The sequence below is a fragment of the Onychomys torridus genome, chromosome 7 (assembly GCF_903995425.1).
Source record: "Onychomys torridus chromosome 7, mOncTor1.1, whole genome shotgun sequence".
Classification (NCBI taxonomy): Eukaryota; Metazoa; Chordata; class Mammalia; order Rodentia; family Cricetidae; genus Onychomys; species Onychomys torridus.
Window position 1 is genome coordinate 28,466,926 of NC_050449.1, and position 72,089 is coordinate 28,539,014.

Sequence of the window (72,089 nt, forward strand, 5' to 3'; positions counted from 1 at the left end):
ACAGACACTATACAAAACAGGTATTTTAATCATTTTATATGAGAGAAGCAGATTTCCCAGAATGTTGGATGATTTCCAGAACACTGAAGTGATGTCAATCACAACCAGGCTGCATCTTCTATTCCATTAAAAGGAAGAACAATGGGTGAACTTCATTGAAACACAAAGGTATACATTGTCATCATCAGCTCCTACCCCAAAGTATTGGTTGTGAAGGAAATGTTGCCCATTAAGAGTTGGTGAACATCCTTATGCCTGAGTGGGTAATAGGCTTATCTTTGTAAAGCAAACCATGTCATGGAAATTGTTACCCAAAGACCTGTGTGTTAAAGTCTTGGCTCTTGCCTCCTGACTATTGAGAAATAGCAGAAACTTTAAGAGGCAGGGCTTAGTGGAAGGAAAATTGGTCTTTGTGGGAGAAGCAGAATTCACTCAAAGGGAACTGTGAGTCTGGTTTATTTATACATCTTCACCTTATCTTCCTACCTTCCACAGGAAGCATCTTGTTCTAGAATGTGCTCCTCCCAACCCCATAATGTGTTGCCTCACCAGAGGCCCAAAAGCAATAAGACCAAGCCACAAGTGATCCAAACATCAACACTACAAGCCAAGATGTGCCTTTCCTCTTTGTTAGGGAAAGGAGACTCTCTCATCTTTATGTGCAAAATCAAGGCAAGTCACTTAACCTCAGAATTATCTGCAGAAATCACACTGCCCATATAATTAAGTAATGGTGGGACTCTTATGTAGAAGGATTCATCCAATCATACAGAATATGGAATACAAACAACCTACTACAGTACTTCTCAAATAGTCATTAACATCTGACTGCTGTCCTGTTTATTACTGTTGATAATATGTGAAGGGTGGATCGTGTACCAGCAAGGGGAATTGTGTGAGGTAGTGCATGATGAAAGAAAAAATATGTCTTTTTAACTTATAGATTAAGTGAAGTTGTCATGGGAGAAAGGTGGACACTAATTCTTCCTAAGTTCCATGAGGCCACAAAGACAAAACACTGTGATTTGTGTGATAAGAATAGACTCCACTCCAGATAGAAAAGTAGTACAGCTTAAAAAAATAGAGACGGCCTTAAGAGAGGGAGAGAGAGAGAGAAAGAGAGTGAGGCAGTGCAACAGATCTAAGAGACGAGAGAAATTGACACATTTGTGGATGCTCTGTGGCACAGCCTGTATTTAGCCCCTCTGCTGCCTTGTGCCAGTTGATTAAGGCTGGGAACATTTTCTCAAGTTGTGTGAGAGAAGTACAGCTGTCGCGTTCAGGAACTTGAGCGAGGAACGTATGCTTCCTGCCAAGCTTTCACTGGGTACAAGCTCAAGGCTTCACAAAAACAGAATGGTTTAAAAAAATGATTGGAAAGACTCATTCTCACTGACAGATGGAAAGTATCAGAGATTAGGAAAGTGTGTCTGTGTATGCATGCACATATGTGTAAATGTGTGTGAGTTCACCCACACTCCCACACATGCATTTGCAAAGGGAGCTGTCAATAAAACTAAATTTTTTAAAGCATGTTGAGGTCCTCTGTTACTAATGCTGTGTTTTCTCCCAAACCAATTTTCTCTAACGAATAATAGTTACGACTATTTCCTTACCACCTTAAATGTTTGAGGACAAGGATTTCCCTTTGTTTTGGCAAACATGTAATGTAAAAGTTTGTAAAACCTGTGTCAAATGTTTTTCAGATTTATTTTTGTATGTGTGTGTATGTATCCCTGTGTGTGTATGCACGCACATGTACACACACACACACACACACACACACACACACACACACACACCCCATGTGTATGGATGTCCATGGAGACCAAAAGAGTGATGAATACTCTGAAACAAAAGCTATGAGCTGCCCTACATTGGTACTAGAAACTAAACTCATGCCTTCTGTAAGAGCAACAATTACTGATAACTTCTGAGCCAGGTCTTGTTTTTAATATTTCACACAGATGTGCAAACACACGTACATACACTCATATACACATACACACACAGGCATGTATGCACACACATGCATGTGCATGCATGCTCACACATACATACATGCACACACCAGTTTGCCATCCTCCCCTTATAAACTCATAAAATGCTACACATTAAAATAAGGAAGGTAGAACTTGTCAGTTCAAAAAGACACTTATGCATTTCCCATTTAAAATGAATAAATAGCTGGGCATTGGTGCATGCCTTTAATCCCAGCACTCAGAAGGCAGAGCCAGGCAGATCTCTGTGAGTTCAAGGCAAGCCTGGTCTATAGAGTGAGATCCAGGACAGGCACCAAAACTACATGAAGAAACCCTGCCTTGAAAAAAAAAAAAAAAAGAACTAAATAGGGGAGGTTTTTTTTTTTTTTTTTTTCCCCTCCTTGGTTTGCTATTCTTTGGATGTTTTAACCTCACTTCTCATGGGAGATGATTGGAATAGTCAAGGTAGCTATAGCCACAATCAGAGCTGTATGTTGCCTGAATGCTGACTAGTAGCTGGATATACCACTGCCCCTTTCCTGTTTGAACTGGAAGAAGTAGTAGATGAAGAATTCACAGGTTTGACATGACTACTATGATTAAGAACCATTCAGAGGGAGAGTTTTCACTTTATTGAAAATTTAGAACTAAGTCAGAGAGCAGAATATCAGTGCTCCTGAAGTCAGAAACTACAAATACACATGTGATCTCATCATCTGTGATCTTTTGAATAATTTTTCTGGCAACCCGTTAGAGGCCAGATCATTGGAGACCACATGGCAAAGAAAAGATGGCTGCTCCTATTATCAGTCTCACAGAACTGCTACAGGCTGCAGTTGGGTGTGTTTAGAAGCACCATCTTTTTGCATAGGAAGTAATACATACTACCTCATAAGTGGGGTTAGAACTGTCCCTGGCTTTTCAAAAGCTAATGAGAGGAAGAGGAAATTTATATGGCCTGTGAAGAAGACATATTTCAGATTCTAAAACTTGGACCTAATCCCACAACCCTAGGGCAAAGATATGGATGGGGAAATCATAGTGATTTATTGCTGTCAATGGTAGGTACATTCCTCTATCTCTCTCACCTCTGCAACCGAAAGCTCCAGAGAGATTAGAAACAACCAAATTCAAGTAGACTGAGAGTTGCCAAAACTCAAGGCAGTCTGTCAGTCTTCCATAGATTAAGATGCAGGAGGCTTCACTTGTGATACCTCAAAAATACAGATGTTTAAATAGGACCTGATAATTACACCACTGATAGGCATGTTAACATAAAGGGGGGAATCTCATGGATCTCCACCCCTAGACAAAGAGCTATAGTCACCCATGAAAAAAATTATTAACAGCAGTTAAAAAAAAAAAACCTAAGATGTTAAAAAAATACACAATAAATAAAGAAATGGCTGAGATAGGGATAAATGGTCTTACTCAGTAATGAATCCTACAACTGATTTTTCAATACCAAGTGGTCGGCTCTGAAATCATATACCTATATGTAACTCTAAACAGACTCAGCAGGAAATAGCACCCAAAATAAAAAAAAAAATCCAGTGTTGGGGACAGAGATAGGCAGATCCCAAGAGCTCACAGAGAAGCTGGCCTTGCTGAAACATCAGGCTTGAGAGATCCTGTCTTGAGTCAATAAGGTGGAACCAGATAAAGGACATTTTCATAAAGGACTTATATGGATGAAACACACACACACACACACACACACACACACGCACACGCACACGCACACGCACACACACACACACACTACCATACATACACACAACACACACAAAATATACATAATATAGAAGCCAAGATTAAAAGTGAAATTACCAGGCTAAGTGTGCAGCTCTGTGGTAGAGTACTTGCTTAGCATACACAAAGTTCTGCTTTCAGTCCTTAGCCTTGAACAACAAAACAATACACTGAGATATAAAGATAATGAAAATCAAAAGTTAACAAATGAGATTAAAAAAAAGAATTGTCGTATCAGTGACCCAGATGTTATCAGTTAGCAGAAAAGCCATTCTTGTTTCTTTAAATAGTTTAAGAATACAGACAAAGAGTGGAATGCATAGATGAATAAAAATAATGGAGCTCATTGAAACGTAACAGAAAATTAAAACCTTTGTAAAGACTAAAACTAACAGCAATGCTATAAGTCAAGAGAGTACTATGCTTATTTCGTTTTGTTTTTGGTTGATAGGGCAAGGAAGGGAGAAGGAAAGACGATGTGTCCCAGACATAAGATGGAGTTCAAACTGTGGAAATTCACTGAGTTTTACATATTTGATAAAATTACAATGAAGAATAACTAGGTATTATGAACTATAGTACAAGTATATAAATAAAATGATATGGAATAGGTGACATCTGCTAAATGGTTGACAGCCACCACCACTCAGGAAAATCACTGATACCAATATGATCATTGTTCTCAAGGGATTGTGTGTCTAGAGCATGACTGTGTATATAAAACGTGCTATTGCTGGATCACTACATAGAACTTGTCACTGTCACATCATCAGCTGACTCATCTCAACTAGAAAAGTAAAAATCAAAGTACCTTTTCAAGACATCATAGAAGATAGAAAACACAGAAGAAAATCAAGGATGTTAACATCCTTTCAACAACCCTTGCTCTTTCTCAAATTCATGACTTCCTTTTCTTTAATTGTAACACACAAAGATGCACATATACACACGGCACACACACACACACACACACACACACACACACACACACACACACATTTCTACATAGATGAATGTAACATTCAGTCCTTTTAATGTTTTATGATCTCAGGGCTGACCACTTAGTATTAGATAACCAATTGGGGGTCCTTCTGTGGACAAGACCTCCTCCCAATCTCAGCATTTCCCAGTTGCCCATAGTTCTTTGCCTAGGGTTGAGGTCCTCCAAGCTTTTCTCCTTCTGTGTTAGCATGTCCAACACTATCATCATTCAGGTATTTCTTAGGCCACTGTGTTCATGAGAATTCATGGAGGTAGCCTTTCTGATATTTCTGGGAGACAGTCTCATAGCAAACTTTCTGTTCCTCTGGTTCTTACAGTCTTTCTCTTTCTCTTCCGAAAATGATTTCTGAGCCCAGGTTCAGGTCTCATGTTATAGATATTTCAATTGAGAATTGAAATAGCACAACAAATGTTATCTGTGTCACTGCATTTTGATCAGTTGTGGTTTTCTGCAACAGTTGGCCTCTTTCTGCTGCAAAGAGAAGTTTCTTTGATGAGTGTAGGAACTACACTTCTCTGTGGGATAGGGATAGATATTTAGAATGCAGTTAGGAATCATAGTGGTTTAGTAAAGTAATGGTTATAGATTCCACCTCTATTGTGCATGTATCAAATAGTTAACAAACTGGATTCCACTGACTAAATATTTCTGCTTCGCAAAATATGTCAAGATGGAAGACACGTTTTAGACCAGGGAGAACATTTACCCACAACCTACCTCACGGAGGACAGCTCTCCAAAGTGTAAAGTGAACTTTTAACACTCAACAATAAGACCAAACAACTTAATTTACAAATGGACACAAGATCTGCACAGGAACAGACACAGCATCAAACAATACAATCATATGATAAATAAGCCATTAAAGTTGCTTAACAACATGTCGTAAAGAAATCGTTAAGTGTAAAAAACTGTTATATAGCCATTTCTTTAGAACTGAAACATTTCCACCATAGGGATAAGAGAGGCTCCTACAATGTACCAGGCTGAGAAAAGTCAGAATGTTGTGAGATTTACAAGACTCCTCTCCAATACTATATATGCAGCAACAGTTAAATGGGAGAAAAGATTCTCCAGCTAGCTGACCAGTCTGTAAGTTGCACATGGAGTCCCAGGATTGCTGCTTTCATGATCCCATAGGAAAGGGTGGGCTTCCAAGTGATGTGGCTGCCTGGTTCATCATGCTTCTGCAAGCACAATAAACACACTCGTTCACTAGGCTAGATTTGATAGAATTGTTTCCTTGGTCTATTATTGATATGCTCTTTATTTATGCATCACACAACAATGAGACAATACTATAAACCTTTTAAAATAGCCAAATCCCAGACACTAACCACAGCAAGAATGTGAAATAAATTCTATTGCACTACTGTCATGAACACCAAATGATACAGCCACTTTGCAATTTCTCATAGAAATAAACATGTTCTTACTGTATTCTCTAGAATCTACTCAGAAGAATTAAGACCATGTCTACACAAAAACCTGCACCTCAATGTTTACAGCTGTCTTGTTCATGATTGCTGAAACTACGATGCTACTAAAGTGATCTTCTATAAAAGAATAGATAAATATAAATAATGTAGTAATCTAGACTATGGGCTATCATCCAGTGCTATAAAGAAATGAACTGTCAATCATTGAAAAAAAAACAAAACAACAACAAAAAAAAAAAACGGAGGAAACTTTACCTGTCAACTAGCAAAACAAGCGGATCACATACTGTATGTTTTCAACTTTATGGCATAGTACAAAATAGTGGTAGAAAGATAATTGACTGCCAAATGTTAGTATGGATAGCTAATTAGGAGGGATGACTAAGGGAAGCACAGATGATTCTTGAGACAGTGAACTATTAGAGTTATAGTGGTAGGTTTGTGCCATTATTTCACAGGATATTCAGGACAAAGAGTGTTCCTTAACACATACTCTAGACTTTGATGATGTTAACACTTAGGTGTAGATTAGTTAATTATTACAAATAGACCACTACAACACATGAGGTTGATGATGGGAAAGCCTATATGTGGGAATAATGGAGGAATATGTGAAAATATCTGCTTTTTTGAAAATTTGTTTCTGAAAATTTGCATTAAAAACAATTAAAGGAGCCTTTCTCAAATGTGAAACAAATGCTCCTCAACAAACATATAATAGAAGTGACTGAGATAAAGGAGAGAAAGAAAAGCCCAGAAAAATATTTGAGGAAATATTGGTTAAAACTATGGACTTGATGAAAAACATTAACCTACATGTCCAAGAAGATAAACATTCCCCAACAGGATAATTACAAAGAGATTCACACCCACTCACACAAAAGGAAGAGAGCCAAGGGTAAAAAGAGCATTTTGAAGACTGTAAGAGAAAAATGACTCATTATACACAAGTGACTCCAACAAGATTAACAGCTAACTTCTCATTAAAAAAAGAAAGAAAGAAAGAAAGAAAGAAAGAAAGAAAGAAAGAAAGAAAGAAAGAAAGAAAAGAAGAAAGAAAAGATAAACAAGCCAGGAGGTACTGAGTTGACAAATACAACAATGAAAACTTTATATTTGGTAAAACTATATTCCTTGAAAAGAAAACAGTTAGTAGAGTCATTGTAAAAACATTACGGGAGCTCAAAAATTAAAAATGAAACTAACATATGATTAGCCCAAAATCTCCACTAGCTACACACCTAAAGGAAGTGCCATCTGTGTGAAGATACATTTGTGTGCCTATGTTTATGGTGGTGGTCTTCACAAGAGCTGAGAAATGGAAACAACCAATCTGTCCACAAGTACCTGTATACAAAGAACTACTCTATATCTCCTAAAACAATGAAATCCTGTCACTTGAAATACTGTAACTAGGTCAGAAAATCACTTTAATTAATGAACTAAGTCAAGCACAGCAAGGCAACACCATGCAGTCTCCTTATACATGGAACTGAAATAAATGGGTGGTAGAACCATGTGGTGTGAGATAAGGAACAGTCCAGAGGAGAGAGGCTGGCCAGTACATGATAAACTATAGGCTGAAGAGAAATTACTACTGTTCTTATGTGGAGTGACTACAGAAAAGGAAGGATTTGTGTGTGTGTGTGTGTGTGTGTGTGTGTGTGTGTGTGTGTGTATGTGTGTGTGTGTGTGTGTGTGTGTGTGTATGTGTGTGTGTATGTGTGTGTGTGTGTGTGTGTGTGTGTGTGTGTGACTGGAAATAGAAATTATATTGAAGTCTTGTGCATCCCAGACAAAGTCTCTATGACTGAGTTGTGGTGATATTTTGTTTGTGCTCTAACAAATAAAACTTGCCTGGAGATCAGAGTGTGGAGCTAGCCACTAGAGGCCAGGCAGTAGTGGCACACACCTTTAACCCCAGCACTTGAGAGTTCAAGCCTTTGAACCTAGTACTGGGGAGGAAGAAACAGGATATGGCTGGGTGGAAAGAGTAAATGGAACTCCCACCTGGACCAGAGGTGAGTGCCTGGGGTCACACTGAGGGAGGCCCACACATGGGTCACAGCCCAGGGCACCAGCCACTCTGGGGAAGACCTGCCCAACTGGGCCCCAGGTTCTGGCCATGGGGCAGAAGCCCCCATCCCCACCAGGAAGGTTCCCCCTCTCCAAGACCCTCTGGTGAACCCTACAACCTCCACGCCCTGCCCCAACACCCATATGCCTGAGACCCCAGCTACTTCCTGAGACTTAGAAACCAGCCCGCAGGTTCCATCCTGCCCTGGAACACCCATCTGGACCAGAGATGAGTACCTGGGGTTGTAGTCAAAGAGGCAACCAAATCTGGGTCCCACCCTTGGGCACCAGCTATCCAGGGAGGACCTGTCCAACTTGGCCCAAGTTTCCAGCCATTTGTCAGGCCCTGCAGGAAGGCTCCCCTTTTCCAAGACAGCAGGCAGACCCTGCAGTCTCCACACTCTGCCCCCACACCCATTTGGCTGAGACCCCAGCCACTTCCTGAGACTCAGAGACCAACCCCCAGCTACCATCCACCCAGGAACTCCCATCTGGACCAGAGCTTTCATCCTGTCCTGGAACTCCCATCTGGACAAGAGGAGCTCCCATCTGGACAAGATAAGGAGACTCCAGGGACTTCCTGAGACTCAGAGTCCAGCCCCCCAGCTCCTATCCAGCCAACACTCCCATTTGAACCAGAGCTCCCATCCAGCCCAGAGCTCACATCTGGACCAGAGAGAGGCTCCTCAAATCTGTCAGCTCTGTCTGGACCAAGTACACAGATAAGACCAAGAACGAACCCATGAGGAGATGGGCAGACGTCAAGACAGAAGTACATACAACAAAATAAAGAGCAATACAGCATCACCAGAACCTAGCCCTTCTTCATCAGCTAGACCTGAACATCATGGAATGAATGGAAGAAGAAGAAGAAAACAACCTTATAAGTAACATCATGAAGAGGCTAGAGCCTTATATAGAAGAAATAAAAAATAAAGTAGAGGAACAGACAAACAAAAAATGGGAAGAACACTATAAAAAACTAGAAGAAAGGACAATTAAAACAGAAGAAAACTATAAATCCTTGAATGAAAATCATGAAAAAGCAAGAGAGACAATACAAGACCTGAAGAGGGAAATAGAAAAAAATGAAGAAGACACTAGCAGAAGGAATGCTGGAAATAGAAAATCTGAGTAAACAAACAGGAACTTCAGAGGCAAGTACAACCAACAGAATGCAAGAGATGGAAGAGAGGATCTCGGGTGTTGAAGATACAGTAGAAGAAATAGATTCATCAGTCAAAGAAAACACTAAAACCAACAAAGTCATGACCCAAAATGTCCAAGAAATTTGGGACACCATGAAAAGACCAAACCTACGAATAATAGAGATAGAGGAAGAAGAAGAATAACAACTCAAAGGCACAGAAAATATATTTAACAAGATCATAGAAGAAAACTTTGCCAACTTCAAGAAGGAAATGCCTATGAAGATACAAGAAGCCTATAGAACACCAAACAGACTACACCCCCCAAAAAAGTCCCCTTGCCACATAATAATTAAACAACTAAACGTACAAAATAAAGAAAGAATATAAAGAGCAGCAAAGGAAAAAGGACAAGTGACTTATAAAGGTAAACTCATCAGAATAACACCTGATTTCTCAATGGAGACTTTGAAAGCCAGAAGGACCTGGACAGATATAATGCAGACACTAAGAGACCATGGATGCCAGCCTAGACTAATATACCCAGCAAAACTTTCAATCATCATAGATGGAGTGAACAAGACCTTCCAAGACAAAACCAGATTTAAACAATACTTATCCACAAACCCAGCCCTACAGAAAGCACTAGAAGAAAAATTCCAGCCTAAGGAAGGCAGATACACCCATGAAAACACAGGCAATAGCTAACACCACAGGAGTAAATCCCAAGGAAGAGAAGTACACACACCAAAAATAAAAATAATAACAGGAATGCACAATCACTGGTCATTAATATCCTTTAATATCAATGGACTTAATTCACCTATAAAAAGACACAGACTAAAAGAATGGATACGAAAACAGGACCCATCTTTCTGCTGCATACAAAAAACAGACCTCAAATTCAAAGACAGACACCTCCTAAGAATAAAAGGCTGGGAAAAGAATTTCCAATCAAATGGTCTTAAGAAGCAAGCTGGTGTAGCCATCCTAATATCCAGCAAAATAGACTTCAAACTAAAATCAATAAAAAGAGATGATGAAGCACGTTACATACTCATCGCAGGAAAGATCCACCAAGATGAAGTCTCAATTCTGAACATTTATGCCCCAAACACAAGGGCACCCACATATGTAAAAGAAACATTACTAAAGCTTAAATCACATATAAAACCCCATACATTAATAGTGGGAGACTTCAACACCCCACTTTCACCTCTGGACAGATCGGCCAAATTGAAATGTAACAGAGACATAATGGACTTAACTGATGTTATGGCTCACATGGACTTAATTGATATCTATAGAACATTCAACCCAAACAAAGAAGAATATACATTCTTCTCAGCACCCCATGGAACCTTCTCTAAAATTGACCACAAAGCAAATTTGGCCACAAAGCAAATTTCAACAGATACAAAACAATTTGAATAACCTCCTGTGTTCTATCAGATGACCATAGTTTAAAGTCAGATTTCAACAACAGAAAAACCTACAGAAATCCTACAATCTCATGGAAACTGAATAATGCTCAACTGAATGACCAATGGGTTAAGGAAGAAATAAAGAAAGAAATTAAAGATTTCCTAGAGATCAATGAAAATGAAAACACCACATACCCAAACTTATGGGATAATATGAAGGCAGTGCTAAGAGGGAAATTCATAGCACTGAATGCCCACATAAAGAAGCTGGAGAAATCTCATGCTAGTGACTTGACAGCACACCTGAAAGCCCTTGAACAGGAAGAAGGAAAGTCTCCAAGGAGGAACACACGCCAGGAAATTATCAAATTGAGAGCTGAAATCAATAAAATAGAAATAAAGAGAACAATACAAAGGATTAATGAAACACAGAGTTGGTTCTTTGAGAAGATCAACAAGATAGACAAGCCCTTATACAAACTAACCAAAAGACAGAGAAAGAACATCCAAATTAACAAAATAAGAAATTAAAAGGGGGACATAACAACAGACAGTGAGGAAATCCAGAGAATCATCAGGTCATACTTCAAAAACCTCTACTCCACAAAAATGGAAAATCTAAAAGAATGGATAATTTTCTGGATAGGTACCACATAGCAAAGTTAAATCAGACCAGATAAACCATTTAAATAGTCCAATAGCCCCTAAGGAAATAGAATCAGTCATTAAAAGTCTCCCAACCAAAAAAAGCCCTAGAGAAGATGGTTTCACTGCTGAATTCTACCACATCTTCAAAGAAGACTTAATACCAATACTCTTTAAATTGTTCCACACAATAGAAGCAGAAGGTATATTACCAAACTCCTTCTATGAGGCTACAATTACCCTGATTCCTAAACCAAAAAAAAGATGCAACAAAGAAAGAGAACTACAGACCGACCTCCCTCATGAACATTGATGCAAAAATACTCAATAAAATACTGGCAAACAGACTCCAAAAACACATCAAAACAATTATCCACCATGATCAAGTAGGCTTCATCCCAGGGATGCAAGCGTGGTTCAACATACAAAAGTCTGTCAATGTAATCCACTATATAAACAAAGTCAAAGAAAAAAACCACATGATCATCTCACTAGATGCAGGAAAGGCATTTGACAAAATCCAACACCCCTTAATGATGAAGGTCTTGGAGCGATCAGGAATACAGGGAACATACCTAAACATAATAAAGGCAATCTACAGCAAGCCAACAGCCAATATCAAATTAAATGGAGAAAAATTCAAAGCAATACCAGTAAAATCAGGAACAAGGCAAGGCTGTCCCCTGTCCCCATACTTATTCAATATAGTACTTGAAATTCTAGCCAGAGCTATAAGACAACATAATGAGACTAAGGGGATGCAAATTGGAAAGGAAGAAGTCAAGCTTTTCCTATTTGCAGATGACATCATAGTATACATGAGTGACCCCAAAAATTCAACCAAAGAACTGATACAGCTAATAAAAACCTTCAGCAACATAGCAGGATACAAGATCAACTCAAAAAAATCAGTAGCCTGCCCATATACAATAGTCAAACACTCTGAGAAGGAAATCAGAGATACATCACCATTTACAATAGCCACAAATGATATAAAATACCTTGGGGTTACTCTAACTAAGCATGTGAAGGACCTATATGACAAGAACTTTAAGTCCCTGAAAAAAAGAAATTGAAGAAGATGTCAGAAAATGGAAAGCTCTCCCATGCTCATGGATAGGCAGGATTAACATAGTAAAAATGGCGATCTTACCAAAAGCAATCTACAGATTCAACGCAACCCCCATTAAATTACCAACACAATTCTTCACAGATCTGGAAAGAATAATTCTCAACTTCATATGGAAAAACAAAAAACCCAGGATAGCCAAAAGAACCCTGTACAATAAAACAACCTTTGGAGGCATCACGATCCCTGACCTCAAGCTCTACTATAGTGCCTCGTAATAAAAACAGCTTGGTACTGGCATAAAAACCGACATGTGGACCAATGGAATCGAATTGAAGACCCTGACATTAACCCACACACCTATGAACATATAGTTTTTGACAAAGAAGCCAAAAATGTACAATGGAAAAAAGAAAGCATCTTCAACAAATGGTGCTGGCATAACTTGATGTCAATGTGTAGAAGGCTGCAAATAGATCCATATCTGTCACCATGCACAAAACTTAAGTCCAAGTGGATCAAAGACCTCAACATAAATCCAGTTACTCTGAACCTGATAGAAGAGAAAGTAGGAAGTACTCTTGAACGAATTGGCACCTGAGATCACTTTCTGAATATAGCAGCGGTAGCACATGAGAGAAACAATCAATTAATGGGACCTGTTGAAACTGAGAAGCTTTTGTAGAGCAAAGGACACAGTCAACAAGACAAAACGGCAGCCTACAGAATGGGAAAATGTCTTCACCAACCCCACATCTGACAGAGGGCTGATATCCAGAATATATAAAGAACTCAAGAAATTAGACAACAAAATGCCCAGCAGTGCAATTAAGAAATGGGCTATAGTACTAAACAGAGAATTCTCCACAGAGGAAGTTCAAATGGCTGAAAGACATTTAAGGAATTGTTCAACATCCCTAATTATCTGGGAAATGCAATCAAAACGACTTTGTGGTACCACCTTACACCTGTCAGAGTGGCTAAGATCAAAAACACAGAAGACAGCTTGTGCTGGAGGGGATATGGAGCAAGGGGAACTCTCCTCCACTGCTGGTGGTAATGCAAGCTTGTACAGCCACTTTGGAAATCAATATGGTGCTTCCTTAGAAAATTGGGAATTCATCTCCCCCAAGACCCAGCTGTAGCACTCTTGGGCATATACCCAAGGAATGTTCAGTCATACCACAAGGGCATTTGCTCAGCTATGTTCATATCAGCATTGTTTGTAATATCCAGAACCTGGAAACAACCTAGATGCCCTTCAACTGAAGAATGGATAAAGAAAATATGGTACATATACACAATGGAGTATTATTCAGCAGAGAAAAACAATGATATCATGAGGTTTGCAGGCAAATGGATGGATCGAAAAAAAAAATCATCCTGAGTGAGGTAACCCAGACTCAGAAGGACAAATATGGTATGTACTTACTCATAGAAGGATACTAGATGTAAAATAAAGATGACTAAACTGCTACACAACTCCAGGGAGGCTACCTAGAAAAAGAGACTCTAGGAACAACACAGGGATCACACAATGACAGAGAAATGGATGAGATCTACATGAACAACCTGGATGAAAGGGGGAGTAATGAAGGTCAAGGTTTGAGGGAAAGAAAGCTTAGGGGAGCAGGAGATCCCAGCTGGATCAAGAACAGAAAGGGATAATAAGGAATAATAGACCATGATAAATGAAGACCACATGAGAACAGGAATAGGCAGAGTGCTGGAGAGGTCTCCAGAAATCCACAATGATGCATCTTCTGTATACTGCTGGCAACGGTCAAGAGAAAGCCTAATCTGACCTAGGCTGGTGATCAGATGGCCAAAAACCCTAACAGTAGTGCTGGAACTCTCATTCAATAGCTGGTGGAAGTGGATGCAGAGATCCTCAGCCAGGCCCCAGGTGGAGCTCCAGGTGTCCAATTGTCGAGAAAGAGGAGGGACAGTAAGAGCATGAATTGTTGAGACCAAGGTTGGAAAAAGCACAGGGACAAATAGCCAAATGAGTGGAAGCACATGAATGATGAACCAAAGGCTGTGGAGCCCCCAACTGGATCAGGCCCTGTAGATAAGTGTGACAACTGAATAGCTTGAACTTTTTGGGAGACATCCAGGCTGTGGGATCTGGACCTTTCCTTAGTGCATGAGCTGGCTGTTTGGAACCTTGGGCTTACACAGGGACACTTTGCTCAGCCTGGAAGGAGGGGACTGGACCCACCTGTACTGAATCCATCAGGTTTAAAAGAATCCCCAGGGGAGTCTTGGCCCTAGATGAGATGGGAATGGAGGGAATGGGGGAAAGGGGAGTTGGGAGGGGGGAGGACAGGGGAACCCAAGGCTGATTTGTAAAATTAAAACACAAATATAATAATAAAAAAGACCTGAAAATAAATAAATAAAAATCTTTATAACATGAGAAATAAAAGAAAAAAAAAGATTAAGTGATAAGTTGTGGTGGAGACAGGTCTGATATTTCCTAGAGGTAAGAAGACTTTAGTAGCTGGCTCCTTTACTTCCCTGATCTTTCAGCATTTACCCCAATATCTAACTCTGTGTTTTTATTATTAAGACCAATTAGAATTCACATGACACTGAGCTATGCACCAGTCAAATGATGATACTTGCTGTTTCAGCCTTAAAGATGTGATGAATGTTTGAGACTGCAGCTCTGCTTACCCTCACATGAGCATCATGTATATGAATTGAGGCATCATTAAGTACACACATATGTATGATTTTCATGGACTAGTTGGAAGTTTAAAAATAAACACAGTCTCAGATAGACTAAAAGATAAGTCACTGATGAGGTACTATCTTACAATAAATATGAAAGGAAGCTCTTAAACATCAGAATGAAGTGATGCATGACTGTAATCAAATGCACAGGATAAATCAGCAGGGCCTGGTGAGTGTAACTGTGTAGAGAATTAATAACAACAATAGAACTTATATTTTTTGCTTTTAAACCTTGAATGATTTTAAAAATAGTATGTGGTATTGTTTTGTGTTGTTTGTCTTCCATAGACATGTGAGGTGCTCAGTAACATATTCTGAAGGAAGCAAGTTAGAGGAAGATTGTCCTGGTGTAAATATTTATGGGAGGAAATGAAGACAGTCAGAGAGGATGGAAGGCTCATATCATAAGCTTTATGATGCTGGAGTTGTTTTTTTTTTTTTTTTGGTTTTGTTTTTTTTTACAGTTGCTTCCTAAAGGACTTATGATATCATAAATTTTTGCCTATCATGCATAGACAACACATATATAACAAAAATAGTATAATAAGTGGGAGAGGGCAATATATAAAAGTATTATTTTTGTATATCACTGGGACCAAATATAAAACTGAAACCAACCATCACCATTTAAGATGCATTCTGAATACATGGAGGAATCAATAGGAAAAATAACTCTGAAATACCAATAAAATCATTAAAGGAGTTAATGTGCTGTATCAAAAAATACCAGGGAGTTGGGGATTTAGCTCAGTGGTAGAGTGCTTGCCTAGCAAGCACAAGGCCCTGGGTTTGGTCCTCAGCTCCAGAAAAAAGAAAAAAAAAAGATTACTATACTAGATGAAAGGAGTAAAAAAGATCGAAAACCATAGAAAACGGAATCCAACAACTGAGTCAAATGATGAAGACTGTCAAGGTGTAGCTTTAAAAACAAGCACCAACAGGATGCAGCAGTGTTGTTGGAACTCAAAGATACAGAGAGAAAATAAAAGGACAGGGAAAGCAAATACAAAAATAATCAGAGCTGAAGAGCTGATGGGACTAACAGATGGGGTGGCTAACATCATACAAATTAAATTATAAAATAAAAAGATTTCCACATAAAGTAGAAAATTTCAAGATAATAGAGTCGATTCATCAGTATTGTTAATATTTACAAAGTTTTAAAAAAATCATTTAAAATGAAGGAAACATAAGAACATCAGAAATATAGAATCAGAAACTACATTAATAATTGAAGAATTAGTACCCCAGTTACAATAACGGATAGAGAAACTAGCCATAACATGAACAAAGAAAAAGATAAAGTGAACATTATAAAAAAAAAAAAAAATCACCCAGACACCTGTGCCCCATTCCACTTAATAGTAACAGAACACACTTTGCTTTACAGTACACATGGAACAGGGTCTGCTTAGACCATATGCTAGGCTAGAAAAAAAAAAAATCAAGCCTTACTAAATTTAAAAAGCTTGAAATCACAGGAAGCATATTTTCTGATTGCAATTTAATTTAATGGATGAAATTAGAAAGCAGTAGCTCATATCTATGAAACAATACAAGTGTGTAGAAATTAAACACCATAACCAATGGACTAAAAAAGATAAAACAAATAAAATTTTAAAAATAACTGTAGATGAAAGAAAACATATCAACAGATCAAACAAATAAACAAATGTGTGTTCACTTGCTGGTGCAGAGGAGTACACTTTTAATCACAGCACTGAAGAAACAGAAGCAAGCAGATCTTTGTGAATTCAAGGTCAATCTAGTCTACATTGTAATTTCTAGGTCAGCCAGGGCTGCACAGTGAAACCCCGCAACACTACCACTACCACAAAGAAAAAAATAAAAGACACCAGAAAATTAGTTTCTATAAAATCTTCACTTAAGAAAGAAAAGTTGGAGGGCTGGGGTATAGCTCAATTGGTATAGAGCACATGCCTAACATGCATAGAGCACTGGGTTTAGTAATCAGCATCATAAAAAAAACTGGCATGACAATACACACCTGCAGTCCCAGCAATTTGCAAGCAAAAGCAGAAGATCAGAAGTTCAAGGTCATCTTCAGCTAAGAAATGAGTTTGAAGATACTGTTTAAAAACAAAAGTATTCAAACATCAATAATCTAAGGAGGAAGACCAACAAAACCCCAAAATATAGGCAGGAAAAAATGACTTGGGTGAAAATCAATATAAATAGACAATAAAATTCAAAGTTTTATTCTCCAAACAACTGAAAAAGCAAATTGATAAACTTCATCCAAAATTATGAAAGAAAAGAGAAACAATGTATTATGTATATAACTATAATACATAGAAATACAGCATGGTCAGTAGCCATAGAAGTTGAGTGGAAACAAAGCTACATTAAAGACGTGAAATAATCTCATACAAACTAAAAAAAAAAAAGTTAATACAAAAATGTATAAATTTGAAGTTGTTCTATTTTTATAGCTTTCATTTTAAAGTATGTGAGGTTTTTATAAAGTTATTAAAGTCAAGAATTATGAAATATTAAAGTAAAGAAAATATAATAAACAAATAGAATTTTACACACACACAAACACACACACACACACACACACACACACACACACACAGACAGAGCCACAGTTATGCTGTGAATAGAGCAACCAGCCACAAATTGGTTAACACATGAAATGGACCAGTTTGAAGGATAATTCCTAAAACTTATTTTAGTGAACTCAGAAATCTTAATCAACCTATAACATGTAAAAATATCAAATTAATAATTTCAAACTTCCTAGAAAGGAAGAAACAAATGCTTATATGAGTTTAGTGGTAAATGCTAACATTCTTCAAAAATTACCAAATCTGGAAAACCTGTTCCCAAATAGAACAGTAAGGAAAATTTTCAAAATTGTTTAGTGAGGATGTACTAACCTTATATTGCAATTAGAGAAAGATATCACTCCAAATTACAAATGATAGCCCCCAGAAGCATGAACAACAAAATGTTTTTAAACTAGTAAACATACTCAGCAACATTTAGAAAGGATTAGAGATGTTATAAAATTTAAGAGCCAAAGATAGTATTTTATTTAATTAAAATAGTGTTTTCCGGACATGGGAAGAGCCATTGCACACATCAAATCACAGTGGCTATGACTGCATGTGTATGACCTCCATGAGATCAAGCCAGCATGGGCTGGTGCTGGGGTATCTCAGAAAGTCCCACTCTTAGCCAAGAAGCTATAATGGCATTTGATGGCTGCCATCCAAAGTGGGGAATGAATTTTCTTCAGAGGTACAGCCTTTGAGAGGCTACGTATGTCATGCTTCAGTACATGGCCTCTCACCTCTACAGATAAACAACACTAAGTGGGCTCAGTGAGTTTTTAAAAAGGCAAATGTGGAGTACCTGGGGTTACAGTCAGAGAGGCAACTGCCCCTGGGTCCCACCGCTGGACACAGGCCATCCCAGGAGGACCTGACCAACTTGGCCCCAATTTCTGGCCAATTGGCGGGTCCTGCAGGAAAACTCTCCTTTTCCAAGACTGCAGGTAGACATGGCAGTCTCCACACCCTGCCCCCACACCCATTTGCCTAAGACCCCAGCCACTTCCTGAGACTCAGAGACCAACACCCAGCAACTGTCTGCCCCAGAACTCCCATCTGGAACACAGGACCAGAGACCAGAGGAACTCCCATCTGGACAAGAGACCAGAGGAACTCCCATCTGGACAAGAGGAGCTCCCATCTGGAAAAAATAAGGAGACCCCAGGGACTTCCCAAGACTCAGAGTCCAGCCCCCGCAAGCTCCTGTCCGGTCAGCATACTCATCTGGACCAGTGCTCCCATCTGGCCCAGAGCTTCCATCTGTACCAGAGAGAGGCTCCCTAAATCTGTCGGCTCTCTCTGGACCAAGTACACTGATAAGACCAAGAACGACCCAAGAGGAGATGGGTAGACATCATGGCAGAAGTACATACAACAAAATAAAGAGCAATACAGCATTACCAGAACCTAGCACTTCTCCAACAGCTAGACCTGAACATCACAGAATGGAAGAAGAAGAAAACAACTTTATAAGTAACATGATGAAAAGGCTAGAGCCTTATATAGAAGAAATCAAACATAAAGTAGAGGAACAGACAAACAAAAAATGGGAAGAACGCTATAAAAAACTAGAGGAAAGGAAATTAAAGCAAAAGAAAACAATAAGTACCTGAAAGAAAATCATGAAAAAGCAAGGGAGACAGTACAAGACCTGAAGAGGGAAATAGAAAAAAATGAAGAAGACACTAGCAGAAGGAATGCTGGAAATAGAAAATCTGAGTAAACAAACAGGAACTTCAGAGGCAAGTATAACCAACAAAATGCAAGAGATGGAAGAGAGGATCTCTGGTGTTGAAGATACATTAGAAAAAAATAGATTCATCAGTCAAAGAAAACACTAAAACCAACAAAGTCATGACCCAAACTGTCCAAGAAATTTGGGACACCATGAAAAACCAAACCTAAAAATAACAGGGATAGAGGAAGGAGAGGAATACCAACTCAAAGGCACAGAAAATATATTTAACAAGATCATAGAAGAAAATTTTCCCAACTTAAAGAAGGAAATGCCTATGAAGATACAAGAAGCCTATAGAACACCAAACAGACTAGGACCCCCCAAAAATCACCCCGCCACATAATAATTAAACAATGAAACATACAGAATAAAGAAAGAATATTAAGGGCAGCAAAGGAAAAAGGCCAAGTGACTAATAAAGGCAAACCCATCAGAATAACACCTGATTTCTCAATGGAGACTTTGAAAGCCAGAAGGACCTGGACAGATATAATGCAGACACTAAAAGACCATGGATGGCAGCCTAGACTAATATACCCAGCAAAACTTTCAATCATCATAGATGGAATGAACAAGACCTTCCAAGACAAAACCAGATTTAAACAATACTTATCCACAAACCCAGCCCTACAGAAAGCACTAGAAGGAAAATTCCAACCTAAGGAAGGCAGATACACCTATGAAAACACAGGCAATAGCTAACACGACAGCAGTAAACCCCAAACAAGAGATGTACACATACACTACCACCAAAATAAAAAATAAAAATAAAAACAGGAACAAACAATCACTGGTCATTAATATCCCTTAATATAAATGGACTTAATTAACCTATAAAAAGACACAGACTAACAGAATGGATATGATAACAGGACCCATCTTACTGCTGTATACAAGAAACAGACCTCAAATTCAAAGACAGACGCCTCCTAAGAATAAAAGGCTGGGAAAAGAATTTCCAATCAAATAGTCTTAAGAAGCAAGCTGGTGTAGCCATCCTAATATCCAGCAAAATAGACTTCAAACTAAAATCAATAAAAAGAGATGATGAAGCACGTTACATACTCATCGCAGGAAAGATCCACCAAGATGAAGTCTCAATTCTGAACATTTATGCCCCAAACACAAGGGCACCCACCACATATGTAAAAGAAACATTACTAAAGCTTAAATCACATATAAAACCCCATACATTAATAGTGGGAGACTTCAATACCCCACTTTCACCTCTGGACAGATCGGCCAAATTGAAATGTAACAGAGACATAATGGACTTAACTGATGTTGTGGCTCAAATGGACTTAATTGATAACTACAGAACATTCCACCCAAACAAAAAAAGAATATAGCTTCTTCTCAGCACCCCATGGAACCTTCTCTAAAATTGACCACATACTTGGCCACAAAGCAAATCTCAACAGATACAAAACAATTGGAATAACCTCCTGTGTTCTATAAGATGACCATAGTTTAAAGTCAGATTTCAACAACAGAAAAACCTACAGAAATCCTACAATCTCATGGAAACTGAATAATGCTCAACTGAATGACCAATGGGTTAAGGAAGAAATAAAGAAAGAAATTAAAGATTTCCTAGAGATCAATGAAAATGAAAACACCACATACCCAAACTTATGGGATAATATGAAGGCAGTGCTAAGAGGGAAATTCATAGCACTGAATGCCCACATAAAGAAGCTGGAGAAATCTCATGCTAGTGACTTGACAGCACACCTGAAAGCCCTTGAACAGGAAGAAGGAAAGTCTCCAAGGAGGAACACACGCCAGGAAATTATCAAATTGAGAGCTGAAATCAATAAAATAGAAATAAAGAGAACAATACAAAGGATTAATGAAACACAGAGTTGGTTCTTTGAGAAGATCAACAAGATAGACAAGCCCTTATACAAACTAACCAAAAGACAGAGAAAGAACATCCAAATTAACAAAATAAGAAATTAAAAGGGGGACATAACAACAGACAGTGAGGAAATCCAGAGAATCATCAGGTCATACTTCAAAAACCTCTACTCCACAAAAATGGAAAATCTAAAAGAATGGATAATTTTCTGGATAGGTACCACATAGCAAAGTTAAATCAGACCAGATAAACCATTTAAATGTCCAATAACCCCTAAGGAAATAGAATCAGTCATTAAAAGTCTCCCAACCAAAAAAAGCCCTAGAGAAGATGGTTTCACTGCTGAATTCTACCACATCTTCAAAGAAGACTTAATACCAATACTCTTTAAATTGTTCCACACAATAGAAGCAGAAGGTATATTACCAAACTCCTTCTATGAGGCTACAATTACCCTGATTCCTAAACCAAAAAAAAGATGCAACAAAGAAAGAGAACTATAGACTGATCTTCTTCATGAACACTGATGCAAAAATACTCAATAAAATATTGGCAAACAGACTCCAAAAACACATCAAAACAATTATCCACCATGATCAAGTAGGCTTCATCCCAGGGATGCAAGCGTGGTTCAACATACGAAAGTCTGTCAATGTAATCCACCATATAAACAAAGTCAAAGAAAAAAACCACATGATCATCTCACTAGATGCAGGAAAGGCATTTGACAAAATCCAACACCCCTTCATGATAAAGGTCTTGGAGTGATCAGGAATACAGGGAACACACCTAAACATAATAAAGGCAATCTACAGCAAGCCAACAGCCAACAACAAATTAAATGGAGAAAAATTCAAAGCAATACCAGTAAAATCAGGAACAAGGCAAGGCTGTCCCCTCTCCCCATACTTATTCAATATAGTACTTGAAATTCTAGCCAGAGCTATAAGACAACATAAAGAGATTGAGGGGATACAAATTGGAAAGGAAGAAGTCAAGCTTTCCCTATTTGCAGATGACATGATAGTATACATGAGTGACCCCCAAAAATCAGGCAAGGAACTGATACAGCTAATGAAAACCTTCAGCAACATAGCAGGATACAAGATCAACTCAAAAAAATCAGTCGCCCTCCTATATACAATAGACAAACAGGCTGAGAAGGAAATCAGAGATACATCACCATTTACAATAGCCACAAATGATATAAAATACCCTGGGGTTACTCTAAGCATGTGAAGGACCTATATTACAAGAACTTTAAGTCCCTGAAAAAAAGAAATTGAAGAAGGTGTCAGAAAATGGAAAGATCTCCCATGCTCATGGATAGGCAGGATTAACATAGTAAAAATGGTGATCTTACCAAAAGCAATCTACAGATTCAACGCAACCCCCATTAAATTACCAACACAATTCTTCACAGATCTGGAAAGAATAATACTCAACTTCATATGGAAAAAAAATAACCCAGGATAGCCAAAAGAACCCTGTACAATAAAACAACCTCTGGAGGCATCACAATCCCTGACCTCAAGCTCTACTATAGAGCCTTGTAATAAAAACAGCTTGGTACTGGCATAAAAACCGACATGTGGACCAATGGAATCGAATTGAAGACCCTGACATTAACCCACACACCTATGAACATATAGTTTTTGACAAAGAAGCCAAAAATGTACAATGGAACAAAAGAAAGCATCTTCAACAAATGGTGCTGGCATAACTGGATGTCAATGTGTAGAAGGCTGCAAATAGATCCATATCTGTCACCATGCACAAAACTTAAGTCCAAGTGGATCAAAGACCTCAACATAAATCCAGTTACTCTGAACCTGATAGAAGAGAAAGTAGGAAGTACTCTTGAATTCATTGGCACCTGAGTTCACTTTCTAAGTATAACATCAGTAGCACAGACACTGAGAGAAACAATCAATTAATGGGATCTGTTGAAACTGAGAAGCTTTTGTTGAGCAAAGGACACAGTCAACAAGACAAAGTGACAGCTTACAGAATGGGAAAATGTCTTCACCAACCCCACATCTGACAGAGGGCTGATATCCAGAATATATAAAGAACTCAAGAAATTAGACAACAAAATGCCCAACAGTCCAATTAAGAAATGGGCTATAGAACTAAACAGAGAATTCTCCACAGAGGAAGTTCAAATGGCTGAAAGACATTTAAGGAATTGCTCAACATCCCTAATTATCCTGGAAATGCAAATCAAAATGGCTCTGAGATAACACCTTACACCTGTCAGAGTGGCTAAGATCAAAAACACAGAAGACAGCTTGTGCTGGAAAGGATGTGGAGCAAAGGGAACTCTCCTCCACTGCTGGTGGTAATGCAAGCTTGTACAGCCACTTTGGAAATCAATATAGTGCTTCCTTAGAAAATTGGGAATTCATCTCCCCCAAGACCCAGCTGTAGCACTCTTGGGCATATACCCAAGGAATGTTCAGTCATACCACAAGGGCATTTGCTCAGCTATGTTCATATCAGCATTGTTTGTAATATCCAGAACCTGGAAACAACCTAGATGCCCTTCAACTGAAGAATGGATAAAGAAAATATGGTACATATACACAATGGAGTATTATTCAGCAAAGAAAAACAATGACATCATGAGGTTTGCAGGCAAATGGATGGATCGAAAAAAAATCATCCTGAGTGAGGTAACCCAGACTCAGAAGGACAAACATGGTATATACTCACTCATAGTAGCATACTAGATGTAAAATAAAGATGACTAAACTGCTACACAACTCCAGGGAGGCTACCTCGAAAACGGGACCCTAGGAAAGTCCCAGGGATCACCCAATGACAGAGAAATGGATGAGATCTACATGAACAACCTAGAGGACAGTGGGAGTAATGAAGGGCAAGATTTGAGGCAAAGAATACTTAAGGGAGCAGGAGATCCCAGCTGGATCAATAACAGAATGGGAGAACAAGGAATACCAGACCATGATAAATGAAGACCACATGAGAACAGGAATAGGCAGAGTGCTCAAGAGGTCCCCAGAAATCCACAATGATATATCTTCTGTAGACTGCTGGCAGTGGTTGAGGGAGGGCCTGATCTGACCTAGTCTGATGATCAGATGACTAAATACCCTAGCAGTCATCTTGGAACTCTCATCCAATAACAACTGGAAGTGCATGCAGAGATCCTTGGCCAGGCCCCAGGTGGAGCTCCAGGTGTCCAACTATTGATAAAAAGGAGGAACTGCAAGAGCGTGAATTGTTGAATCCAAGATTGCAAAAAGCACAGGGACAAATAGCCAATCAAATGGAAGCACATGAATTATGAACCAAAGGCTGTGGAGCCCCCAGCTGGATCAGGCCCTCTGGATAAGTGAGACAATTGAATAGCTTGATCTGTTTGGGAGGCTCCCAGGCTGTGGGACTGGGACCTATCCTTGGTGCATGAGCTGGCTGTTTGGAACCTTAGGCTTACACAGGGACACATGCTCAGCCTGGAAGGAGGGGACTGGACCTTCCTGTACTGTATCCACCAGGTTTAAATGAGTCCCCAGGGTGTCTTGGTCCTGGAGGTGATGGGAAAGGAGGAGAAGGGCTGGGGGGAAGTTGGGGGTGGAGTTGGGAAGGGGGGAGGACGGTGGAACCCATGGCTGATATATAAAATTAAAACACATAATAATAATAAAAAATGCATGAAATAACCCATTTTAAGAATTATTCTGGGTTAACTTTACTTTTGAAAGAAGGGAAGAATAAGAAATGGGTAGGAAAAATTGAAGGAACAATGTGCTCTAAAATTGTAATTGTATAGCAGTAATAATACTTGGTTTCCAAAGATGTAAATATGCATGCTGCATGTGTACTTCTGTATGTCTATTATTTTGGTAAGATATGCTTAATGTCATAGTTTTTCATAATCTCATTTCTTTCTAGAGTCTTTAATTTGTGATTGAACCTGTAAAATTTGATTTATCCAATTTTCCTAGCTTATACAAATCATATGCTGTAAAGTATACATTCATAAAGCTCCCAAACTAATCAATAAATTATATAAACTGGATGAACAAACTAAAAAAAAAAAAATAGCAAATGTTTCCACTAGAGAGATGGATCGGATCAAGGGTTAAGAGTGAGTACTGTTCTTGTAGATGATCTGAGTTCAATTCTTGTAGCTGAAGTTTTCCTGTGTCCCACCTGGCCCATGGTTAGGACAAATCTCTCTTATCCACCAGTCCTGCAGTCGCTTGTACCCAAGTAAAGATACAGAGGCTTATATTAATTAAAACTGCTTGGCCATTAGCTCAGAACTACTACTGACCATCTCTGACAAATTTTTATCACTCATGTCTGGAAGCTCATAACCACCTGTAGCTCTAGTCCAGGAAGATCCAACACCTCTAGCCTTGGTGGTTATCTGCATTCAAGTGCACACACCATATACACAAACAGACACATGATTGAAATGAAATAAAATCACATTAAAACTAAAAAAAAAAAAAAAAAAAAAAAGAGCACATGGAGTTGGGAGGGAAAAGTAGTGGTGGTGGATGAAATAAATGGAGGAAATGGAATTGAAGATAGTTTCTGTTCAAAACACATTTATAGGCATATATTTAATTTTAAAACAATAAATCGTAAATAAGTTCTGACCCAGGAAGGCAAGGTTGGTTTGACCTTTAAAAAAGTCAGTTAATGCTCTATAATAATGGATTAATGAACAAAAGTTATATGATCATCTTATTAGATAACAGAGAAAAATGTTTAACTCATGATTAAATTGTTCCACTACTAAGAAATATAAAAGAATATCTTCAGATGGCCTTAGGACATTGGAGAAAAAGAAATGCAAGGAAACTATAATATTTACTGTTAAAAGAACTAATGTGGTGATTCCCCCCCCATCTTCTACTTCAAGATAGCATATTAATTAGAATAAGTCAGTTGCACATAGACAAACTAAAAGTGACTTCATCTGTATTCAATAACATCCGGGAGAATGGAGATTCTAAATGGGCAAATTAGACAAGAAAAAGAAATAAATATGATCTGTTATGAAAAGTTAAAAATAAATTATCCATTTCCAATGATATAACTACAAATTGAAATCCTTAGAAATCCATGGAAAAATCTATTAGAACTAAAAAACATGCTCTTCATCTTGATTTTATAATCAAAAGCAATATTGGCAATGGTCGAAAGAAAGCCCGAACTGACCTACTCTGGTTATCAGATGGCCAAATACCCTAACTGTCGTGCTAGAACACTCATCCAATGACTGATGAAAGCAGATGCAGAGCTCTATGGCCAGGCCCCAGGTGGAGCTCCCAGGAGTCCAATCAGTGAGAGAGAGGAGGGATTATATGCGTCAGAGACATTGAGACCATGATTGGAAAAAGCACAGGGACAAATAGCCAAATTAGTGGAAACACATGAACTATGAACCAATAGCTGAGGAGCCCCCATGAAAGTGGATCAGGCCCTCTGGATAAGTGAGAAAGTTGATTAGCTTGAACTGTTTGGGAGGCCCACATGCAGTGGGACCAGGGCCTGCCTGTCCTTAGTTCATGAGCTGGATTTTTGGAGCCTGGAACCTATGCTGGGACACTTTGCTCAGCATGGGTGAGGGAGGAGGGGACTAGACCTGCCTGGACTGAATCTACCAGGCTGAGCTGAATCCCCAGGGGAGTCCTTGTCCTGGAGGAGGTGGGAATAGGGGATGAGTTGGGGGGAGGAAGGGAGCAGGAGGAGGGAAAACAGGGGAATCCGTGGCTAATATGTAAAATTAAATTAATTATTAAATTTTTAAAAATACCTAAGAATAACAAATGAAGCAAAAGACTTAAACATCAAAACCACAAAGAAACGGTTAACATTTTTAAGGAAGCTAGAAATAAATGAAAATATATCTCATGTTCATGGATCATATATAAACATAGACTTAATACTATTAAAATGGCAATAATCCCCAACCTAATCAATAGGTTGAATTCCATTAAGTTTGTAGTGGAAATTGATAAACTGAACTTCAGATTTACTTAGAAGTACAAGAGACTGCTAATACTCAAAGCCATGTTATAAACCAGGGGTACTGAAAGACTCACATTTCTCAATTCAAGAATTTATCATAAATCTCAGCAATCAGCAGTATAGGTGATACTTAAAGATAGACATGCAGATTAGCAAATCTAACAGTAAAGCTTTACACATGGTTAATGAATTGCCTATGCTGGTAAAAGTAGAACTCATTGGAGCAATATTTTTGTCAATAGAGATTGAAAAACAGGATAATCATATGCAAACAATAGGTACAAACCTATGAACAATATATGCAAAAGTTAATTCAAATTGGAGGAAAGGATTAATTTAAAAGTTAAAACTAATCCTTACAACCCTAGTGATGTTTCTTAGATATACTACCAACAGCACAAGGTACAAAAATGCACATAAATTGGGGACCACACAATTTTAAAATGTATTCTGCAAACAACATAGTAAATTGATACCCAATCCATAGAATTAAAGTAAATATATGATAAAAGACTTATTACAAGAATATGTAAATATTTTTTTAATTCAACAATATGAAATCCCAATGGACCACCTTTGAAATAAATATGTTTACATAAATAGTATCCCAATAAAATGAATAAATCATCAAAAAGCATTGAAAACATTGCTCAAATTTTTGTTGTGAGAAAATGCAGATCAAAAGCTCAGTGAGGTAACATTTCACTTATTTTAAGATGGCTATAACTAAGAAGACAGGCCAAAGCAAATGACTGGAAGGATGTGGAATGATTAGTCTTCTATTTCTGTTCAAGGTATAAGGTGGCACAGTTATATTAGAGTAGATGGTGACTTCCCAGGCAAGGTGGCACCACATGTGTATTCAGCACTACTAGTACAAGGGGACTTATTTCAAAGGAGTTGAAAGCATATTGTGACTAGATCTCAAGCTCTAACTTTGAAAATATACTAAGACAATACACAATTGAATTAATATACTTTAAAGCAATGAGCTGTACAGTAAGTTACACCTCAACTAAGAGCAAGAGAAAGTGGCCTAATTATGGAAGTTACTTTCCATCAAATTTGCCTTATTCTATTGGTCGCAAGTAGGTCAGGTGATCCCGTCCACATTGAAGAGTTTTAATATAAAATTTAAGCACATTTTAAGCAAGTAAAAGTAGTGTAATGTAGTTAAGAATCCACATGGATGAAATTACATGAAAAAATACTGTGGACAAAATCTTTATTTAATTTTTATTAAGAAGTTTTGAGGGAGGCCTAAATAAATGAGCATTCTTTGTGCATAGATTAACAAAATTTATCCAAGTTCCACAGCCTTTGGTCATCAATACTTTATCTACCCTTTTCCAATATATAGATCTACCCTTGCCAATATACAGATTACATAGATACTTCTACTAGGTATCAAGGTTTATTTTAATGTGATATTAATTGAGAAAATGTTAGCGCAAAAGTAGACTCTAGAACCAATGTACTGAAAAGAGAGTTAGAAAGTGACCCAGGGGGATAAAGTTAGAGTGGCTATTTTTAGATCGATAGGAAAGGGTTCTAATCAACCTTTCTGAAAGAAATGCATAGCCTCCATGAAGGAGTTAAAAGAGAGAAGAAAGGGAGGGAGAAGGAGAGGGAGTAAAGGGCAAAGGAAGAGAAAAAGGAGGGGAGGGAAGAATTACAAGGACTTTAAATCACAATTTTGAAAGAGAATCAGCACTCTTTCAAAATGAGTTAACAGTTTATTGATTTTAAAAGAAACAGTTTCATTAAGAAAATACACTGAAAAAGGAAAGAAATTTTTTTAAATAAAAAATTATAAAAAATAAATAAAAATTAGAAAAGAAAAATACATTGAATCAAAAGATACAAACATATGGAAAGGGTGGTTGGATAGATGGCTCAGCAATTAAGAGCATGTACTACTCCTATAGAGAACCTGAATTTGGTTCCCAACTGCTTGTTTAATCTAGAGACAAAACATCCAGCACCCTCTCTTCTGGCTTTGTGGGTGACTACACTTGAGTGCACCCCACCCCCCAGACATGCATGTATAAACAGCTAAAAATATCAAAGTCTTCAAAGATGAGAAAATGTGAAAAATGCCAGCAATATACCAAACAGAATTTTCTGCAGTCTATACAGTGGACAAAGCACTCATCAAAACAAGGGGGAAAGCAGAAAACACCATGTTCAGAAAGTAAGAAGTATAGTCCAGCATTTCTCAAAACTTGAAAAAGTGCTCAGTCCATTAGTGGTGGGGTGATGCAAATTGAAACCCAAATAAAAACCCATTAAACCACAGGGACATGGCCACCAAAGTGCCACAAATTAGAATATAATTGTTTTCCTGGAGGGTCACGATGGGAAAGGTCCTGGAAATGTTATGTTTATTGGTTTTTCTGTTTAAGAAATAAACATAGATATTGGTTTTATAATTACATGTTAAGCTATGCATAAGCTTTATTTTTCTGCACTTTTATTATACTAGAAAAGTAAAAGTGCTTAGATGTGAAATTTATCTTTTTGTAGGGAGACTAGTGGCCGCAAAGTTATTCCCAACTTAATCAGCTATTAGTTACACATTTTCTCATTTTATTATTATGTTATGACTTTCATTTGTTAAGTTTTATATGTAGAGATTGTTTTATCATTAATCTTTAAAGACCCTAACCTCCAAAAGTCAAGTATACAGCATAATCTGTGGTGGAATACAAGAGTCACCAGGGAAGGTTTAACTGTTATAATGAACTAGAAGTTAAAAATGATTTGACTCTGTGAGGAAGGGTCAGCAAATCACAGCTTGAAGGCCAATTCTGGCCAGCCACCTGCTAAGTGGATGGCGGTTTGCTATGAATAGGTTGGGGAAAATCTGGGGGTGTAGCTCAAGGGTGCCGTGTTTGCCTAGCAGGAGTGAGTCCTGGGCTCTGAACACCAGCACTAAAATAATTAATTAATTTATTTTCTAGTTAAATTTATATGATAATGTTATGTTATATAAAATTTACTTGGAGTTCAAACTTCAAAGACCACAAAATTTTATTGTAACTCAGACAGAGTTTCACCCATCACCACCATTTAGAAGAAAAACAGTTTCAAACCAAGGCGTGAAATAACCCTGAAGAATGCATGGCATCAAATGTTTATTTGTATTAAAATACTTGATAATTAGGACAAAACAGAGTTTCTTTCTTGATAAATTGTATGTTATTTGGTAATTAGGCCCCATTGCACAGCATCTCATGCACTGCCTGTCTGCTATCGAAAGCAGCAAATGCCCGTGGTTGTGCGACAGAGCACAGCTGCTCTTCTAAGGAATGGAGGCTAGCTCTAAAGCACTTGGCCTTTCCCCAGGCTGCCCTCTGCACTGAGAAGCCAGCCTGCTTTGGGGAGCTTGCACAGTGCAGGCCATGGGCCTTCACCATCCCAAAGGGGTGTAATAAAGAAGGCCTACAGCCATCATTGTCTGCCTCCATCCCTTGCAGCAGCAGCAGCAGCAGCAGCAGCAGCAGAGTTTGCAGAGGCCCTGGCTTTCCTCTGAGAATTCCAGGAGCTCTCATTGGTGTTGATATTAGAAAATGTGGGCCTTGTAGGATTTTGAGAGAATGATAATGTGTCTATGTTTGAATTCTGTTGCTTATCAGATATTCAATGATAGGCATTTATATTGGTTCTTTGTCTGCAAAATAGGACTGCTAAAGCCAACTTGGGAGTATTTTATGGAGTATTAGGAATTCTATACATAAAATTTCTGCAGATAATAGTCATACCATTAAAATAATCAGTATTCATAATAATTTATTGCTTTGGAATCAAGCAACGGGAACAAATTGTAGTTGGCCTTGTTAGTGTTATTAGATTTCATATCTAAGTCCATGAGATCTCGGGAATGAAGACATGATACAGAAGCCTAATTAATTAGTCCAGAGAGACAAAATGGAGAGAATTCCTTGATCTGTTCTCAATTTCTCTAGGGATTTATCAGCCCCTTTGTCCCAATTCTGCTCTGAATTCAGTTTTATACTACTTAGTCACCTCCTACTTAGATAACTCAACTCACTCCACAATTCCATAAAGTCTAGAATACAAGGTTAAGAGCCGAGGACTCAGCAAATCACCAAGAAAAGATAAAGCGACTCAGCAAATCACCAGGAAAATATAAAGCTATTAAAAAGCCTCTGTGCAGGGCTTCCTCAGGCAAGGGTTCACCCATCAGAGCAACTTAAGAAGAAAACCAGTTTCCAACCAAAGTGCGAAAGAATGCCAAAAAGTGAGTTCCTGGCATTAACTGTTTATTCATATGAAAATACTTGATAATTAGGATAAAACATGACTATCTAAGGGTGAGAATGACTGTAATTAAGGTGAAATTGAATTGAGTTAAGCTTTCAATTTAACTAGGTATAAAATTAGACTAATAATGTATTGAAACATGACACAGCAAATTATGCCTGTTGCTGATCCTCGGTACAATTCTTAGGGATCTTGTTTAAAAAGAGTAGAGAGGTAAGTGAGAAAAAATTATTTAAACATTATTTTCAACAAAGAAGGGCATCATACAGAGAAAAATTAAGTCTTTATTCCTGTGGAGGTATGAGGAAGAAGGAGGGGAATTCCCCTATCTGGAATGGCTGTCTGAACTGTTCCATTCCTGTGACTGAGTGCTTCCCACAGGATCACAGGGCCAAGGTTTTACTCTGTCCACCAACCCCTGGGGCCTGAGCCTGGGCATGGAGTCTATGGAGACACTTCTAAATATGCTCTGCCTTGGAGAAGCCAAGAGAGAAATTCAGATACCCGTGTGAAGTTCTAATTGACTTAAAGATCAAGGAAGAGTTGGTAACCTGTAAAGAGCTCTCAAAAGTTAAAGACAAAGAGAACATTCAGCAGTTTCTGGAGATTCCTACTGTCTGGGCACAAAATAGATTTCATTTAAAGCAACATATGGGCTCCTCCTGGCCATCTTCAAGGAAACTCGGCCTTAGTGAAATGAAGTGCCCTCAGGTCCCACAATCAGAAAGTGACAGCAAATTTAAAAGTCTGACTCCAAAGTTCAAGCCCTAGGTCTTTACATCAGTTTGTGTTAGAAAAGTCCTCATTCACTTCCCTCAGACACATTCACCCTCTCCCTAAACAAAACTACATTTTCAATGCACAACTGAAAACTTTCAATTCACATTTTTTAAAATATTTTTTTGTATCTCTGAATGATCTTCATCTGTAAATGTTGGCTAGCTAGGCCCTTGATTTCTGAGTTCCTGGAGAACATGGCTGGTGTTTAAGGAGTTTTCCTTCTGTACTATTTATCATAGTATCAGGGGGCTGAGAAATAATCAGAGTATGTTCAAGCCAGAAGGATGTGTCTTTGGTCTACTCAATACTCCACACCACACTGCAAGAAGAAGAGGTGAAGGCTAGCCAATTTGCACATTGCCCAAGTGACATATGATACCTGCCTTGTCTGTCGATGTCCCATAAGCAAGTAAAGTGGCTCTGTTATGGCTTGAAGCTAAAATTAGCCTCCAAGAGGTCCTGTGTTAAAGAGATGGGTGGTAGAACATGGGTTTTAGAGAGATAATTGGATCATGAGTATCTCATTTATCCACAAGATTCCCAGCTAAATGAACTATTGGTGAGGCCTGGCTGGAAGAAGTAGGTCATCGGCCTCTTTGAGCAGGTCTCCCTCTCTGCTTCCTGCTTGCCATGTGGTCATCAACTTTGCTCCATCACATCCTCCTGACATGGTGCTCTGACTTACCACAGAACCAGGAGCAAAGAGATGAATGATCACAAATCCTTCCAAACTACAACCAGGTTTTTCCTCCTGCATTTTATTTTCTTGGGTGTTTCATCATGGTGATAAAAAAGCTAATTGAAATAAGCTTTTATTCCACAATGGAGATCTTCAGTGTCTGTGAAATCCATCCAAGGTACCAAAATAAACCAAATCTACCTTTGGGTTGGAATTTCACCACTTAATACATATATAATATATTACACACAACTTCAGCTTTCTCATTTGGAAAACTGGGTCCCACTGGGGATTTTATGGTTTTGTTTTGTTTTGTTTTCGTTCTCAGATTCAGTTGTGTCTATTAGACCACTGTTGCTGATCACAATCCCTATCCATTTGTTACTGAAGCCATTGTTGAGGTTTAGGCCAAACCCCTATAATGGGGAAGTGATGAGTATGTCACTTAGTTGACCTCATAAAATCCACATGAGGCCTCAAGGTTCTGCAATCAGCAACCTCTGCTGCCCCTAGAGAATATTAGGTTGCATGTGAGACTACTGCTCAGGCCTGGGAGATACACAGGAAGGGGCACTCAAGTCTTGACTCTTGGTAGGCTACATTTCCACACACTCTTCCTGAACTTATTCTCTGACATGGTACAGCGGCCCTCTGCAAGACTGTAGACCCATGAGAAGGCTAGAGACTCCTAGAAATAAGAGGACAAACTGAGACATTTAACCAGCAATGCCAAGCTCTTATCATCAGAAAAAGAATTCATGGAAAAAAACAAGAAAAGAAATTGGGAAGGAGTTTCATTAATGCGCAATGTCATTCTGTATGCTGTGAAAATGTGTTGCTCTGATTGATTGATAAATAAAGGTGTTTGACCAATGGTGAGGCAGAATAACTTTAGGCAGGACATTCTAAGTGGAGAGATAAGAGAGGAGAAAAGAGAACAGGGGGAAACAGCAAGATGCAAAGAAGCCAGAAGAAGCAAGATGTAAAGGTATTGGTAAGCCACAAGCCATGTGGCAAAGTATAGATTTATAGAAATGGGTTAATTTAAGATATAAGAGCTAGCTAGCAGGAAGACTGCCGTGGCCACAATTTAAAAATAATGTAAGTCTCTGTGTTTACTTGGGTATGAGCAGCTGCCGAACGACAAGGCCACAGGAGCCAGGCGGGACCAGAAAAACTTCAGCTTCATTTCATTATAGATTAAAGGTTCATATTCAAAAGATGAGTTAAGATTGCTTTGTCCAGTCACTTCATCCAGGATTTTGGATAACATCTCATGAACCAACTTTAATAAAGGGGAGATCATTGAAGAATTAAGGAAAGGAAGGATTCCAGAAATAGACCAAAATTGTTTAGTAATTAGAATTTATTTGCCCCACTGTGTACTTATTAGGTTTTACTATGGCAGTGGATGCATGGTGGGGGTAGACAATACTGAAAATCTAACACTATGTAGTATTATAATGAAAGCAGTTGTTGGCTATGTTGGTCCCAGACCACTTTGGGCGGTCTGGAATTTTTTGTTAGAAGAGTCACAAATATGCTATAATATAGTTCTGTGGTTACATCAGCCTCTAGCCACTGTGAAATTTGCCTTTTTTAATTTTCCCATATCTATCAATCTTACTCCAAATCCTCCCAATTCTATTACCTCAAGGATTTTCTCTTATAGGTGGTCTGATGACTGACCCCATATGTCCTAGATCCCTGTCCCCACCGCCTTTTACAATCTCTCTTGATGCTGGAAAGTCATTCTTTCCCCAGTCATTGATGGAATGACCCCTGATAGGCTGTGCCTGCTTCCATTGACAGGAGACTCTTTCCTCACTCTTCCCAACGATCTGTGGCAGAGAAAGAGCTGAGATACAACTAGAAAGGAATTGGGTAATATCAGCAAAACTAAGATCTCCAAAATATCATTCTCATTCTGGATGTGTTCATTTAATGATTACAGCAACCTTGTTTCACAAAGAAACTGAGATTGTAAACCCAGTACTCTGGACAATGAGACTAGAGGATCTCTCTGTCTCTCTCTCTGTCTCTCTGTCTCTCTGTCTCTCTGTCTCTGTCTCTGTCTCTGTCTCTCTCTCTCTCTCTCTCTCTCTCTCTCACACACACACACACACACACACACACACAGAGAGAGAGAGAGAGAGAGAGAGAGAGAGAGAGAGAGAGAGAGAGATGGGAGGCGAGGCCCAGGAAGACTATTTCTCTTGTCTGCATCATACAGTGATTGGTCTCTATTGTTCTAACTGCAGAGGCCTAGCTTCTTCCACTTCATAAGTCCATCTTACATAGCTGGAGATGTTAAAGCAGAGAGGCCTTATACACCATCATGCTTCATGTGATTTTTGCTCTGATGATTAAACCATTAGCTCGGAATTTTAACTCTGTGACATGAGCGCTTTCTGGGCTAAAATTCAATGGCTGTGTATTTCTGCCTGATGTTATGTGTGTTTCAAGATCCCAGCGATTCTTTTTCATTCCCCATCCTCCCTTCAAAGAGTGTCTGAAAAAGCTGAAATAAGTGAATTGGGCCCCCTTTAAAACTCTCTGAAGGACCCTCCAATTGCATCAGAGTAGCTACATAATAGTCCTGAAAGGAAGTTTTCTCCATAATTCACTCAGTGTGCAGGAGCTGGACAAGAGATACATAATTTATACAGGCAATTATACATCAATTGGTTATTAAAAGTGCCCTCATTGAGATGTACTATATTGAGGACACAGAGATAAATCTGGTTCCCCAGGTAACCAGCTACAGCTCACAGACAGAAGGCAAATTTTCTGATTTTTTAGATTGGCGTTACTTCTCTTGACCCTGCTACTCTTTCTGCCTGCAGTGTGGCAGTCTGCCTGTGCGTGGGTAGCTGAAGACAGGGAGCAGTTGTGAGAAAGCCACAGGATGAATGTTAGCTCCATACTTTTCTTGGAGTTCTTCCCTCCTAGGAAAAAATTAATTATTTTCCTAATTAATTACACATTCACCCAGGATTTCACTCATTCAGCAGCCCATCCACTTAAATAATAAGAACAGATACTAACAATGTGATGCTGGAAAAGAAAAAGGACCTGAAATGATGTCATCTCTCCCTTTGACTTGTGACTGTTTAGTGAGGACAAACATGGGCCAGCAAGTAATTACAAATATTTTGAAGGGTGAAAAAAAATGAAAAGAGATACAACTGAAAATGTGGATCAGATCACTGGCTCTCCCCAGGACAACTTGAAAGGGCCTCACTCAAGAGGTTATGGATAGCAGGGCTGTGGTGGCACACACCTTTAATCCCAGCACTTGGGAGGCAGAGGCATACAGATGTCTATGAGTTCAAGGCCAGCCTGGTCTATGGATGAAGTTCCAGGATAGCCAGAGCTACACAGATAGAACCTGTCTCAAAAACAACCCCCCCCCAAAAAAAAGAGGATAAAAATAAGCAGAGACCTATGAAAATAAATAAGGGCTGGGCGGTGGTGGCGCACGCCTTTAATCCCAGCAGTCAGGAGACAGAACCAGGCGGATCTCTGTGAGTTTGAGGCCAGCCTGGTCTACAAAGCGAGTTCCAGGAAAGGCGTAAAGCTACACAGAGAAACCCTGTCTCTAAAATAGAAAAGAATTATGGGTTCACAAAGAGAGAGTAAAGGCATCTACAAAGAAGGAAATGGATGTGCAGAGCCACACATATTTTCCTCTAATTAAGATATCCTTGTGTCTGGAAGAAATAACTCTGAGATACTCTGGTCCATGTATACCTGTAGTCAATAATGAGTGGGGAATAAAGTCATTCTGTTATTAGAGGGCTAGATCAAAATCTCCTGCAGAAAAAGCCTAGTTATTCATATTGTTAGAGTTTTCTCTTACTTTTTAAGTTTTACTTTGTTTTTAATTGTCACAGAATCAATGTACAACTTAGTCAGATATATCAAATTTTTTTTGACATGGGAGTACATGGCATGATGCATCGACTCAAACACTTACCATTTCTCTTTGAAACTGGTTTACTTAAATCCAGAAACTTCATGCAGCAAAACTAGAGCTGGACCCAGAAATCAGTCTTTTAAAAGCCTGCTAGGCGAGTCTTTTGAAAATGGGACTCAGACAACACCCAGGAAAAACTGGGTTAGTGTCTGTGCTGCTCTGCGCTCTTGCTCTTCTTCCCAATTCCTGGGCTGGATCCCTGAGGCCTCATTTAGGCATCCACTCCCAAGCACTTTGCTGAATGTCCTCTAGTCAGTTTTTTCCCCATAAGAGTCCCTGTTTTTTCCAGTTGTGTTTAAAACTGGGAAAGTACCCAGATGCACTGACAGTCCTTTGGCACCAGCTCTCCGCTCAGTTCCTTAGAAATGTACAGTAGTGGATCCAGAGACTGGGTACTGCAGATGCACAAAAGAGCAAGCATTTGTGTCTCCACTGTGTGACTGAACCCTGAAACTCTCCTGAGGATAGAGGGAAGGCCAGTGAAGAAAATGGGCAATAGAGTGGGGCTGTGATTTGTAATGTTTCACAAAAATGGTTCAGGTCACTCGTTAAAAACAACTTAGGAGCCAAAAATATTGAACACTTCTGATTAACACATAGATGAAGCACTTTGGAAAATACAGGGAGTTTTGATCATCTAGGTGAAAGTGAAGATGTCATCTATACATGCAGATAATTTCTACAGTAGGTTCATGATAAAACAATTTCAGTTGGCCCTGATAAAATAAGCTAATGGACTGAAGAGCATTTATAAGTGACACTGTCACTTGTTTAAGTACTCAGGAAACTGTCAAACATTCACAAAGGAAATAATATTTATCCTCTAGGAGTTATTGCTGTGAGAACCCATTTCTTATATCTTGTTCACTGCTTGATTTTATTGCTCATCAAAGAAGACAATTAACATTTGATGGTGCTTACTATGAAACAAACAAGTAAGATACTTGTTGCCTGTATTATTTCATTTTAGATTCTCCAAGACCTAAGTGGGGAAGTGTTAACATGATTCATTAATGATTAAAAAAAAAACTTTCAAGGGATATACACATCTTATCCATGGAGCCAGTGAGAGATGGAACTACCCACCAACTCTTTCCCTGACATTCTGCCATCTACACTGGTGTCAGACCTGGATAGTGTCATCACTATAGTTCAGTGTTTCAACCTTCCTAATGCTGTGACGCTTTAATACAGTTCCTTATGTGATAACCTCCAACCATGAAATTATTTTCATTGATCCTTTATAAGAATATAATTTTGCTACTGTTATGACTTATAATGTAAATATTTTGGGCTATAGAGGGCTGGCAAAGGGGTCATGGCCCATGGGTGGAGCACTGCTGCTATAGTTGATTAGATAAATATGTGGCTTTGAAGACTCCTGCATCTGTGTATTCATTCTGTGATGAGATAAGGCAGTGGGTAGAGTAGACACTTTAACAAATCTCTGGCCTAAATTGAACTGCTTTGTGATAAATGCACTTTCATTCACTGCTTTTCAGGGATGTGGGCTGCTGGAATGAACAAAATGTTTGCCAATGGTCTGTGTTCATGGCATTTCTAATCTGAAGTTTGGAGTCTAATAGAGTACTCACCTTATAAGTCCACACTGTAATATTTTAGAAGAGAAAAATGTCACAGAGAAAGGAACAGCAGTAACACCAACCAAATCACAGCTACTGCCCAGCTTCAGGTGACCAGGTTAGCCTCACTGGGCCAATTTAATTCCAAGGAACAGGAAAAACACAGACATGTCCATTCACCTGGTATCTTCTTTCCAAAATTAACAATTCCATGTTTTAGTGGTAAAGATTGCTCATAGACCTTTTTATAACTCTTCAGGTTGAGGATCATTTGCTTATCAGTATTTTTTTTCTCTACCTCCCATTAATTGTCAAAACTTCAAGACAACCCTATATAGTAACACGGAAAAATAGCAGCAGAGGCGGAGGAAAGGCAAGAACGTGAAAGGAATGCCAAATGTGTGTCCGAGACAAGCCTGCTTCTTCACTAAAACTTTGTTCTACTTCTTTGACCAGGAACGTAAAATGACTAGGATGGTATGCTATGTGCAAAGGCAGAAGGAGATTCCTCTGTCAAGACACTCACTAAGGCAGTGCACTCAAAGAAGATTCCTTTCCATAAACAGTTACCCCAAAGCCTCTGGAGCAACGAAATCTTCAACCTGGAAAATAGAGTTAGCGCTAGTCACTTGATTTTCACCCAAGTGCAGGAGCAGACCAAGAAGTCCCCTACCATAAACTGTGTACTGAGATTCTTTGTAGAGGCTCAGAGAAGCAAGTGTCTTCTTGTAGAGAGACGTCCAGAAAGAGCATCAAGACAAGAAAATTAATCTGATGAATCCCTATGTCTAGAGCTTTCCCATAAAGGCAGAAAACACAAGAGTTTTCTTTTCAGTCAGTGGAAAATTGGGTCCCTTCCTCCCCAGCACCTGGAGGACTCTCAGCCTAGTCAGTCCCAGAAACTGATCCTATCTCCAGATAATTCCTTTAAGGATACTTAAAAGAATATAGAATAAGATCTCAAAAACTTGACTCAATATGAAAGGAAAGAAATAAAGTGAATTTCTCTCCCTGAAAATCTCCTGTGGCTGTGAAGGGACCCAATTAACATGAGAAGATAAATCAGAATAATTTAGCCTTCATCCCCTTTTCCCTGTGGCCATCCTCCTAGGGCTGTTTGTCACCTGGCATTTTGGAAGAGCAGGTCCCCCTTGGATTCAGATCGCTTTCATCCTTCCCCATGCTAAGCGAGGTATGCTAAACATGATGGGCTGATGACAGACAGGCATCTCATCATGGGACTGGCAAAGGAGGGGCAGGGCCAGATGGCAGCCTCATAGTGGCCTGTGTCTGCTAACTTCTTTCTTCCTGTCTGGTATCTTCTCACTTCTGTAATGTTAATAGGGCTGAACCGAGCCATGTTGAAAATGAAAATGAAAAGGGCTTTTCTTCATCTTGAATGAATAACTACTTTTCTTTCCTCAAAGACCCTTCTGCCCTCCTGACCTTGGCTCTTCTTACGTTACTCTTTAAATTTTCTACCATACTCACTAGGATTTACATTTCTGCATCACGCTTTCCAAAAGTTTTGTTTTTGTTTTCTCATTTGGGGGTGTTGGGAATTGAACCCAGGCCCTTGCACATGTCATGCTGTATCTGAGCTACTCTCTCCTGTTTTTTTTTTTTTGTTTGTTTGTTTGTTTGTTTTGTTAAGATTCCTAAAGAGAGAACAAGGACTCTATAAATAATAATAAATTGAGAAACTATGATCCAAGGATTATGGTCAAAATCTGAAACAAACTAAATTTCTCTACACAATATGGGCAAGTACAATGGTGTCTGTGAATGCATGTCACTAAGGCTGAATTCCTAGTGGATTTCACAAATGACCTCAAGCAGCATATACTTCCCAACAAATCTTGTAATATTTCTCTTTTTTCTTTTCCCCCACCAGTCTAAGGTGCACAGTTGGTGTTAATGGTGACACTTTCCATATCAAGGTATTAACTGTGTTTGGTGATGTCTCCATGCTCTCTGACCTGCTGGTACTAGTTCTAACAAACAGAAGCATGACCCCATCATTCCAAGACAGTGTTGTGTGGATTACACCCACATCTGTTCTTGTACCTGTGCCTGTGCTCAGACACCTCACTCAAGAGGCAGGCCCCAAATCCTCAACAACCTTTTTGTCCTCTGGAGCTACACATACCAAACCCCCTTAGCAGCTTGTCTGCCCTCTGTTCTATGAGAACCCACTGAGGTAGTAACAGGACAAAGAAAGAAATGATGGAAAGTATTCACAGGAGTGAGTTCATCTCCATCCTTTACTGTCAAAGGCTACTCTCTAACTCCAACTACGCTTGGATAAATACAAGCCATAGGCAGAGGTTTTGCTTTTCTGACCTTCATGGCTGAACACCTACCAGAAAAAAACTGCTATTAAATGCTGCCCTTAAATCATTGCAAATGTGGCCTTGTGCTGGAGCCCTTGCCTCGAAGTATAATCATTCCTTGTGTCTCACACATCCCTCTGACCATCACCATCTCCTCTTATTCCTTCCCCCTCGAGAGCTGTGCTTCATAGAAGAGAAAGAAGCCCCAAATTTGGAGGTATAGCTGTTCTGAATAATATAACATAGATTTAACTCTGGGCTGACAGCACATTAAACAAAACAATAAAACAGCTCCATAAATTTCCAAGGAGACTACATGGAAGATGTTGCTATGTAAGATCTACTGAGGCTCAGGAAAGCTAATAATTTCACCTTATGTTTTTATAACATTTTATTGCACATAAGCCCCTTCCCCATTACCTCTGCTTAATTATTATTTCATCTAATACAGGCTCCATAACCATTTACTCTCAGGGAAAGAAAATAGGCTCTGAGAGGCTGGGCAATATGTTTGAGAGTGCATACCAGCTGATGGAACTGGAGGCACGATTGCAGGGTTTGCCTGCAAGTTGAAAATTCAACTTAGGGCTTCTTATTTAAAAAAAAAAAATAACAAACAATCACAAAAATAAAAACCAAACAAAGAACTGCACGATATCAATTGCAGAGCATTATAGCAAATGTGGTGTCTTGAACATGGAACCTGGTGACATTCAGAAAGCAGACACTGCTGTTAACTGCAAGTGAAACCAGGACTCCCAGGAAATCCCTCCAAGTTCAAGTCTATCTTCCCTATTACTCTGCAGCCCAGTCAGAATTCCATTACAAGAACTTCCTCTAATGTTGCCATGCACTGTTTAATCAGCATCTATTGTGGCTTCACCACTGTAAACCATGACAGGAGAACAAATAAGGACTGCTGTCTGCTCCTGGCTCTCCAAAATGTTATAATCTAGTCCTTTCCTCTATCCTCGGGTGCTGCCAAACAACTTCGTCTACAATGCTTCTGAAAATAAAGGCATAACACATCTTGCAGATGAATTTCTTCGGGTTTTTCATTCTTCAGTGTAGGGACCATTTTTTTTTCAAAATCTTCTCTCACCTATCAAGCTCCCCTTCTTGCCCATATATAAGATGGAAAGAGGGTAGAGAGGGAAAGAAAAGAGGAAAGACAAGAAAGAGGGATGGGGAGAGAGCTACAAAGCTCTGGCTGTGCAGATGGCTACAAGACCTCCTCTTCTGTTCTGTCAGCGGCAGACTTCACTCCAGGGCTGATGCACTCTGCAATTTGTACAGCAAAGACACATTTGTGAAACCAAACTGGTTATTATCGTGGAGGCTCCTGCCTCAAGCAACCATTGGAAAGTTTTTCCTCCCTGAAATCTGAGCATATTCATCAAACTGTGCTGTGTTTTTGGACTTGCAATTAATCACAGCTCATTTCAAGCTTTATTAATTAATACTAAGGCCAGAGATCCAGTGGAGGCCCCTTAATTTCATCTGCAGTATTTTAAAATTATTGTTATCTTCTGGAGGAAGAGATGTTGGAATTAAATGAATTATGTTTAGATTCCAACAGTGCATTGCTGAGAATTAAAGGAAAGATAAAGATTGCCCCATGAAGGAACCTTGGGAAAGTGTCTTCCTGTGGTGGTGAAACAACATCTGGCCAGCAGAGGGAGCAGGATGGGAGCAGGATTTTAGGCTAAGAAGACTTACTAACTGAAAAATGGATGGAGAAACAACTGGAACCCATCAGGCAGCTTTAGCAGTGACAAAACCAATACATGAGAGATGCAAAATCCCAGGTAGTCAGCTCTGGTGGATCTGAACTGGGCATCATTGGATGTACTTATTCCTCACTTTAAGGGTCTCAATGTTAAGAATTGTGCTATGATTGCAATCAGGAAAATGAGAAAGCATTGATAACACAGTGATTCCCAAGGTGTGAGGGAATCATCCATCTATAGTTACCTCCAGTGGCTAGCGGTTGATGTCACTGGACTGAGATTATTTCTGTCTTCCATGCTTGAGTTTTGTTCCCTAAACTGGAACCAGGCAGGCACATCTCTGTGTCTGGTGAATAATAATAATAATAACTATTATTATTATTGCAACTTCAACACTTACAGCATCATTGCTCAACCATAATTTGTATATGTACTGTCTCCTGCCAGTGCCTCACCTGTTAGATCAACTACTGGAAACTTTTAAATTGGAAATGAACCACAGGAGGGAAACTGGTCTTGAGTTATTAATAGAACAACATCAAAATATGGAATACTTTGTGCACAAAGCAGTACTTATGATCATAAAAGCATAGAAAGGAAGATTTTCTAAGGTATCATTCCCAGCACTTCAAAGTTATAGGCAGGTGGATGTCTGTAAGTATGATGTCATCCTGGTCTACATAGTGAGTTCCAGGTCAGCCAGGGCTACATAGAAAGACTCTGTCTCAAAAACAAGCAAACAAGAAATGCCTAAAAAATCTAAATATTAAAATGATAAAATATCAGAGTGTATAAAGCTCTATAAATTCCATCTTAATGAGACCAGCAGCCCTCTTTTCTCACACTGCCTTTCCCAAATTGGCCATGTCCATCACTGCACACCTTCACTTGTGTGTCTCTGAGTCTCCACATAAGATTTACTACTCAAGTGGTTCTCAACCTGTGGGTCTCAACCCCTATGGGGGTTGCATATTGGATAGTCACATCATGATTAATAACAGTAGCAAAATTACAGTTATGAAGTAGCAGCAAAATAGCTTTATGATTGGGGTCATCACACATGAGGAACTGTATTAATAAATTAATTGTCAAACATATTTGGCACATGCCAAGCCATGGATCGCTCATTTCCTTGGGTAGATAGCCTCAGACAAGTATCTGTTCTCCAGAGTTGCTCAGTCTGCTCTGAGCCACATACAAGTCAGACAACATTCCGAAGTTTGAGAACTGCTACACTCCTCTCTTAGTTAGAAATTCCTTCGCTATTCTGTTCATTCTTTAAGATCCTCACAAGACAGCATTTCTCTGAAGCCTTCTTTGAATCTTAGAAGTGTTCCCATGCAATGATTGCTTATATCCTGGCACACATGACCTTATCACAGGGCTTTCTAAATATTGTGTATACATTTCATTATTATATGTGTGTGGCTACTTTATCCTTCCATCACACTAAGCAATATTAGTTCTGAAATATTAGACAAATTGCCATTGTCTTAACAGCAGAGTGGGTTTATGCAAACCTAAGTGTTACAGGTGACTCACTTGCTGTTATCTCTTGATGAAATCATGAGATGAGGAAAATACTAGACAGACGTGGCTGCTAACAGTGTAAGGTATTCTGTTTCACAGTAAAATAATAAGGAATGTATGTTAAAGTGGTAAAAAAAAAATAAGGACATATGTTAAAGTAATGATAGAAAAACATATCACAGTAAACTCAGAAGTCAGAAATATAGCTATTATTATTACTGTAAGAATTATGCACCATGTATAATGACTTGTTGAACTTCTATCACACTAGCAGTTCAGAAGACATGTCCACCCCAGCATCACCATGAATATACATATCCACAGTACTTCATGTTGACATGGTGTGATGGCTACAGAGGTGTCTGTAGGAGACAGAAATATTATGGCTCCATTGTGATCTTATGGGAACCACTGTTGTATATACAATTAGTCATTGACCAAAATACATTGCATGCACATGATTGCAAATAAGTGTACTAGATAATAAACAGATAAATGGATACAAACATATAAGGCTCTTCTTCCAGACTTTAAAATGCCCAGGGGCAGTGCCACTGTCTTGTCATTTCTATACTCAGCTCCTAGGGCAGTGTCTGTGACACGCTAGGTACTCAATACTTATTACATGAGTGAATCACTTGAATGAATAAGTAGAGGTCATGCTGGGTCGAGTCTTATTTTATAAAAGGAAACTGAAGCACTCGCAGAGCAAATTACTTGTCTAAAGTCACACAATTAATTATCAAACACAGTTTGGCATGGTGCCAAGCCACCATGGAGCACTCGTTTCCTTGGGCAGACAGGCTCAGACAAATTTCTGTTCTTCAGAGTTGCTCAGTCTGCACTGGGCCACATAGTTACAAGTCAGACAGGACATGGCAGCAGTGTAAGGAATAAAGACTTGGCCAGAGGAATAGGCAGAACCTCCAAAGATGCCCAAAGTCAAACACTTTGGAGATGGTTGCAGTACAATATAAGAGTTGCTGGGAAACTCACATAAGTGGGAAGTAGAAGATCAGAGGAATAAGGAGTCTGGCCTTTGCACTCCCAGTTCTATTTCTGACATATAAGGTGAGCAATTTAGAGATTGCAGTGAAGAAAAAAAATAAAGTAAGGTATTAAATAGATGTATTTTCAAGGTATTATTCCCACAAACATGACACAGATATTAGCTTGATGGGGAGATGGACCAGCTGATTTATCCTATGGCTTTGCACTGTCAAATCATGAAAGCACCATTTACTGGAGTGGAAGGATGGTGGTGGGGAGAATAGCTCTGAGGACCTAGAAGGGAACAAGAAGAGATGAACTGGGCAGGAGCGCAGAGTGTAAAGAAGCATGATTCCAATGGTAGTTGGCATCTAGCTTCGCCTCACTGTCAAATATACATTGAGGACTTAGGGAAGCAGGAAGGCCCAGGAGGGTTGTCAGGTCCCAAGGGAGCATCATGGGATGATGTGATTCGATGTTGTCACATTTTTATATTACACAGAAGAAGCTAAACACTTGGGAATATGTGTAACTTCTTTTGCTTATTTAAAAAATAGTCAGTGACAATTACTGTGTATGGACCTAACTCAAGAAGAAATATGACTGCAGGCTGTGACTAACAGAAGTATGAGCCCTAACTGAAATCTATGCATCCTAGTAGATTGCATGTTGCCACTGGAAACTGAGGAGGAAAATCATGTGCTCAAGCAATGTTTTCTTCAGTAGCAGATACTTGGGGGATGAGTGGAATGTAGGTGTATTTTTTTTTTCTCAAGTAGTTTAAGAACCCACTGAATTTCTTCATTTTCTGTTCTCAAATCATTGATTTCAAGGCAACAGACCAAATCATTAACACCAAGTTTCTTTCTTTTAGTAGACTTACTCTCTTTTATTTAAGTCAAACAATTGACCTTATTTGGGACTCTCAGACATCAGAGCATTGCATGGTAGAGTTTTCTTACAAGGTGTTCATGGCAAAGGATGGAGCCAAGTTTCATATTGGAGAGCTGCTGGGGTGTGGCTGAGAGAGATGCTAGTGACGGGCAAGGGGAGGTTGCCACTGTCCCCCAAGGCTAAAAGGCATCAGTGGCCTGCAGTGGGAGAAGGGCTGAACAGATCTCTCTGCACAGGTTACTTGTCTGTCAAGCGGTCTTCACATAGTAACGCAATTTCTAGGCAGCCTTTGGGCATTCAATCAATGTGGTCTTCAGCCCAGCACTGATCCATGGTCTCCTCTGAACTCTCTCATTCTTTATGTTGAGATAGCCTGCCCACCCACTAACCCCGGTACATGAGGCAGATACAGGAGGCACCCATTTGATCTCTTAAATGGCTCCATGCTTTTCCGTCAGAGACATTCAGTCCTGATGGTGCTTATGCTTCCCAAACACCAATATAATCTGCTTCATGGATTGGGCATTTGGAGCCACTGAAATTCACAGGCTTGTTCCCTGTCAACAACTCCCCCAGGCATGGCCACATTTGATTATCTCTTTGAGGATATATGCTTCCATGGAGCAAGTGGTGGGGGTGGGAGGAGGGGATTGGGGGGGGGGGGAGGCGGGAAAGGGGAGGAGATTAGTCTGCAGAAAATAAAATATCACTGTATTTTCAAAATATCATCCTGTTGCACATCTTAAAAAGAAAAAGAGATGTTAAACCTCAGTTTCCCCCTTGGTATAAAATAGATATATAATAGTGGAGCTTTATCAGCTGGCCCATAGATTCGACACTAACCCTATAGCTTACCTGTAAATCCCTAGAACTATGTGTGGGCTCCAGACTGTCTTTTCTCTCAGACACAAACATCACACCCATCACAGAGATAAAGCAGGTCTCCAGGTTTTCAGAATCCACCCTTGCAAGTCTACAAATAAGGTTTGATTGAGTCGGTTTCTGAACAGCCAAGAAGAAGGCTTGTTCACAGCAAGAGAGGTGAGGGAGTTGTGCTGGGAGGGAAACAGGACAAAGGCTGCTGTGAGCCAGGCCTACGCAAAGCCTCTGCGGGACAGGGAGGGCTGAGGAAGGCCACTGTTTTCTCATCCTAACTGGCTCCCTTCTGATGTAAAGGCCATGTACAGCTCTTACTTTCTTTTCTAAGCCCCTTTATTCCTGGTGCCTCATTCAGTGTCAGGAAAAAAAAGCAACCACCGTGTCAAGAAAGCAAGGGAGCCAGAGGGAAAGGAGGACAGAGTAACCAGCCTCTGAGCACATATTAAAGACTTGAGCAGGCTTGGCATCACCTTTCCAGCCCTTCTCAGCTCTTCCCCTCCCCAACCAAATCAAAGAAGTGAGTCCAGTGAAGCTGCCAAGGGCTCTGAGTGTACATCTCAACCTCGGTGTGACGGATAAATGAAGGCTCCCGCTCACCAGTGAGGACAAGCATTACAAGGGCTTTGCTCAGGGATGAGGGATGCTTCTCAGTGATGTCTGTTGGAATGAAATGTGCACCTCTGCAGTACAAGTGCAGCCACCCTGAGGCTCCTCCAGGCACCTGTATGTATACTCACCATATATATGTAATACATGTATATAGAGACACATGCATAATGTCCTAAGATATGAATAACAAATGGAAGACAGACATTGCTTTCCTTCTCCTTCTCCTCCTCCTTCTGGAAATTTAAAATTTTCAACAGCAAGCACATTTTTATAACTGTATGTGTTTGTGCGCATAAATAGTGGATACTATACTGTAGGACTTCCTAATGTGGTCAAACGAGCTCTGGATTTAAAATCAGAAATCCTGTCTGAGCTTCAATCCTGTCACATGTTATTTAGTAGCCGTCAAATGTACATCCCTCACTCACTCTCCCTGAAACTCCTGGAAGAGTCTCTGACAGACAACGGACACTTAATAAATTTTAGTTATTTATTTTGTTTAGTGTTATCACTATTTTAAAATTGAAAATAGATTCTTTTCTTTTCTCATACAATATATCCTGCTTGTACTTCCTCCCAGTTCTTTCCCTTCACCTTTTCCCTCCAGACCCACTCCCTTTCTGTCTCTCATCAGAAAAGAATAGGGTTCTAAGAGACAACAACCAAATGCAAAGAAAAAAATAAGATGTAAGATGAAGCAAGAACTTTCCTATTGAATTTGTACGTGGTAAACCAACAGGAGGAAGAATCACAAGAGAAGGCAAAAGAGTCAGAGACCCACCTGTTCTCATAGTCAGGAGCCTCATAAAAATACTAAGCTAATAGCTATAATATATATGCCAAGGACCTGGTGTAGATCCATGTAGGCCCTGTGATTGCTGTTTTTGTTTCTGAGAGCTTATATGTGCCTTGCTTAGTGATTCAAAGGGCCTTGTTCTCCTGGTGTTCTCCATGCCCTCCGACTCATAAATCTTCCTGCCTCCTCTCCTGAAGGATTCCCTGTGCTATGAGGGGAGGGGTTTGATGGAAACCTCCAATTTAAATTCTCTCTCCACATAATGTCTGACTGTGAGTCTCTGTATCTATTCCCATCTGCTGCCAGAGGAAGCCTCTCCGATTATGACTAGATAAAGCATCAATCTATGGGTATAGTAGAGTGTCATTAGGAATCATTTTACTGATTTTTGACCAGCAGTGTTTTATTTTACCCTAGGTCTCTGGACTGGATAGTCTCTAGTTCTTGGTTATCCAAGAAGTGATGGGTATGGCTTTCTTCTCATGGAGTGGGCCTTACATCCAATCAGACATGGGTTGATTATTCCAAGTTCTGTACCACCATTGCCCTAGCATCTGTCACAGGTATGACAGGTTGTAAGTTAAATGTCTCGTGGCTGGGTTGGTGTCCACGTTTCTCTTTTGGTAGCCTGTATAGCATCTTTCTTTACTAAGGAGACTAGAATGTATGGGTGAAGGATCCATATAGTCACCAGCACAGCTTCTCTATGTTCAATGAGTTGTGTGGATGTTTGCTGAGAGCAACCCTTTGCCTTAACATCATGCTCGGTTGTTTGGGGATATCTGTGGGGCCCCTTTGGCTAACAACTTAATTGAATGCAACCCAGTCCCTCCACTGGAAGCCTTGCCTGTCCCTTGTGTTATTGATCTTACCCATTCTGACAGGTGTAAGATGGAATCTCAAAGTAATTTTGATTTGCATTTCCCTAATGGATGAGGATGTAAATATTTATTTAAATGTTTCTCAGCCATTTGAGATTCCTCTATGGAGAATTGCCTGCTTAGATTTGTTCCCCATTTTTAACCAGATTATTTGTTTTTTTTTTTAAATCTAGTTTCATGTGTTCTTTATAAATTTTGGATATTAGTCTTCTATCAGACGTGAAGTTGGTAGAAATCTTTTCCTATTCTGTAGGCTGCCAATTGTTGGATTGACAGTGTCTGTCTTACAGAAGCTTTTCAGTTTCATGAGATCCCATTTATTGATTGTTGTTCTTAGTCTCTACATTATTGGTATTCTGTTCAGAAACTTTTCTCTTATGCCAATGAGTTCAAGGTTATTCTCCACTTTCTCTTCTATCAAGTTCAGTTCATCTGGTATTATGTCAAGGTCTTTAATGCATTTGTACTTGAGTTTTGTGCAGGACTATAAATATCAATCTATTGACCAGTTTGACCAGTACCATTTGTTGAAGATACTATCATTTTTCCAGTGTGTGTCTCTTGTTTATCAAAAATCAGGTGTCCATATGTATTTGAATTTATATCTCCATCTTCATTTCTATTCCATTGATCTACATGGCTTTTTTTCTACCAATATCACATGGACTTTTATTACTATAGCTCTATAGTATACCTTGAACTAAGGGATTATGATTCCTCTAGCAGCTCTTTCATTGTACAGGATTGCTTTAGCTATCCTGGGTTTTTGTTTTTCCATATGAAGTTGAGAATTATCCTTGAAGGTCTGTAAAGAATTGTGTTGGAATTTTGATGGGGACTGCATTGAATCTGTAGATTAGATTGCTTTTGATAGGATGGATATTTTTGCTATGTTAATCCTACTGATCCATGAGCATGGGAGATATTTCCATCTTCTGATACCTATTTCAATTTCTTCAGAGACATGTTTTTGTAAAGTCTTTGACTTGCTTGGTTAGTGTTATCTCAAAATATTTTATATTAATTTAAGCTATTTTGAAAGGTATTGTTTCCCTGTTTCTTTCTCAATCCCTTTTCAATTTGTGTATAGGAAGTCTATAGGCCACTGATTTTTGTTTGTTTGTTTTAGTTCATCTTGTGTCATGCTACTTCAAGAAAAGTTTTGATCAGCTGTAGAGTTTCCTGGCAGAATTTTTAGGGTCACCTATGTATACTAACTATGGAGGTTTGAAAGAAAAATGGCCCCCAAAGGGAATGACACTATTAACAGGTGTTTCCTTGTTGGAGGAAATGAATCACTGTTTGGGTGGGCTTTTTTTCTCAAGCTTCACTCAGTGTGACAATCAACTTCCTGTTGCCTCTGGTTAAGATGTAGCCAGCACCACACCTGGCTGTATGCTGCCATGTTCCCCATCATGATGATAATGGACTGAACCTCTGAAACTGTAAGACATCACCTCAATTTAAATTTTTCTTATGTTTTAAAATGTGGAATGTGAAGAAGTGTGTTAGTGTTGCTTTGTCTACTGAAAATCCCCCTCAGATTCATTCTACTAGTGTTGTTCCGATGTAGGGGATAGCTGATAGGAGGTTGGTGATTACTGTGGCTCCTCAGAAAGATATTTGACCTCATGGAAGTACGTATCCTATGAATGCTGTTGCTATAATGGTGAATAATAGAATGATTCTAATGTTTTATGTCTCTACAAAGGTATATGTGCCATAGTAGATCCCTCATCCTGTTTGAATGAAAAGGCAGATAAAGAATATGGAGGCTCCGTTTGCATGTATATATCGAATTAATCATCCGTAGTTTACGTCTCGACAGATATGTGTGACTGATGAGAATGCTGTTGATGTATCTGATGTGTAGTGTATAGCTAGGAATAAGCCTCTGAGTATTTGAATCACTAAGCGGACATCAAGTAAGGATTTGAAGTTTCATCATGATAAAATATGAGTTGGGGATGGGAGATCAACAAATAGTTGTTAATTTTATGTAGTGGGCATTTGTGTGTATGTGTGTGTGTGTGTGTGTGTGTGTGTGTGTGTGTGTGTGTGTGTGTGTGTGTTTTTAATGTTTGTCATTAAGTGTTTCTTTGTAAGAGTTGCTGTGGTCAATCAGTGAATACCTTAACTGTCATCATAGAGCCTTTCTTCAGTAACTGATGGAAGCAGATACAGAGATCCACAGCCAAATACCAGACAGAGCTCCAGGAGTCCAGTCCAAGAGAAAAAAGAGGGATTCTATTAGCAAGGGCATCAAGATAATAAAGGGGAAACGTACAGAGACAACCAACCCAAACCAATGGGAACTCATGAAATTTGAATCAATAGCTATGGAGCCTGCATAGGATTGGACTAGGTCTTCTGCATAGCAAGATAGATGTGTAGCTTGATCTGCTTAAGCAGGCCCCTTACAGTAGGATCAGAATCCATCCCTGGTGCATGAGCAGGCTTTTTTGAGCCCACTACCTATGATGGGACTCCTTTCACAGCCTTCAGGCATGGGGAAGTGCTTGGACCTGCTTCTACTAAATGTACCTCCCATGGAAGGTCTTACCTTTTTGTAGGAGGAAATGGGGGGGTTGGGAGGAGGAGGCTGAAAGGGTGAGGGGAGGGAAGAGGGTAATCTTTGATTGGTATGTAAAGTGAATAAAAAAAATTTCTTAATGAAAAAATTAAAAAAAAAAGAGTTGCTGTGGTCATGGTGTTTCCTCACAGCAATAAAAAAAAAAAAAAACCTAACTAAGACAGTATCATATAATCTGCAAATAATGATACTTTGTATTCTTTGACTTCTTCCTTTCCAATTTGTATCCCCTTGATCTCCTTTTGTTGTCTTATTGTTCTAGTTATAACTTCAGGTACTATACTGAATAGGTATGGAGAGAGTGGACAGCATTGTCTTGTTCCTGATTTTGTGGAATTGCTTTGAGTTTCTATCTATTTAATTTTATGTTAGCAAAATCTTTCTATAAATTGCCTTTATTATATTTAGGTATGTCCCTTGTATCCCTAATCTCTTCAGGAAATTTATCATGAAGGGATGAAGGGATGTTGAAGTTTGTCAAAGGCCTTTTCTGCATCTAATGAGACAACTGCATTCTTTTTTTTTCTTTTAGTTTATTTATGCAAAGGATTACCTTTATTGATTTTTCTATATTGAACCATCCCTGTATCTCTGAGATTAAGCTTATTTGATGATGTTGGATTATTATTTTTAATGTGTTCTTTGATTCAATCTACAAGTATTTTATTTAATATTTTTACATCTATGTTCATAAGGGAAATTGGTCTGTAATTCTCTTCCTTTTTCAAGTCTTTATGTAGTTTGGATATCAGGGTAACTATGACCTCATAAAATTAATTAGGTAGTCTTCTTCTGTTTCTATTTTGTAGAGTAATTTGAGGAGTATTAGTATTAAATCTTCTTGGAAAGTCTGGTAGAATTCTGTGCTAAAATTTTCTGGTCCTGGTCTTTTTCGGTTGGGAGACTTTTAATGACTTCTATTTCACTAGGGGTTATAGGTATATTTAAATAGTCTATCTGATCCTGATTTAACTTCAGTAAGTGGCAACTATGGAGAAAATTATCCATGTCTTTCAGATTTTCCAATTTGGTAAAGTATAATATTTTAAAATATATCCTTAAGATTCTCTGGATTTTCTTGGTGTCTGATTTTTATGTCACTTTCTATGTTCCCAATTGACTCTAGTTTGTGTCAAGTTGACAAAACTAACCTGCATACTTATGAGTGGATTCCTCACTGGGTTCTATATTTCTGGACTATTTACTTTCATCTGCTGCAGTATTTCCAAGCTGAAAGCTGCCAACCCACCTTACACTTAAAACATAAATTCTAAGCTTCACAATGGGCTCTTAACTAAAATGTTGTATAATCTATAAATAGGAATTTTAAAAAGACAGGATCTATGTAAGTTTATGTTTATAACTTTAAAACTTCAAGTTTTTATTATTAATAATATATAATTGAGTAAAATAATAAATTAAATATGTCCAAAACACTTTCATTCATTTGTTTGATATTTTGTATCTGTATATATTGGTGGGCATATATGTGCCAGTGCACTTGTATCTCTGTGCATATATGTGTGTATGTGTCCTTGCTTATGTGTGTGTATAGGTATGGATGTAGATGTATGCATTTGTATGTGAAGAACAAAGGTCAACTTCAGGTGGCTTCCTCAATCAATGTGCACCTTAATTTTTTGAGACAGGGTCAGTCACAGAACTTGGAGCTTCCTGATTTGCAAGATCTGTCCAGCAAGCCCCACAGATCCTCCTGCCTCTACCTCCCTAGTGCTGGAAATACAGGCACCTGACTTATTACATGAATGTTGAAGACCGAACCCAAGTCCTTTTGCTTGCAATGCAAGCACTGTATATATTGAGCCATCTCTCAACCCCCTATGCTGTGTATGCTAGAGATTGAACAAAGGTGACCAGAGATGCCATTTCATGGAACTTACATTCTTCTGGGAAAGACATAAACAAAAATGTGGATAGACAAGACAGCAGTGAAATGTTCACAAACTCAGAGCTGAGGACTCTATACCCTTTGGAAGGAAGGCCCTGTCAATGGATCCAGGCATTGATCCAAGTGGACATAAGTGGTGAGATGTATTTGTCATGTTTTGCCATAGTTTTTTCCTCTCTACAGTATCAATACCAAAATGCCTAAGCCAGATCTGAGACCCTGAGATACAGTGTGTGTGTGTGTGTGTGTGTGTGTGTGTGTGTGTGTGTGTCTATGCTGATAGAAATACATTTCTGAAAATAGGAGCTGTAGCTAAATTGGTCCTGCCTGGGTCCTCAAAGCAGAGTCTTATAGAGATAGTATTTCCCCAAGTTTCTAAACTAGGAAAATCTCTCTCCTCTTCCCTTTCAATTCCCTGAAGCATCTGCCTCCAGCCATAGTTTCTTAAAGTTCCCCTTCACTTAACCTAGTCTTCTCAGGCCTCAGGAATGTCTACCCTGATGACAGACTCCCAGCAACCCCTCCTGTAAGTCAAGTTGCAGGGATGCACTGCAGAGGCCCTGGGTTCTACACTCAATCCATCACAACATCATGGTACCTCGTAGGACCCAAGTAGCCTCTTTTGCCTACTTACAGATTTCCCCCTGGAACTTTCCTTCAGCCCCACTGCATAGTCATGAATCTGCATTGTTGAACTGTCACCACTGTCTTCTGAGCCTTGGTCCCTTCCTCACATCTGACCAGATGAGCAAATGTGAAGATACCTGCATTTTCCTAGACAACATAATCCCTAAGACAGCCAGACTTGGTGTTGCCTTTTCTTTTTCTCCATGGACTGGAGGATGTCCATGAGCAAATCAAGCAGCCACAATCAAATTGAGTTAGGTACCAGCTATAACATCAAAGCTTTTTCTTGTCTCACCTGACTGAAATATTTATTTTGCTAGATATACACACAGATTATCAATAGTAGTTTTCAAAATATCTTGACAAGGAATTAATTACTCCCTCTTTATATATGGCAGCATTGATGCTTACATCTATTTATTCTCCCAAAGCATCATGGTTGGCAGTATTAGAAAGACTAGAATTTTAAAAACGTACTGATATGGGGGAATCACCATGCCAGGGCTTTTATTACTGTAGATGGCACCATGAAGCGACAGGTGGCAGGCTAGTCTTCCGACCTATCTCCCACAGTTGTGCTCAAGGCTTAGATCCCTTCTCCACTCTCCAGTTACATAAACTGTGGGCTTGGGTAGCAGCAGAGAAGGAAGCAGTAATAAGTCTAAAGGTGAACTGATTACTCTTCTGAGCACTTTGGCAAAATACCTGACAAAAAGCAGCTTAAGGACATAAGGATTTCCTCTGGCATGCCATTTGACATAAAGCCCTACACAGTGGGGAAAACATGGACACAAGAGCATGAGGTGGCTGGTCACATACATTGTGTACACAGTCAGGAATCGAAATTTAGGCCAGCACTCAACTCATTTTCTCCTTTTTATTCAGTCCACGTTCTCAGCCTGTAAAATGGCACCGTTGACACTCAGGATGAGTCTTCCCACCCGAATTAACCTATTCTAGAAACTCACCCAGAAATGCTGAAAGGGGTGTCTCCTTTGTCATTCTGTAGCAATGACTGCTTCAGAGTGGATCTATAGTAAGGATCATCTGAGATCACAGCTAAGCCAAATGCTTAGCACAGTGCTGACAACATGCAAGGGATTGAATGTGACCTACACTAGGTATTAGTAATAATCTTTCTTATAGCTAGTTATGTTTCCAAGTTACAGTTGGATGTTGATCCATGTAAAATCGCTTCTCAGAAAGCACCCTGAGTTTCTGAGGCCCCGGCATGTTTTGCTCTGTAGCAACTCCAGACCTAAACCAGCCATGCAAATCTCTTGCTGGACTTTGCACATGTCCTCATCTAGTCCAGACTGACCTTTGTCCTAAATGCCTCAGCTTTCTTCAGCACCACAGTCATTGTTATCTCCCTGGAGCAGATCATACCTCAAAACTTCCTTCTTCACAAATTAAAAAGTCTTCACTGCCCAAATATTTTTAAAGGCATCACAAATTTTCATACTCTGTTATTTGATTTTCAAAAACTGCTTTCCTTTGTGAGTTCAAGGCCAGCCTGGTCTACAGAGCAAGATCCAGGAAAGGTGCAAAGCTATACAGAGAAACCCTGTCTCGAAAAACAAAATAAAGCAAAGCAAAAACAACAACAACAACAAAACTGCTCTCAACCCATCTAATTTCTTAATCTTTTTCTTTACCTTTTTAAAATCTCTTTTGTGGGGAAGAAGCAGAGCACAGTGCACTTATGGAGGTCAGAGGACAACTTGTGGGAGTCAGTTCTTTGCTTTCCCATGTGGGATCAAACTCAGATTTTCAGGCTTGGCCACAAGCACTTTCTTTCACTGAGTCATCTTGCCAGCTCTCAATTCACCCACTTCTTATCTGACTTTATACACACACACCCATGCTAAGACTCCATCCTTATGCACATGTTGGGAACTTTTCTCCCATGCAGCCCTTATCTGACATTATCTTATTCTGAGCACACTTACTTCCCTCCTGAACCCATGTAGGTCCACATCTTAATCCCAAGGGTTCCATATATGTTGAATTGCTTTCCAAAATCTATCTAGTCCTCTTCTCTACAAACCCTACATAGTAGAGATAATGTTAAAAGAACACATGTAGCATGTAGGGCTTCAGCTGAGCCTCAGGCAAACATGCGGAGTGTATTGATTCCACCAGTGATGGTTACCTTGTGCTCTACAGAATTGGTAACCAGTGAATACTTACCATGTTGTTTTTCCCACCTCTCCTAGGTTTTTTCAGAGGTGCAAGGTGTATAATGAGGCAGACTTTTAAGATGCAAAAGTTGAAGGGAGGAACACTTCAGAAGACCATTTGACGAGATGTTTCATTTTATAATAGAAGGGTATACATGAGACAATAATAATTGTTTAGATTAAAAGGAAGTGTCTCATATATGCTTCATTCATTGGCAGCTGATACATCTAGAAAGTTAGTTGTAGTATGTGATTCTGCCCAGCATAATTTCAAAAGCGACATTCATGATGTCGTAACCTAAATTTGTCTCATAAAAATGTCACTACAATGGTGTTTGTATGTTCTGCAGCACTTGCATAGAGCTCCCCATAATCTTCTTTTATTGCAGGCATTTTGCCCATGCCTGATAGTTCCTATTTAATTTTAAGCTCTTGGAAGCCAAGACTCATGCCTTACTTATATTTACCAAATATCACAGGAATCACTCAGAAGTACTGCACAAATTAGCTATATAGGTCATGAGTTTTTAACAACTGCTGAAAGTTAATGACTGCATCATGCACTTCTGAGTCAGCATGTTTTAGGCATGGATTGACTATTAATTATCTCTGTGGGTAATCATCCACAGCTGAACAATCCCCCCTGTATAGAACCATTGTGAAGATAAATAGGAATTGAAAAAAATTTAGAAGTACACCTAGTAGATGGAATATTATAATATATTTTTTAAAAAAGTTTATGTAGCAAAATAAAATGCTAACATACCATTGACATTCCCTACTAGTACTCTCCAGAGAGAACCAAAGATGTCGCCACCCTCTTAATTTCTTTATTTCTAAGTCTTCTATGTAGAGTTATGCTTTGTTACAATCATCCTTGGAAATCTTAGTGGGTAGCTGAAGAAAAGGGAAGATGGGGATAATGTAAACAGCATCTAATCTGAGATGGGGGACATCTAAATGTAGCCATATGAATCAATGAAAGCTGATAGAAAGAAAACACAAATTGGGAATCATTTCTGTGTCCCTAAGTTTGATAACAGGAAGATATATTACCTTGTAAAGGGCTTTGGTTATTTTAGAGGTAATCTTTGGAGGTCTTATGTCTGGAAACCTATAGGTCACAAACTTATAAGCCCTAACATTATAATTAATTGATGAAGTCTACTAAATCCTCAAACTCCATAATCTGATCCACAGAATATTCTTTAAAAAAAAAAACAAATAAAGCAACACTTAGTCTTAAAAATGTACGTTTCTCACCAGGCATGCACATCCACAGAGTGATGAGTGATAGATAGAAGATAGATCTACCTACTACTGGGGCTGATCTGTGGTCTTGATGCTTGATAGACACTGTAAAAGGAAATATCCTTGATATCACAACATGTTATAAGACTTCTTAGTTGGTCAGCTTTCATCTGTGTTTTGGCTTTGATATTTTGGGTCTTTAAAAGTGAAGCCTGGAGGATGGAGAGATGGTTCAGTGATTAAGAGTGTGTACTTCATTACTATCTCTATAGAATTACCTAGAAGGCAAACCTCTCAGCATGTCTAGGTGGGTTTCTACATTGGGTTAACTGGGTTGGAAAGATTCACCCTGAGTGTCAGTGACATAAATTTTTAGAGGACCCGAGTTTTATTCCCAGTACCCACATAGGGTGACTCACAACCATCTGTAACTTCCATTCCAAGGGATTCAATTTGGTCTATTGAGCATCTACACAGTTGTGGCATACACTCCTCCATAGACACACAGATGGACATGTAAATAGGAATAAAAGAAATCTTAAGTAAAATCTAATTCTGACATCTGAAGTTTTTACTGGGGTCTTTAGAAAAGGCAGGATATTAGAAAGTACACTTAGTATTCTGATAATTTTAGGTGGGTTTTTTTTCTCCTTAATTTACAACATTAATAATTGTATAGACATTCAGGGTGCCTATGAGATAACTGTGTCTCTGCTCAATGATTCACCAAATATTTAATACAATTTTACTTTTAACAGTTGTTAAACTAATTACTGTGGGTACTTTGTTACACTGAATTCTCCATTCTCTGGACCTATAGGGTAAATCACATACATACCATTCTTTTTTTTTTTTCCTACTTACTTTCATTTTTTTAATTAAGAATTTTTTTCATTCATTCTACACAACAATCAAAGATCCCACTCTTCCCTCCTCCTGTCACCCACTAAGCCTTCCCTCCCAACCCTTCCCCCCTCGCCCCAACAACAAGAAGGCAAGGCTTCCCATGTGGAGGCGCATTCAGTAGAGGCAAGTCCAAGCCCCTCCACCTGCCTCAAGGCTGCACAAGGTGTTCCATCATAGGTAGTGGGCTCCACAAAGCCTGCTCATGCACCAGAGGTGGATTCTAATCCTACCACCAGGGAGACCAAGCTATACAACTGTCTTGCCATGCAGAGGGCCTAGTCCAGTCCCATATAGGCTCCACATCAATTGATTTAACTTTCATGAGCTCCCTCTAGTTTGGCTTGGTTGTCCCCAATGTTTCCCCACTATGATCCTGATGTGTGGTGGTATTGTATTCCCCAAAATATTGTGCATGCTAATAAACTGGGGTCAGAGAACAGAATAGCCACAATATTAAACATAGAGGATAGGCAGTGGTAGCACACACCTTTAATCCTAGCATTCCAGAGGCAGAGCTCTACCTGGATCTCTGTGTGTTCAAGGATACAGCCAGGCATGGTGACTCATGTCTTTAATCCCAGAAAGTGAGTCTTTAATCCCAGGGAGTGATGGCAGAAAGCAGAAAGGTATATAAGGTGTGAAGACCAGAAACTAGAAGCTTTTGGCTGGTTAAGCTTTTAGACTTTGAGCAGCACAGTTCAGCTGAGATTCATTCTGGATGAGGACTGAGAGGCTTCCAGTCTGAGGAAACAGGATCAGCTGAGGATTGGCAAGGTGAGGTGGCTGTGGCTTGTTCTGCTTCTCTGATCTTCCAGTGGTCACCCCAATACCTGGCTCCAGGTTTGATTTTATTAATAAGACCATCTAAGATTTGTGCTACATACTTGCTTATAGAATCCCTCTTTCCTATCTTTGACTAGACTCTTGGAGCTCTGTCTAGTGATTAGCTGTGGATCTCTGCATCTGCTTCCACCAGTCATTGGAGAAAAGTTCTGTGATGACAGTTAAAGCCCAGGACCAGATGGTTTCAATGCAGAATTAAAAAAAGAGTTAATATCAATACTCTTCCAATTGTTCCACACAATAAAAACAGAAGGAACGTTACCAAACTCCTTTTATGAGGCTACAGTTTCTCTGATTCCCAAGCCACACAAAAATGCAACAAAGAAAGAGAATTACAGATCAATCTCCCTCATGAACATTGATTCAAAAATACTCAGAAAAATATTGGCAAACCAACTCCAAGAACACATCGAAAATATTATCCACCATGATCAAGTAGGCTTTATCCCAGAGATGCAAGGATGGTTCAACATACAAAAGTCTATCAATGTAATACACCATATAAACAAACTGAAAGAAAAAAAACCCACATGGATTGTTTCATTGATGCTGAAAAGGCCTTTGACAAAATCGAACACCCCTTCATGATAAAAGTCTTGGAGAGATCAGGAATACAAGGAACATATCTAAACATAATAAAGGCAATATACAGCAAGCCAAAAGCCACCATCAAATTAAATGGCATGAAACTCAAAGCGATTCCACTAAAATCAGGAACAAGACAAGGATGTCTGCTTTCCCCATACTTATTCAATATAGTACTTGAAGTTCTAGCAAGAGCAATAAGACAGCAAAAGGAGATCAAGGGGATACAAATTGGAAAGGAAGAAGTCAAACTTTCACTACTTGCAGATGATATGGTAGTATACATAAGTGTCCCCAAAAATTCTACCAGGGAACTCCTTCAGCTTCAGTAATGTGGCAGGATACAAGATTAACTCAAAAAAAAAAACAAAACAAAACAAAACAAAAAAAAACCCAGTAGCCCTCCTATACCATGCTTAAGATCAAGAAACTGATGCTCACAAAGAAGCAAAAACTCACCTAAGTCGTCAACCAACATATAAGAATTAGGGAGTAGACATGTAGATTGCATGCTGTCTGCCATGCTATGGTAAGTAGCCCCTTAGTGGGAGCACCATGGCCCTCGGGGAAATGCATGGGATTCCCTATATGACTGGATGCTTGATTTGCAAGATCCTGAACCCAGTGAAAATGTGAGGACATTGTGAATAATGAATGAATAATGTATTTAACAATAGCAAGGGCAGAGTGTCAAATAGAGCAGGATCTACCAATTGTGAGTACCCTTCGTGACAATAGTGGTCACATGTGCAGGAAGCCAGTGGAGATTTTCTGATTCAGTCATCCATAATTTACCCCATGGACTTGACAAACTAAAGGCCTACAGTCCTCCCAGAGTTTAGAAAAGTGCCCTACTTCTGATGAAAGGAAGGCCCATGTGGTGAAGCCTCAGGTCCAGCTTGCTGATACAGGAAGTGGTGAGAACCTGAGGAGCAGGCCCATTGTCTTTAATGTTTTCTCTATCCTCTGCTTTTTGCTCATGGCCAGGGGCTGAGTTATCTGGCGTTAGCACCATGACATGCTTCCTCACTACACCACCAAAAGTGATGGGGAAATTGATCATGGATTAGAGTCTATGAACCAAAATAGACCTATCTCCTTTCAAAGCTGATTGTTCCTGGCATTTTGTTATAGTGGCAGATGTCTGACTGGCACAACTGGTTATGGAGGAAAAATTCATTGAATGTTAAATCTTTATTATTATTATTATTATTATTATTATTATTATTATTATTATGTGTTTTAATTTTATACATCAGGCATGGGTTTCCCTGTCCTTCCCCCTCCCGCCCCCACCCCCACCTTCCTCTCAGCCCCTCCCCTCCATTCCCATGTCCTCCTGGACCAAGATACCCCTGGGGATTCATTTAAACCTGGTGGATTCAGTACAGGCAGGTCCAGTCCCCTCTTTCCAGGCTGAGCATGTGTCCCTGTGAAAGCCCCAGGTTCCAAACAGCCAGCTCATACATTAAGGGCTGGAGAGATGGCTCAGCCGTTAAAGGCTAGGCTCATAACCAAAAATCTTCTTAATTTTTAGTGGTTTCATTTTCATCCTTGAGTTGGAGAAAGCAGGGTTTACCCAAATATTAAGCAGAAAATTTGGACCTGGACCTATAAAAGAGAGAAAGCTAGGCTCTTGGAGTCAAGCAATCACTTGAGCTATGATGGACTAAACAAGTTGCCATTTAAGTCCAAAAAAAGTATAAAAGAAGAAAAATAAAAACAAAAAAGAAAAAAAAATGGAAGATAACTCTTCTCTGAAGAGGTATACTAGCCACTCTGAGCTCTACAAAATGCTGCTGGTTGCCTAGGCTGGCTGGTGTCCTGTACAGCAAACGTAGATGGCAATCTTGCAGCACATCCTCCCTGCCTCTGACAGCCACTGAGGTAGCTCTGCATTATCACATGAGCAATATATTTGATGCACAGTGGCGTGATGCTCTGAGCTGAGTCATGCAGGCTGATAGAGGATTGTGCCAGTATTACACACTTGTCTCTATTGTATTTATTCATTTATTTTCCAGGATACATTTGCTGAGTCCTTCCTGCTATGGCAGCTGGAAGCTCTTACAAAATTTAAGGGACACATATATTATCTATAGCTGCCTGCAACTATTGGCGTTAAAACTCTAGTTACTGCCATACCACAGGACATTCTCCTGCTGGGTTATTGGAAGCCATGTAAGTTATTCAATCATTTCCTCCTGGCCTCTGCTTCTCCAAAGCATTCCAGATGCTGAGAGTCTGGTCAGCCAAGAAGTCCACAGGAGCCATTAGGGCATAAATCTTAGTCCAGAAAGCATCATGACAATCAATATGATTTGGCAGATCCTATAATATATCAAAGAATGTAGAAAGGAGGAAAGACGTAGCCATCACCCTCAGTAACTTTACACCATCGTTCACTTACTTGTCGCTCAAGGTAGTCTCCAGTCAGGAAATGTTCTTGCCTCATTCCTAGAGTGACTGCATATTATGGGTTTTCTGGAATAGTGTCAATTTCAAATATTATGTCCTGTGGTCCCCATAAGTGTACTTGGACCTGTCAGAGTTGTATCTTGATTTGGGAGTTGGGAAAATACATTCCTTCTGACTTTTTCTTCTCACCATTGCCATGGTGAGATTGAGCTGTGTATCCCACATGGGAATCTACCTGGGCTTCAGATTGTTTCATGTTGGAAATGCTAGAAAGACAGGAGGTAGACAACTGATGGTGAGATTGAGCTGTGTATCCTGCATGGGAATCTACCTGGGCCTCAGATTATTTCATGTTGGAAATGTGAGAGAGACAGGAGGGTAGACAACTGACCATATTATCCTTTTAGTTTTTCTTTAGCAACAGGGCACATTCTTAGACTTTAATATCTTACTTTTAATATTAGTTTTGATTGGAAAGCTGTAGTTTTATTCAATGGTATCTGATAGATGTAAACAAGAGTCATGATTAAGCCATTAGCTAACCTATCAGTTTTTATATACAGAACCTTAACATGGATCCTCAATATTTTGAAATATGCATTATTATTGACTGTAGTCACACATCTCTGATCTTAAATCCTATTTCTTCTGTGTATTTTTTGATGACTATTTCTCCATTCTCTCCCTTTCTACTTCAATCTTCATTCTCAGCTTTTAGTAACCATCCTTTGACTCTCTATTCCTATAACTTCAATATTGTTAGAATCCATGTGCATATGTCCTTATGTGCTATTTCTCTTTCTATGCAAACTTTATTTCAAGCAGCATAACACCCTCCATATTGACCAGTCTTCTCAAAAATGAAAAGGCTTCTCCCTTTTAGTGGATGCATATTGTTCTATTGTTCATATGGTATATGACCTATTATCTTGTCACCCTCTGATGACCATTTAAGCTTTTGGTATTTTGCTTGTGTGAATTATATTTCAGTGAACATGAGAATACAGGTGTCTCTTCCATATATTGATTTCAGTTCCTTTGTCTATATTCCAAGAAATAAGTTTCCTGGATCATATGGTAGTTCTATTCTTAGTGGGTTTTGTTCTTGAGAGATTTACATATCATTTTACATAATGACTCTACTCATTACTTTCTAACCAATGATGATCATTTTATCTGCATCTTCTCTTCCTGTCTTTCATCTTTTGATAAAAGACCATTCTAAAACATTTCAAAATAGTGTCTTATATGTAACCACAATGTGTAATAGCAATTAAAGTAGGGATGTTTTAGTTAAATTGTGCAACTACAACTCACCCATGGGATCACCAGAGATATGGATCTTTGAAAGCCTTACCATTGAAAGCTCATCTCCTAAAGCACCCAGTTTAAAATTATCTACATTGAAGATTTCTAAATCACTTTCTAACATTAGCCAATGCTGTGAGACACTGGAAGGGGTGATGAGGGCCTGTCAGGGATGGAGTGGCCAGAGGAAAATATAAAGTAGATCAAATGGATCTTGTGTACATCTACTCTTCACAATCCAATTGTCAGTGCACTAAATCACCAGGTAAATGACTTGTGGTTTTTTTGGAAATGAAAGTAACAGTGAGCATTAATGAGAATGATTTTTAGAAGATCTGAGTTCAAGGCTTGATTATGTACTCACTGTCTTGGCAAGTCATCTAATCAGTCTGGATATCTATTTGAGCTACAGAATTGTTTACCTGTCATACATGATGAGAGGTCTCAGTTACCCCAACAAGCTGGAGGATTACATATCCAGAGATGGAGACCATTGGGAGTTTAGCTCTGTTTCTAAACCTTCGGATTTGGAAGACACATATGTGTTTCTTTGTTGGTTTTCCTCATTTTTACCACCCCACAACTTAGCTCTGTTCCATTACTTCCTACATTCTGATTATCTCTGCCTGATCTATACATAGTAGTTTCACAGGGGGAAGAAAAATAGAGTTCCCTCATACTTGGCAGAAAAACCATGAAGAAAGAGCACAGTGTACAGAGTCATATACGCCAGGCTCACAAACACCTGTCATGAAGACTACAGCCTAAGAGTATGGATACTCTCCAAGGATCCTTGCTCACTTTTAATCATATTTAAAATGCTCAAATCTAAAGAGAAAGATATGTTGTGATACAAAGGCAGATCCAAGAACATTACAACATTTGCATGTCATTTTCAAAGACTTGTGTGTGTATCACGGTGTCAATTACAATGTGCTATAGTCAGTGAAAAAAAAAAACTGCATCTCCTGGAGTACCCTTGTTCAAATCATAAGCTAGAGCACTATATTGCAGCGATTTCTGTTTCTGTTCCTTCATATGCCCATTTCCAATCAAGGTTTAAACTACACATGAAAAGTTCTCACAATAAGTAATTCAGAAAACATTAAATAACCTTTCTTACAAGACATTGACATCATGATTCTGTTTTATTAGTAATTATTATTTATATCTTACTTATAACTAATGTAAATAACCTAATTCATAAAGTAAACCTTTTTATTGGTGTGAATATGTATGTATACATATATATACATATATATATATATATCAAAACTATAGATAGCAAAAAATCATATTTACATGTAAGTCTCAGTGCTATCTGTAATTTCAGCCATCCACTTGAAATCTTGGTAATGTATTCACAGTGGATATTGGGTTTCCTGGCTTTATGTAGACAGAACTCAGCTCCCCCTCCCTCCTGACTAGCACTAAGTAAACATACCCCTGACAATGTTCTTGAAAAACAGATGCTGATGTTGTCCACACTTATCCCTCAGACAATGTGTTCTTATTAATAAATAACTAATAAGTAACTCAGAAATAAATACAGAAGCTCACGATTGAGTGTAAAGTCGAGGACAATGTGCCCCATGGTCACCTACTAACAGGACATGCTCTAGGTGACTGGTGATATTCCTTACAGCCATACATAAAAAACAGAATTTGTGTGTGTACAGAGGTATAAAGTTTATTCCAACTTTGAAAAGCAGTGTCTTTTAAAATTCAATCTTCTACTCTCTCCTTCCTCCCTTCCTCTTGTTTGTCCTCTCTCTACCCTTAGACAGTTACACTCATGTCTAAACAAGGTCCATGAATGAAATTGTGTGAGGAGCTTCCTGAGACCTTGTGAGAAAACTACAAGGAAACAAGACAAGAGTCTTGTAATCTCTATTTCTCCATTACATGGGTTGTTCCTGGAATTTTCTTTCCTGCCCCTTCCAGGTGTAGCAGATAGGAGTGAGTTCACTTCAGATTATTCATTACAGCTGGCTGTTGTTATTTGTTTATATGCCCCTGGGAAAGCATGTTTTTGCTATGTGCAGTTTGTTCTTGGGATTGTAAATTTTATTCATGTGATTCTTCTTAAACACCTGAGTATAAATTGTCTGATGCTCTGAATAAAGTTGGATATTGCATGAGACTTTAGTCTGCCTCATTTTTAGGCCCCACTCTCCCAGGCTCATGCCACCAACTAGAGCAGCCAACACAGCTGGACTTTCATGTCACGTATACATATATCATTTGTTGTGTCTATACAAAATTAAGGACACACAAACGAGAGAAAAGAGAATCTGTCTCTGTCTGAGACTGGCTGAATTTCTCTAATGTTATTACTTCCACTTGTGTCCATTTTGCTGCAAATGATGCAGCTTCATTCTTCATGGCTGGAAAACAAACCAAATCCCAACTGTGTCTATGCACCAGGCTTTCTCTACCCACCCCACTGTTGTTGGAGACCTAGGCTGCTTCTGTAAGTTAGCCTTTTTAAAATAATAATGCTGAGATAAATATTTATGTGCTGCCAGTAACTCTATATCAATTAGAGGTGACATCCTTCAGGCAAATATCCTAGGTCATGTGGTAGATCTGTTTTTAGTTTATTTTTAGGAATATCCATATGGATTTTCATAGATGGTGACTAGTGTATATTCATAGTAGCAGTATTTTAGCATTCCCTTTTATCTACACACTTGCCAGAATTTGTTGTTAGTTGTTTTCTTAATGACTGTAATTCTGACTAGAGTGAGATGGACATCTAGAACATACAAAGAATTTAACAAACCAAACAACAAGAAATCAAATGATTTAATCAAGAAATGAGCTAAGAAAATAAACAATTTTCAAAAAAATAAAATACAAATGGCCAACAATGGAATCTGAATGTAGTCACCATGTAATGCAGAGAGAATGCCCCAACTAGATACTATATGATACCAAGTAATATCTCCAGTGCCAGAAATGGGTTATGTCTTAATGAATCATTGGCCTGAGGGATCCCATTGATCCTCCAAACATTGGAGGCTATTGCCAAGGCTACTTGTTGCTCTCTAAATCCTGATGGTAAGACTCCATCACTTAGGACAGAACTTACATATGTCATCAAACACAGAGAAGTTGAGCTGGTGCCCAGCTGAAAGCTTCATTCTTACTGGCTAGTGTTTATTGTGCTGAAAGTATTCTGAAAGCTACTGAAAGAAAAAAGCAACCACCAGTACCACCCCACTACAGTCCTTGAAAACTACAACAGTGACCTGCATGCAAGGTACCATGCAATAACAACACAATGATACTGGAGTAACCAACCATTCCTTCATTGACTTTAAGGGCTACTCCAAAAGATGAAATTCATACTGGATACTGCTTATGTGGTAAAAAACCTGAGACTAGATGGATCATAGGTCCTAAGGGAAACCACTACTGTTATTCTGCCTAAGGAACATAGCAACAAAATAACTCCTAATGACATATTGCTATACTAATAGGTCACTACCTTACTCAATGGTCATGAAAAAGTGACTTTTTTCAGTAGATGAAAATTAACAGAACTCCACAACTGGACAATGGACAGAGTAAGAGACTTTGAAGCACTCAATCTTAAATGTGTGTCTTTATCAAAACCTCCTTGCAAGGCTCATGGATCTGAGTATAAGAGGATGTGGAAAGATTATAAGAGCCAGAGGCAATGGATGATGACTTCAAAGAAACAGCATCTTCCAGGTACAACAGGACTAATGCATATGTGAACTCAGAGAGACTATGGCAGTATATGCCAGACCTGCACAGCTGAAAGCCAGACAGGGTCCTATCACTGAAATGAACATGGGATCATACTCCTAACCAAGAAGCTATTTATAGTTGATACCCACTAGCAAAGGAGAAATCAGTTTTCTCCAGTGGAGTGACTGTATGTAACAACCATATTCTAGGACAGACTCAAAGCCTAAGAGTAGTCAACACAGAAAGAACACCATGATTTTTTTTTGTGGAGTCTCCATTTTGTTTTATTTTATTTTGGAATTTTTGTCTGTTTTGATTTACTTTTGTTGTTGTTGTGGGGATTTTTGAAAGAGAGAGAGAGAAAGAACAAAGTTGAGTGGGTAGGGTGATGGGAAGGATCTGAGAGGAGTTGATGGAGGAGACAATAATAAACAAATAAATAGCATTAAAAATTAAATAGAAATCAATAAAGATGAAGCCAAAAGGGAAAAAAGCAAATGGTCAATAAACACATGAAAAAAAATCCAACGTTGTTAGTCACCAGAGAAACCTAATTAAAGCTCTTTATAAGTTCCTCCAGTCACTTTTGAGCCTTCCGACTTCTTTGGGAGAGAGTGAGGTTGCAGGTATAGAGCAATGTCTCTCAAGCATGATGTACATGGTGGTCATGTGTGGGACCTGATGTAATAATGATCATGGCTTGGTGGGTCTGAGGAGCAAATAAGATGCTGCATTTGTAGTGAACTTTGAGGTCTCTGAGTATTAATAGTTATTATTCCAGGAATGGACTATTTTTAAGCCTATAATGAAATAGAGGAAGGCGGTGTGAGGGGTTTGGAAACCATGGTTGAAGAACACATTCTTATCCATGCTGCTTTATATGGGAAACAATTTAAGCAGCTGGTTGTTAATTGCTTTTCTCAAGTATCCATATCCATAACAGCTGGCATGAATATAAATAAATAAATACATACAGAGCAGAAAACAGCCAGGCATGTGTGCCTGCCAAAAGTGGATATACCCTAGGTAAATATTAAACTGTTAATATTGTTGACTGAATAATCTTAAAGTCATATGATACCTATTAACCTGTTAACTGATTGCATTTAACAATTCTTCCTTTTCTGGGTTCCAGTCAGGATTAGGATTTGAGGTGTAATTTGGTTTCAGGATAAACTGAAAAGCAGACATTTGCATGTGGTTTCCAGTGACTTAATTTTTTTGTTATTAGGATCATATGAGAAATGCTATCATGATCCCACTACATACTTAATTGCAAAAGACCCATATGGGGTGAAATCCCAAGCAAACCATTAAAGCCTTCTGAAAGACACAGCACCCAGGGAGTGAGAAGGTGGGTGGCAAATCTAAGTTGTCTGAGGGATGTTCCAGCTGTGGTCACAATTTCTCCATAAGCAACACATTGTGAATGTGGCTTCCCAAAACAAATACATGATTCATTTCCAGGCAGCAATACCTGGAGGCTAAGGCATAAGTCTTGGAAGCACTAAATCCCTTTACCAATCCTAAACTGATCTAAGACACAGTTACTTTTAAATCATTTCACCTCTCCAGTTCCTTGTGTGCAAGGGAAGGATTAAGGATGCACTTCTCACCCCAGCAAAGCTATGGTGCGAATTAATTATGGTTTTAAAATGGCTGCAGAGGACTATCACCCAGAGATGTATATGACAAAGGAGTGTTTACACAGCACGTATGCCCCAGTTGGAATGTAAGTAAATGCCAGAGGAAACTGATGACAAATACCACGAGGTGAACTATTTACTCAACAAGGAGGGAGCAGTTGGATCCTGCAGGAAGATGGAGGGGAGCTTACCACATGGGGAGCATAAACTGACTTAAAAGAAATGATGCTCAGTATCCAGGTGCTTGAAGAGGGGGTTCTTGCTGAGGGTTCTCTCATTTAAATCAGTGGAAGTGCAGACAATTGGCAAACATTTGTTCATTCATTCAGTTTCTCACACAATTTTATTGAGAGCAAGCGGTGGTCCACTACTCACTGCTATATGTCCCAAATGCAAAATCCAACAAGGAATTGATTATCTTCTATGCCAAGAAGGTCCCAATCCACAACTAGAGACAAACATGAAAAATAATGATCCCTGTATGACATCAGAACCACCATGGCACAATCATTCACAGAGGTGCTGTAAGAGCAAAGAAGGGTTGCCCCTGCTTCAATGAGACTTGGAGCTGAAAGCAAGATTTCTGGAGATTATACTTGAATGGAAATCCAACAATGAATCACAATTTGCCAAGTTCAAAGTCTGGAAAAGCAAACAAACAGACACCAACCTCTCAGCCATACAAAGTCAGAAGCTCAAAGGCTAATGTTCCACTTTTTTGTGGGTCTTTGCTCTGGTAAGGGAAATTCAGAGCATTCTGTGAAGTATCCCAAGTGGAGCAAGGGAGGAAGTAACAGGGCAAGAACAGGTTCTAGAAGGTTTGGTCCTCACAACGCTCTCCTCAGAGCTCCTCTATGCATCTCTTCTTCTCAGGTTTGAGGGACTCCAGTGTGTCCTCTTTTGTGTCCTGGCCATCCTTATAAAAGCTTTATTCAAAAGAATACAATTAGGGAAGGAATAAGTCAAATTATCCATGTTTGCAAATGGCATGATTCTATACTAAAATAAAGAAATTAATTAAAATAAAATAATTGTTGAAAGCACCAACAAAGATTCCACTGCAGGCTCTTAGCTCTGACAGACTCCTTCAGTAAAATAGCTGCTTGCTAAAACATGAAGCTTTTGTATCCATACATGTCTAAAATGAAATTGCCTTAGAAGAATCCAGAACTAAAATTTAAAAAAAATACCACTTAGTCACAAACTTAACCAAATATGATAAAGCTCTCTATAATGAAAAGCATAAAGCATTGAGGGAAGACCTCATAGAAGACACTGGAAAGGGGAAACACTGTTCACATTCATAAATTGGAAAAATAAATACTTTTGAAATGACCATATCATAGAAAGCAGCATATACAGTCAATGAAATCCTTAGAACAATTCCAATGATATCCTTTACAGAACTAGAAGAGACAATCCTAAATCTCATATGGGGACCCAAAAGACCATGCATAACCAAACCCATTCTGATATAAAAGTGCAGTCCAGGAGATATCGATCACAGTACCTGGTTTCAAACTATACAATAGAGCCACACTAACAAAACAGCATGGTACTGACATGAAACCAGATACAATGACCAACAGAATAGAATAGAAGCAGAAATAGATCCAGAAATAATAGACACTAGCAGCTATAGCCATATGTTTCTTGACAAAGATGTTGTGTGATAGATAACATGCATTGGGGGGAAAAACAGAGCATCTTCAACAAGTGATGCTGAGGACACTGAACATTTGACAGTAGAAGAATGAAACTAGATTCAGGTAGCATCACATACACAAAAATGAATCACAAATGGACCAAAGATATCAATGTAGCACATGAAACTTCGAAACTGCATGAGGGAAGCACAGGGGGAAATGCTTCAACATCTAGACATGGCAATGGCTTTCTGAATGGATTCCAGCAGCTCAGGAAATAAAGCCAATCCTTGACAAATGGGATTGCATCCGATTTTAAAAGCATTCTTGGGTTAAAAGAAACCACCAGCTTATAGAATCAGAACAGTTTTTCCAGTTATTCATTTAAGATAGAATGAAAAATGAAATTATATAAAGAACTCAAAAATCAAACTATGAAGTCAACAATACAACTAATAAATGGACAGTGAAATGAGCAGACAGTTCAAATGAAGAAACATAACAGCCAATGATACATAAAAAATTATTCATTATTGCTAGCCACCAGAGAAATGCATGTCAAAACTACATTGAGTCCATTTCATTTTTGTCAACATTATGTCATGAAAACATATAATCAAGTTGGACAAGTAAGAGGATCAAACCCAGCTAACTGTAGAGTTTTCTGCATGCCCCAATTTATCATGGTACTATCCACAAGAGCTAAACTATGAAATCAGTCCATCAGTGTATGAATGTGTTCAAAGAATGTAAGGTAGCTTTCTCTCTGTCTTCTCTTTTGAGAGAGAGAGAGAGAGAGAGAGAGAGAGAGAGAGAGAGAGAGAGAGAAATGAATGGAACTGGGGATCACATTAAATGAAATGAGCCATTCCCACAAACCCACAAAGAAAAATATTTAATGTTTTCTCTCATATAGGAAGCCATTGTGTGTGTTGGGGGGGCAGATCTGGAAGCAAAGATGGGGACAATTAGTGATAAAGAAGAGGGAAATGTGGAAGATAATAAATAGATGAAGGAACTATTGAGAGCTCAGGTAGA